Source organism: Arachis hypogaea, chromosome 13 (assembly GCF_003086295.3).
Source record: "Arachis hypogaea cultivar Tifrunner chromosome 13, arahy.Tifrunner.gnm2.J5K5, whole genome shotgun sequence".
Classification (NCBI taxonomy): Eukaryota; Viridiplantae; Streptophyta; class Magnoliopsida; order Fabales; family Fabaceae; genus Arachis; species Arachis hypogaea.
Genome location: NC_092048.1, coordinates 124,541,603 through 124,613,691, shown reverse-complemented (window position 1 = coordinate 124,613,691; position 72,089 = coordinate 124,541,603). Strand labels below are relative to the sequence as shown.

General features: G+C 35.2%; 4 protein-coding genes and 2 long non-coding RNA genes across 6 annotated transcripts; 3 read left to right on the top strand and 3 right to left on the bottom strand.

Annotated features, from left to right (window-relative positions):
* Positions 1-16,144: 16,144 nt before the first annotated feature.
* LOC140177997 (uncharacterized) lies at positions 16,145-19,214 on the bottom strand. Its single transcript, XR_011869937.1, has 4 exons — positions 19,036-19,214; positions 18,890-18,944; positions 18,673-18,801; positions 16,145-16,514 (listed from the first exon to the last, which is right to left on the bottom strand). It is a non-coding gene; the product is annotated as an uncharacterized lncRNA (long non-coding RNA).
* Positions 19,215-25,034: 5,820 nt separating this feature from the next.
* On the top strand, positions 25,035-29,943 carry LOC112733129 (uridylate kinase PUMPKIN, chloroplastic). The gene is made up of 8 exons (XM_025782000.3): positions 25,035-25,414; positions 27,190-27,487; positions 27,616-27,757; positions 27,880-27,933; positions 28,524-28,615; positions 28,832-29,058; positions 29,309-29,485; positions 29,600-29,943. Exons 2-8 carry the CDS (start codon positions 27,309-27,311, stop codon positions 29,707-29,709), a joined length of 981 nt encoding a protein of 326 aa, XP_025637785.1. The 5' UTR covers positions 25,035-25,414; positions 27,190-27,308; the 3' UTR covers positions 29,710-29,943.
* Positions 29,944-31,056: 1,113 nt separating this feature from the next.
* Positions 31,057-32,517, bottom strand: LOC112733130 (protein MKS1). Its single transcript, XM_025782001.3, has one exon. It carries the CDS (start codon positions 31,962-31,964, stop codon positions 31,302-31,304), a length of 663 nt encoding a protein of 220 aa, XP_025637786.1. The 5' UTR covers positions 31,965-32,517; the 3' UTR covers positions 31,057-31,301.
* Positions 32,518-40,369: 7,852 nt separating this feature from the next.
* On the bottom strand, positions 40,370-43,234 carry LOC140177710 (uncharacterized). The gene is made up of 2 exons (XM_072210858.1): positions 40,994-43,234; positions 40,370-40,894 (listed from the first exon to the last, which is right to left on the bottom strand). The coding sequence occupies exons 1-2, from the start codon at positions 43,232-43,234 to the stop codon at positions 40,370-40,372; spliced, it is 2,766 nt and encodes a 921-aa protein (XP_072066959.1).
* A 7,666-nt stretch (positions 43,235-50,900) lies between these two features.
* On the top strand, positions 50,901-54,606 carry LOC112736013 (uncharacterized). Its single transcript, XR_003168682.2, has 4 exons — positions 50,901-51,307; positions 51,400-51,454; positions 51,542-51,698; positions 54,278-54,606. It is a non-coding gene; the product is annotated as an uncharacterized lncRNA (long non-coding RNA).
* Positions 54,607-67,607: 13,001 nt separating this feature from the next.
* Positions 67,608-69,161, top strand: LOC112733127 (uncharacterized). Its single transcript, XM_025781998.2, has 3 exons — positions 67,608-68,065; positions 68,153-68,351; positions 68,460-69,161. The coding sequence occupies exons 1-3, from the start codon at positions 67,928-67,930 to the stop codon at positions 68,924-68,926; spliced, it is 804 nt and encodes a 267-aa protein (XP_025637783.1). The 5' UTR covers positions 67,608-67,927; the 3' UTR covers positions 68,927-69,161.
* The last annotated feature ends 2,928 nt before the right edge of the window (positions 69,162-72,089 follow it).

Genomic DNA, 72,089 nt, shown 5'->3' with positions numbered 1-72,089 from the left:
AAAATATGAAAATTTACTATGTTATTTTACTATTAATGTATGTAGTATTATATTATAAAATATAAAAATTAAAATGATTATTATATAGTTTAGATGGATTGAACTAAATATAAAAATATAAAATAGAATTGTATTATTGAATTTTAGTAATTTTAATTAGTTAATAATATAAAATAAGATAGAAGTGACTATTTATAATTGAATAGTTTTGGTTGATTAGACTAAAAAAATCGAAAAACACTCTAAATAAAAAAGTCAAATTAATTTTAATATTAAATTCATTAATATGATTTTAATTTTATATAATAGTTAGATAATAAATTAGTAAAGCAAAGGGAAGGATGGCTTTAATTAGTATTTGATAACATATTCATTTAGAATAATTAAAAAAAGTAAAAGTATGATATTATTAAAAATAATACATTTTTATGTTTAAAATACATTTAAATAAAATATTTGTGAAATATAAAATTTAGAATAACATAGCTTCATGAATATTAATCATTAATCAATTATGAACTAACATAAAATTATAATACAATTTATTGACGAAAAATAATCAACAATTAATATTAATAAATATAAAAATTATCCAAACACTGTGATTAAAAGTATGAGTGGTTAATTATCATTTATTATTAATAATATTTTGTTCATAACTAAAACTAAAAATATAATTATTCAGATTTAGATTTTAGAAGAATAAACGTATAAGTAACAAATAATCTATTTTATCATGCATATTATAAATTAATGAATTAAACTAACTGATATAATGAATTATAATTAATTAATTGGTATAAATTATAATAAATTATATGATATTTTAAAAAAATAAAATGAATAAGAAGAAAATAAAAAGAAATAGAAGAGATAAAAGACTACAATAAAATAAATTAAGTGTGAGAGTTTTATTTTTTTTTCCAAATTTTATATCACATCCGTTTCAATAATAATAAATAAAAATACATCAACTTGATATCTAAGAGAAAATGATGAGATAAAATCATAACACAGTTCTAAAACAAAAGCTTAAATTAAACCATAATATCATTGCACAACACAAATTGAAAGTAATTTCACACTATAATATACCACACAAACAGGTAAATGACTTAAGCTTAATTACGGAATTTTTTTAATTTATACATACATGATAACACCATGATCTAAAAATGCTTTATGGATAACATATCATATATTACTCTGAATGATGAGCACGGGAGTTGAAGAGTGTGTGGTGGTTTGTGTCCACGATAGTTGACTTCTTGCGATGACGCCTCATAGGAAGAAAAAGAATTGTTGTAAAAGCTACCTAATGAAAGAGTAATTGGTAAATGAATAATATTTTCTTCTAGCATATATGGTCTTTTATAGTGGTAAAATAAAAATAGAAGGGATAAAATTTTATATTTTTATATTCGGAATAGAATTTGATATTTATCATAATAAAATTAAATAACTAATCAATTATAATTCATGTATTTAAATAAATAAAATAAATTAAATAAATATATTTTTAAAAATTAATCAAATTAGTTAGTTGATACAAATAATTAGTACAATTAATTTTATTTAATTTATTGAATTCAAAAAAATAAATTAGGAAATAATTGATTAAATTAATTAGTTGATATAATTAATTTATTATAATTGATTGGATTTAATAAATTAAAAAAATAAATAGAAAAACATATGAGACAATGATTTTTTTAACTAAATTAATCTTTATTTATTGTATTTAATCATGATAAGTAACAAATCATCTATACTATTATGTACCTTATAAATTAATGAATTAAAATAATTGATATAATAAATTACAATTATTTGATTGATATGAATTATAATAAATCGTGTGATATTTAAATATCTAATCAAATCAATTAGTTAATATAATTAATTTACTGTAATAAATTGTATTCAATGAATTATAAAAAATAAATTAAGAAATACGCTCGAAAGTAGTGATGGATCCAGAAATTTTAAATAGTAGAGGTAAACATATAACATATAAAAATAATAAAAAATATTTATAAATATATCAAAATATATAAAAATAAATAATATAAAAATATTAAATATTAAATAATTTTTATGTAATCATTATCAATATTAATATATTGATAAATAATAATATAGTTATTAATTTATCTTTCTGTAAATTAAATATAATAATAATAATAAATAAAATTAATCAAAATATAAATATGTTATCTTCTAATCAATAATAAAAGTGAAATATATTTTTTTTATGAATTATATACGATAAATGATATTTTAAATAAATGATATTTTTTTATGTTATATTTTTTTCAATAAATGATATCATGGGTATTTATTATTATTATTATTATTATTATTATTATTATTATTATTATTATTATTATTATTATTATTATTACTATTATTATTATTATTACTATTATTATTATTAAAATAATTAAAAATATTTTTAATTGATAATTGATAAGTAGTTTAATAATGCATTAAATATTAATTTGATATAATTATAATAAAGATATGTTTCTAAATTAGTATAATTATGTATTATTCATTAAATATTAATAATAATAAAGATATTTTTTATAAAATAATTTAGAATAGAGAATAAGAAAGTTCATTTTGGAGGGAAAACGGAGTCACGAGAGATTGACACCTCACCTTCATTAGTTGGGGGAAAACCCAGTTTTAGTATATTAAGTAGATAAATAGAATAGATAGATAATAAAGATATTTTCTTAAATTAGTATAATTATGCATTATTACTTAAATACTAATTATAGTATAATTATAATAAAGATATTTTTATAAAATAAACTTAGACAAAATAGTGCATTCATTTTTGTGGGAAAATGGATTCATGAGGAATCGATACCTCACTTCCATTAGCTGAGAAAAATTCCAATTTTAGTATATTAAGTAGATAGATAGATAGATATGTCACATATCATATTCTCATCTATTTATTTATTATCTATTCTATTATATAAAAATCAGGTTTCTGCACTTAATGATGGAGCTGATGTAGCATGCTTAGCTTCTAAGAGTGTTTAGCGATTTATTTCTTTTAACTCATTAAATACAATTTATTACGTTAAATTAACTATATCAACTAATTGATTTGATTATATATTTAAATATCACATAATTTATATCAATTTTATTTGGTAGTATTTCTTAATTTATATCTTTTAATGTTTTGTTAGTATTTTTTAATTTATTCTTTTTAATTTATTAAATCAAATTAAGTAACTAATTATCTGTATTAATTAATTAATTTTATTAATTTATTAATTATTAAAATAATAAATTTATGAATAAAATAGATAACTGAAAAATTTTTCACTAATAATAAATAAAATTAAATCATATATATTGTGCTAAATTCAAATAATGTGAATTAAAAACTAAACTAAAATAAGATATTTTTTACTTATTCAAATTATATGTAATAGATATAAATTAATTTTGTCAGATAATAATTATGGTCTTTTTTTTATGTATAAATGTATTCAAAATGAAAAGACATGAATGAGTGTTTCATTAATTGTTTGTTTGAAGAATATTATAGCCCGAAAATATCTCAATTTAGCTATTCTATCGCTGCCGATGAAAGTTGAACCTGTAGTAATTCAAGGTGGCCATGATATTTTTTATAGTATTAGATAGAAGAATATTTGTTAAAATGGATATACCCATTATAATTAATTTTTTTTGTCAATCTCTATTATCTTTTACCTAACAAATAATATCTATGTTGAATATATTATTTTTATCAGAAGCCATACATAATTGATTGATAATTCTATATATAAAAATGCTCTTGTGGTAACTAAATACCGTATTGTTAACTCGCTAAAGTTAATTATCCTATGATTATGCCAATGTATAGCACTATGATGAAAACTGATTAGATTATATTTATTTCCAACGAGGTGGGCGAGTTTTTAGTCTTAATCACGATTAAAATTGAGGAATGTTAGAAAAAATGCTAACAATACAAATATTTTTTATTTTTAATAATACCCAATAATAATAAATATATAAATTAAAACTAATATTGTTTTGTACACAATAATAAAACATATATTATACTCAAAACATATTCAATCTGTATTAACTGTTATTATTTATCAGTTACGTTATGACATAAATCTGATTATTAAAAAAAATTAAAATTAACTTAAATATACACAATATTATTTTATGTCTTTCATTTTTATTTTATCATCATAAAAAGTTATATATATTATAAGAGAATCTTATCTTTTTACCAACAGTTCTTCCATTTAGTAGTTTTCATAAAAAAAAAAATGGACGATTTTGTTATTTTTAATTCTTTGGTGTGTATGGACGACGTATAATAATATTGTATTGGGCAAGAATATCTGAAATTTTAAAAGGCTTAATAAGCATGGGTACGGTCCTTGACATATTCGTAGATGAAGTGCTGAGTAAATAAGAAGATAGCTAATAAAAAAATAAATGGTTAGAGTTTCGCCAATGCTAACAGTGGTATGTAGTGCATGATAGGTCTTCTATAACTTTTTTGGATGTGATTTTGTTTCTTTATTATTATATGTTATTCTATTTAATTTATACTAAAAAGACTTAAGATGATCATCTTATTATGTTAGTGTAAAGGTGATAGATGTTATATTTATTTTGTATATTCTTAAATCTCATGTCTTTGATAGTTTGATGGATATTTATGACTGAATAATTATTTAAAAAAATTGGTTTAATATCTATTTATATTCTATTTAAATTATAATAGTGAGTAAATATTTTTTTGAAAATAAATAATGTAATTTTTTCATAAAAATAAAGTTTAAATAATTGTAAAATTAAATTATACCACAGATAATGATAAATATCTTGACATTATATATGCTGTAAAAAAAATTCTAGGAATATTATGTTGTATTATATAATTTAGTTATATTTTTCTTATCTTCAATCTAGATTATTTGAATTAGTATATTTTTAAAATGTGTTATTCAATTTTTTTAAATTATTAAATCAAATGAATTACAACGAACTAATTAATTAGGTAGATTAAATATCTAGATATCTTATAATTTAATATAACTTAATTTATAAAGATACATAATTTTTGCAGTTTTACTATTTATGTAATAAATTTTAGAAATAATTTTTACAAGTTATAATTAATTTTTTTATCTGCATATTTAATTTTTAAGAATATTTTTTAATTGTTTTATTTATAAATAGATTATTTTTTACTTTAATATATATGATGAATATTTAATTTAATTATTTTATATTATTGTATAAATATAATTAATATGATCTTATTTCTATTATTTTAAGATCAATAATGTTTTTATGAATATTTTTATTGCATAATTCACTTTTAAAAAAATTAATAAAATTTGATTTATAAAAATTTAAACTTGAATGTTAGCTCAAATTTCAATTTATTTTGTCATATTATATAAATATTAAATTCTTTGAGCAAACCCTTATTTGATTATGATATGATATTATATAAAACTTTCATATTGACAATTAAACTTCAGTTGCTACACAAATGTTACATTTTAGGTAATTGTATATTTTTTATTATTTTAAAAGTTATTATATATTTTTAAGATCATTTAATTATGTTTATTTTTCTAAAAGTATTGTCATTATTGTAGAATAACTAATGTTCATTTGTGATAGTCTAAAATTGAGAAAATAAAAAATATAAGATATTAATATTTTAAAATTTTTGAAGTATAAATCTTGAAGTAAATATATATTATTGTAATTAATGATAATAATTGGAAGCCTTTATTTTATTTCAATTTTTCAGACCACATATGCCTTACTTAATTCTTATTTCTTATTGATTGCTATTTTTTATACACTTAATTGTCATTAATTTATATTAATTAAAATTTATAACTTAAAAAAATAGATACGTGTCTTAAAAATGAATAAAAATATATTTTTCTTTTAGTAAAATATTTGTGTCGCTTTAGCTTTTTTACTGTATTATTTTTTACACTTTTATTATAATTAAGAGTTTTACAGATACAACAAACTAATTGTTACACTATTAAATATATTATTTGAGGTAAATTATTAAATGTAAATTAGTAAAGAATATATAATACTTAGTTAATTATCATAATCACATTTAAAGATATTTAAATTATTTTTATATAATAAAAATGATATGCTTCAAAAAATATTTGTATATAGTTTACTAACAAATATATGAGATATTATTTACCATCATTTTTATTTTTAATAAAAAATATCATTGTATTAAAGTGATGCATTTTAAAGGTGTATAGATGGGATTTTTATTAAAAAAATTTACAAAATAACAAATGCTATTTTGTTTTAATTTTATTCTTAACATTTAGTTTTAATTTTATCTTTAGAGTTTTAATATGTTTCAATTATACCACTAAAATAAATAACATTAATTATAACTAATCAATTATATTATTTAATTTGACCAAGAAAAATATTAAATTATTTAATAAATAATAAATAAAAAATGAAATAAATAAATTTAATTTGAATTATTCTCTTATTATTTTCTATATATATGAATCATGATGTGCTTTTATATATTTTGATTAATAGTTCTTGGAGGAGTTATTATTTTGTTTACTAATATTTCAAATTTTCTATAATATCTTCATAGAACTTGATTAATAGATTATTCTTCATAATGTTTTTCTTGAATTTTTTTTTAATAAAAACATATCTTAATTTTTGTCTTTCGTCTTTTATATTCATTGATTATACTAAAATTTTTTTACAGTATGTTTTTATCAATTACATGCATTGCCTTTTCTAGTTTTTTTTTTCACTTATTTATTTATTTTGTTACCTTATTTTTAATTATTTATTTTACTTTTACTCCTCATATGTTTATTGTATTTCACTTCCTCTTAGTCTCAATTTTATAGTTAACTTTTAATTATATGAAATTGAATAGTTTTTTTCAAAACATGCTTAAATATATTATCTATGAGAAATTCTCCACATACAAGCGTTTTTTATACAAGTCTTTACAAGTGCACCTTCTTCTTCTTCTTGCGCACGTTCTTCTTCCTCTTCTTCTTCTTCTTCTTCTTCTTCTTCTTCTTCTTCTTCTTCTTCTCTTTCGTTTTTTGCATTCTCTTTCTCCTTCTTCAACCATTACTGCACGTTTTTACTGCACCTTTTTCTTCTTCTTGCTGCACGTTCGTCTTCCGCTTCCTCTTCTTCTTCTTTTCTTTCGTTTCTTGCCTTTTCTTTCTCCTTCTTCAACCGTTACTACACGTTTTCACTACACCTTCTTCTTCTTCTTCTTGCTGCACGTTCTTCTTCCTCTTCTTTTTCTTCTTCTTTTCTTTCGTTTCTTGCCTTTTCTTTCTCCTTCTTCATTTACGTGCTTTTCTCTTTGTTTTCTTTTTTCGTTATTTTAGATTTTCATTATTTTTTGACATCAAGCTCTGAAATTATTTTTGAAGAAGAAGAAGCAGCAGAAGATGAGGAGGAGAAAGAGAAAGAGTTCTGAATTATGCATAAGGTGTACTTCAATGAATTTTGGGTGTATTTCTTAAATCCTTTGGGTGTAGTTTTTGTAATCCTTTGGGTGTATTTCTGTAATCCTTTGGGTGTATTTCTATAATCGTTTGGGTGAATTTCTGTAACTGTTTGGGTGTATTTCTGCAATTCTTTGGGTGTATTTCTGTAATCGTTTGAGTGTATTTCTGTAATCGTTTGGGTGTATTTCTGAAGTTCCATTATCTTCAAATTTGGCAAGAAACTCGTTTTCATGGAGGAAGAAGAATAAGAGTCGTTTATAATGCATAGTGAGTAACGCGTTTCGGAAACAAGAAGTGGTTGAATAACGTGCGTTTATTTACTCTTAAATGTGGGAGTGTAATGCGTGTTCTTTGTTGGGCTTGTGCCAACTTGTAAGACTTGTAAGACAAAAAGACTTGTATGTGTAGCAGGCCTCATTATCTATTATATACAATTATTAGAATAACAGACAAATAAAAATTGAATACATAATTTAATTTTAATTTAAACTAACTAAATGAATTGTCAGAAAAATAGCAACTAATTTTATTTTTAATTTCTTTATATTTTTATTTAAAGGTAAAAATCTCTCTATAACCATTAACATTGCCGATAAAAATTATAAATTTTTATAAAATAAAAAATATATAAGATAAATAACATATATGTAATTTTAAAGTTATTAATCATAGATTATAAATAAATTTCTAAAAAAAATCTTATGGATCAATATGTAACTTTTTATATTTTTATTTTTTTCTAAAATTTTTCATACTTATCAATATTTAAGTTGTTTATAGATCAATTCTCAAAGTATTATGATTTTATAAGTTATAATATGGGCTTTTTTATTTAAATAAATTATTTGGCTTTCTATATTACGTTATTCCCCTAAATGATTTTTGTGAACGTGAATCCCCTAAACCATATAATATATAAATCGTCTTAGGCTCGTGTGATTTAATCAATATATAAATTGTAACACCCTACCACACAAAGCTTTACGCTTAAGTCGTAAAACAGAGGTGATGTGGTATTACGACCTCTAAAATAAAATAGGTACATATAATAGCAGAAGAGTTATAATATGCTAGGAGCCTTGAAGGATAGGGGAAATAAAAATCGCAAGATAAAAGCGCAACGCTCAAGGAACGAGTTAACTTGCATGCTAAGAAAACTGTAACTGTCAAACATAAGATAACAGAAGTAGGAATAGAGTGCCAAAGATACAAAATAACAAGCTCCTAACTCAGCCTGCGAAGTCAAGACTGGCCGGAGAATATTTACACATATATACATACATATCCAAAACCCAAAAGTACATACACACAATCCTGCCTCTCCATAAACCTCTAAGAGGATCAAAAAGGACAAGTTATGCGGAGAGAAAGCTAAGTACATATATATACATCACTGTACAACAAAACTATACAACAACACTATCCAGTAACCCCTCCGCTTTAAGAGTCCAGACGCCTAACGAGATGGCTCCCGACCTGCATCTGAAAAACAACAACATAGTATGGAATGAGAACCGGAGGTTCTCAGTATGGTAAAGGTGCCACACACATAATATATAAGGTCCTGGGAATGCCAGAGGCAATCCTAGAACGTCGACACTCAGATTGTAGAGCTTAAAGTATTAAACAGAAGCCATAAAAGGTGGTTTCCTAAAAATATTTAATTATAACTTAACTTAACCTTAAATCTAAATCCTATGCTACCATTCCTCCATACCTTCAACTCCATCATGCATTTTCACGGACAAATAGACAGATAAAGGCAAACACAAGAAGGTTACAACTACTGCAGGTAACAAATACACATTTAGCATGGAAAATACAGATAGGCACACCCAATTAGAGCACAAGCAAGTAATTCAAGTAATATGCATATGATGCATGCCTGTCCTATGGCTGATGAGGCTCATCTGTCGGTTATCCAGCCAACCCGACAAGTCTGAATTGTCCTTAGACTGTCCCCCGACGTGCATCCCCAAGAGTCTATGCATAGATTTTTCTCAAATAATCAATATTGCTCAATGGGGGTAACATTCCCGGGAATTTATATAGTGCCCGGTCACACTTACGTCGTAGGGTCAACAGAGTATCGAGTTTTCAACCTGGTACACGTGGTGGCAAGCCACGGCACTTAATCCAGGGAATCTCGTATCTCAGATTATTCAAATTCATAAGCCATATAAATAATTCAATTAAAATTCATCAACATCCACATCATTCTCAATCACATCTCATTCATCATTATATGTCAATCATATTCAATCATTATCCTTCATTATCACACCTCTCATTCCGTCCATCAATAGTTCCAATTCAAAACATAATTCATTCTTTTCCAAATGAACTAAACTTAAAACATGCTCATTTTCTTAATAACTCAAAATCAAACCATATAACCTTTAAATCTAAATCTTTTTAAATAATCATATAAACAAAATCTCTAATTTTTTATAAAATTTCGGCAACATCTCCTCTAAAACTCGGACTTGCCACCCTTTTCGGGTCTAAACCTGCTTTCTTTTCAATTCATCATACCCTTCCTCATCATCATAACAGTCACCACAATAAATCTACTTCAGATTAACAATTATATTCATACAATATTCAAATCCAACAACCAAAATTCAACTAAGGATCATAGTTCACTAACCCTAGGCTTCTAACACATAATATCTCAAATCAATAATTCACCAAATCATTAGCACTAAACCAACCATGTTCATCAACAATAACATTCACCATCCAAGATTAATAACTAATTATCCAATAAATTTCAACCAAATATATTCATCAACAAATTACTAAACATTAAGCATACACCTGCATTCCAACTTATCCTATGGTCATCTAGCCTAAGTTTTCACAGAACATTATATATTAAATGCAAGAAACCTAAACCATACCTTGGCCGATTTCCACGTAACGACCAAAGCTATTTATTCAAAACCAAGACAACCCCTCAAAACTCAACTAATCCGCTTCCTCCAAGTTCCAGTATTCACAATTTCAAGCTCCAATTATTTATTTTCAACCTAATACACATTCATAATACATATATACCCAAATTAATACTCAAAGCTCAAATTTAATGAAAATAAAATAGAATTATCGTATCCTCACCTTACCCAAGCTTCACATAAGCAAGAGTGAACGTTTCTCTCAAGCTAATTGGATCCTAAAACATCAGAAATCAAAGAAATTCAATATTCCCACTTAAAATTTGAAAATTGGGGGAAGATGAAGCTGAGAGTGAAATAGCAAGTTACCTATGAAATTGTTCCGGTAGAAATGTAGAGCTCAACGCGGTGAACGCGTGGCCGCAAACGGTGCGGCGATCGGAGCTCGAACGGAGGAGTTACGGGATTTGGAAAGTAACGTGAGGGTTACGGGATGTTTTCTCGTTCTTCCCTCCCCTGGAAGCTGAAAGCTTCATTTCTGTTGGAATGAAGGGGATGAAGGGCTTGGGTTCACTTAAAAGGGCTGGTCCGGTTGAACCGACAGCCCGGTTTAGGTCCGGTTCAACCGGTTCGGTCTTTTCGGTCCAATCTTGGACCGTTTTCTTCAAAATTAGTGTCAAAATTCTCGTTTCGATGAGCTCTACCCTATTTTGATATAATATTTGCATTTCTAATCCTCCTTATTAAAAACTAATTTATTAACTAATTTAACCGGGGTTTACATCCTACCCACCTAATAAAGAATTTTGCCCTCAAAATTCAAATCTAGTTACCTGAAAAGAGATGTGGATAGTTTTTTCGCATATCTGATTCGAGTTCCCAGGTATGTTCCTCAATACCAGCTCGACTCCAAGCTACTTTTACCAATGATACTTCCTTTCTGCGTAATCGTTTAACACTGGTGTCATCAATCCTCACCGGAATTACTGGGAGTGTTAGATCTTCTCTCACTTGGATTGGTTCTGGTTCTAGAACATGACTTGCGTCAGGATTATACTTCCGAAGCTGTGACACATGGAACACATCGTGCAAATTCGAAAGATACGGCGGTAAGGCAATTCTATAAGCCACTGGCCCAATTCTCTTCAGGATCTCAAACGGTCCAATATAACGGGGATTCAGTTTCTTAGTCTTAATAGCTCTTCCCACTCCAGTGGTTGGTGTAACTTTCAAAAAGACATGTTCTCCTTCTTCGAACTCCAAAGGCTTTCGCCTCTGGTCAGCATAGCTCTTTTGGCGGCTTTGGGCTATAAGCGTTCGACTACGAATCTTCTTTATCTGCTCAGTCGTTTCGGCTATCATCTCAGGCCCTAATAAACTCCTTTCTCCAGTTTCATACCAACACAATGGAGATTGACATTTCCTGCCATACAGAGCCTCATATGGAGCCATTCCGATGCTCGCATGATAGCTATTATTATAAGCAAACTCTACTAATGGCATATACCGGTCCCAGCTTACCGGCTGGTCCAAAACACAAGCCCTTAGCATATCCTCCAAGGTCTGAATAGTTCTTTCTGACTGACCATCTGTCTGAGGGTGATACGCAGTACTCAAGCTTAACTGAGTCCCAAATGCACGCTGAAAAGCTCCCCAGAACCTTGATGTAAAACGGGGATCTCTATCAGATATAATAGTAGAGGGCACACCATGTAACCTGACAATCTCTTTGATATACATTCGAGCCAATTCCTCCATTATGCAACTTATTCGGATAGGAAGAAAGTGAGCTGATTTTGTCAGTCGATCCACAACCACCCAAATAGCGTCACAACCAGATCGGGTTCTAGGCAAACCTATCACAAAATCCATTGCGATACTCTCCCATTTCCATTGTGGAATCTCCAAAGGCTGAAGGGTCCCTGATGGTCTCTGATGCTCAATCTTAACCTTCTGACACGTTAAACATTTAGATACATGCAATGCCACATCATTCTTCATACCTGGCCACCAGAACATCGCTTTCAGATCCTGATACATTTTAGTGCTCCCTGGGTGAATTGAAAACCCGCTCTTATGAGCTTCCTTTAAGATTCTCTGTCGCATGTCTCCAATATCTGGCACAATAATCTGGTTCTTGAATCTCCATAAACCATCCTGACCTTCTGACACTCTCCACTGTTTCTCCTGTTCGACTGCTGGTAATACCTTACGTAACGCTTCACTGTCTCGATGAGCCCTCAGAAGTTCTGATTTAAAATCACTTGAAATCTGTAACTGACTCAAACACAAAATTTCAGATTCTTCTCTAACTCCCAAATTCAAACCTTGAAATGCCTTCAGTAACTCTTCCTCCCGTAGCATCATCCAAGCTGCATATAAAGACTTCCGACTCAAAGCATCCGCCACAACGTTCGCTTTTCCTGGATGATAATTCAATTCAAAATCATAATCTTTCAGAAGCTCCATCCACCTCCTCTGACGCATATTCAACTCTTTCTGCTCAAAAAGATACTTCAAACTCTTATGGTCTGAGAAAACATGAAACTTAACACCATAGAGATAGTGCCTCCAAATCTTTAAAGCAAACACAACAGCAGCAAGTTCTAAATCATGTGTCGGGTAGTTCATCTCATGCGGCCTTAACTGCCGTGAGGCGTATGCTACAACATTCTGGTGCTGCATCAAAACACACCCCAACCCTTTCAGAGATGCATCACAATACACTTCAAACGATTCACTTGGTTCAGGTAATACCAATACAGGTGCAGTAGTCAACCTGTGCTTCAATGCCTGGAAACTCTCTTCACATTCCGGAGTCCAGATAAAAGGTGTATCCTTCCTAGTCAACTTAGTTAAAGGTAAGGTGAGCTGTGAAAATCCCTTAATGAATCTGCGATAATACCCCGCCAAACCTAAGAAACTCCTGATCTCTGTCACTGAAGTTGGTCGCTCCCAATTCATCACTGCTTCCACCTTAGCAGGATCCACAGCTATCCCCTGCTTACTCACCACGTGGCCGAGAAACTTCACTTCACTCTTCCAGAACTCACATTTAGATAACTTAGCATATAACTTCCCGTCTCTCAGAATTTGCAGCACAGTTCGCAAGTGATCAGCATGTTCCTCTTCAGACTTAGAATAAACGAGAATATCATCAATGAAGACAATAACAAACTTGTCCAGATACGGTCGAAAAATCCTGTTCATATAATCCATAAATACTGCCGGGGCATTAGTTAACCCGAAAGACATCACTGTATACTCATAATGACCATAACGGGTTCTGAAAGCAGTTTTCGGAATATCCTCGTCTCTAACCCTTATCTGATGATATCCGGATCGCAAATCAATCTTAGAAAATACACCGGCACCCTGTAACTGATCCATTAGATCATCGATTCTAGGCAACGGATATTTATTCTTCACAGTGATCTTATTCAATTGCCGATAATCGACACACAGCCGCATACTCCCATCCTTCTTCTTTACCAGTAACACTGGCGCTCCCCACGGAGAAACACTTGGTCGGATAAAATGCTTACCCAACAGATCTTCCAGCTGAGCTTTCAGTTCAGCCATTTCTAAAGGTGACATCCTATAAGGAGTAATTGAAATCGGACCGGCTCCAGGCACCAACTCAATTTCGAATTCAACTTCCCGATTAGGCGGAAATTCATTAATATCATCCGGAAACACATCTGAAAATTCACATACAACAGGAATCTGCTCTAAACTCTGATCATCACCTGATACTCCCGCAGTTAATAACATAATACCCTGACATTCGGTTCCAGAACAGTTTACTATCATAGAATTCAAATAGTAACTATTCACCACAACCGGTGCTTCTGACCCTTCCGGCATAAACTGTACTGACTTTTCAGAACAATCAAGTAAAACATGATTCTTGGATAACCAATCCAATCCCAAAATGAGATCAAGACCAGTCATAGGCAAACAAATCAAATCATGCACAAATTCACGCTGTTGTACTCGAAAGGGAACTTGTGGACATTCTATCCTAGTCACCATAGCTTCATGAGTAGCATTATATACTTTCAAATCATAACCTAAAACCACCATTCTCAATCCTAATTCATGGGCCTTTTCAAATGCAATAAATGAATGACTTGCTCCTGAATCAAATAAAGCATTTAAGATTTTACCAGCCATTTCACAATTACCTCTAATCAGTGTCTCAGATCCCTCAGCACCAATGGTAGAAGTGGTGTATACTCTCCCCGGCTGCTGCACCCTACCAGTCTCATACTTCTTCTTCTCAGGGCAATTACTGGCTATATGCCCGGGCTGTCCATAGGAATAGCACACTCCAAGTCCTAATCTACACGGAACTCTAGGATGATATTTTCCACACTTCTGACAATTCAGATCCTACTGTGGCTGCTTCCCAAACCTTTTTCCTTGATTAGCGGTAATATTCGGCCTTCTATAATTACCCTGACCCTGAGTCTGCTGCGGAACAAAGCCTCCACGCTTGAAATTCCTACCTCTCGGAGCAAAGTTCCTCCCTGAAGGCCTCTGAAAAGGCATCCTCAAACTCCCTTTCTCTGCTGCCGCCTTCCTCACACAATCCTCAGCCACCCTACTCTTATTCACCAATTCAGAAAATACCCTGATCTCCATTGGGGCAACGAAGCTCAGAATATCGCTCCGAAGACCTCCCTCATATTTAATACACTTCCATTCAGCAAAATCTTCAGGCGCACCTTGACAGATACGAGAAAAGCGACATAACTCCTCAAATTTGCTAGTATACTCAGCAACAGTCATCTGTCCCTGCTTTAACTGTATTAATTCAAGTTCCTTGGCATTTCTAGCTGAATTAGGAAAGTATTTCTTATAGAACTCTGTCCGGAAAACCTCCCAAGGAATCGCAGCACCATCAGGCTGCAGGATACGTCGTGTTCCCTGCCACCAATACTGAGCTTCACCTTGCAACTGATAAGTTCCAAATTCAACCCATTACTCTTCAGGAACCTGTTGTGCCTGTAACGCCCTTTCCATAGCCTGAATCCAATTATCTGCATCAGTTGGATTTGAGGTTCCCCTAAAAGTCGGAGGGCGAACTTTCAGAAATGTAGCAAGTGTCATAGGACCGTCTCCATCATTATTGTTCCCATGATTACCCTGATTTATCTGATTACCCAGTGCCTCAACTGTTGCCTGCATAGCTGCAGCCATATTTCCCAAGGCAGCCATAAAGTCTACTGGATCAGTCCCTGTGGGTACAGGAGTAACGGTGCCTGTCCTACCTCTACCTCGCTCGCGACCGCGTCTGCGAGTCGACATCTGGTCCCTATACACACCAAACAAGTGATATTAAGTTGATCAGTCTCAATATCGCAGGTCTAATGCTTTAAGTTCCAAATGCATGCTCACAAACGTTTATGCCATATATATCAATCAGATATCCTAATAGCACATAAACACATATACAGAGAATGCACAGAAGCACAATCAGTCCGTCTTTCAGGCTCTATAGGAACGAACTGCTCTGATACCATAATGTAACATCCTACCACACAAAGCTTTACGCTTAAGTCGTAAAACAGAGGTGATATGGTATTACGACCTCTAAAATAAAATAGGTACATATAATAGCAGAAGAGTTATAATATGCTAGGAGCCTTGAAGGATAGGGGAAATAAAAATCGCAAGATAAAAGCGCAACGCTCAAGGAACGAGTTAACTTGCATGCTAAGAAAACTGTAACTGTCAAACATAAGATAACAGAAGTAGGAATAGAGTGCCAAAGATACAAAATAACAAGCTCCTAACTCAGCCTGCGAAGTCAAGACTGGCCGGAGAATATTTACACATATATACATACATATCCAAAACCCAAAAGTACATACACACAATCCTGCCTCTCCATAAACCTCTAAGAGGATCAAAAAGGACAAGTTATGCGGAGAGAAAGCTAAGTACATATATATACATCACTGTACAACAAAACTATACAACAACACTATCCAGTAACCCCTCCGCTTTAAGAGTCCAGACGCCTAACGAGATGGCTCCCGACCTGCATCTGAAAAACAACAACATAGTATGGAATGAGAACCGGAGGTTCTCAGTATGGTAAAGGTGCCAAGGGTGGCAAGCGGGGAAGCCCGCCCCGCCCCGCCCCGCCCCGCCAGAAGCCCGCCCTTTGGCGGGCTGGCCCGTCCCGCCCCGCCTAGTGAGGCGGTCCCAGAATCCCAGCCCGCCCCGCCTAACGGCGGGCTGGCGGGCCGGCGGGCTAAGCCCGCCAAGTATCCTCTTTTTTTTTTTTTTAAACTTTTAACTATTAAATAATATATATAAAAATATAAAAAAATCTTTTCTATTTTTTACTTTTAACTATTATAATTTCTAAAGGCATAAAAATTATATTTTTTATATTCATAAACATTAAAATCTTTTTAATTATAAATATCTAATAAACATAATTATAAACCAAGTTTTCATCCAAAACATAAGTATAAATATTCTCTCCAAAGCAAAATAAACATAATTTAAAACATAATTATAAATATTGTCTCCAAAGTAACATAAACATAATCCAAATCACTCAATTTTTATCTTCATACTCTTGTAAGTTAGGTTGGGGGAAGTTAGGTTTTGGCAAAAAAATTGTAAAAATACCCCCTCACTAAAAAAACACAAAGCCCGGCGGGAAAGCCCGCCCCGCCCCGCCAAAGCCCGCCAAAACCCACGGTTTAAGCGGTGCGGATTAGGCGGGTTTTTGTTATTTGGCGGTCCCAATTTTCCAGCCCGACCCGCCTTTTTTGGCGGGTTACGCGGGGCGGCCCGGCGGGTTTAGACCCTTTTGCCACCCCTAGGTGCCACACACATAATATATAAGGTCCTGGGAATGCCAGAGGCAATCCTAGAACGTCGACACTCAGATTGTAGAGCTTAAAGTATTAAACAGAAGCCATAAAAGGTGGTTTCCTAAAAATATTTAATTATAACTTAACTTAACCTTAAATCTAAGTCCTATGCTACCATTCCTCCATACCTTCAACTCCATCATGCATTTTCACGGACAAATAGACAGATAAAGGCAAACACAAGAAGGTTACAACTACTGCAGGTAACAAATACACATTTAGCATGGAAAATACAGATAGGCACACCCAATTAGAGCACAAGCAAATAATTCAAGTAATATGCATATGATGCATGCCTGTCCTATGGCTGATGAGGCTCATCTGTCGGTTATCCAGCCAACCCGACAAGTCTGAATTGTCCTTAGACTGTCCCCCGACGTGCATCCCCAATAGTCTATGCATAGATTTTTCTCAAATAATCAATATTGCTCAATGGGGGTAACATTCCCGGGAATTTATATAGTGCCCGGTCACACTTACGTCGTAGGGTCAACAGAGTATCGAGTTTTCAACCTGGTACACGTGGTGGCAAGCCACGACACTTAATCCAGGGAATCTCGTATCTCAGATTATTCAAATTCATAAGCCATATAAATAATTCAATTAAAATTCATCAACATCCACATCATTCTCAATCACATCTCATTCATCATTATATGTCAATCATATTCAATCATTATCCTTCATTATCACACCTCTCATTCCGTCCATCAATAGTTCCAATTCAAAACATAATTCATTCTTTTCCAAATGAACTAAACTTAAAACATGCTCATTTTCTTAATAACTCAAAATCAAACCATATAACTTTTAAATCTAAATCTTTTTAAATAATCATATAAACAAAATCTCTAATTTTTTATAAAATTTCGGCAGCATCTCCTCTAAAACTCGGACTTGCCACCCTTTTCGGGTCCAAACCTGCTTTCTTTTCAATTCATCATACCCTTCCTCATCATCATAACAGTCACCACAATAAATCTACTTCAGATTAACAATTATATTCATACAATATTCAAATCCAACAACCAAAATTCAACTAAGGATCATAGTTCACTAACCCTAGGCTTCTAACACATAATATCTCAAATCAATAATTCACCAAATCATTAGCACTAAACCAACCATGTTCATCAACAATAACATTCACCATCCAAGATTAATAACTAATTATCCAATAAATTTCAACCAAATATATTCATCAACAAATTACTAAACATTAAGCATACACCTGCATTCCAACTTATCCTATGGTCATCTAGCCTAAGTTTTCACAGAACATTATATATTAAATGCAAGAAACCTAAACCATACCTTGGCCGATTTCCACGTAACGACCAAAGCTATTTATTCAAAACCAAGACAACCCCTCAAAACTCAACTAATCCGCTTCCTCCAAGTTCCAGTATTCACAATTTCAAGCTCCAATTATTTATTTTCAACCTAATACACATTCATAATACATATATACCCAAATTAATACTCAAAGCTCAAATTTAATGAAAATAAAATAGAATTATCGTATCCTCACCTTACCCAAGCTTCACATAAGCAAGAGTGAACGTTTCTCTCAAGCTAATTGGATCCTAAAACATCAGAAATCAAAGAAATTCAATATTCCCACTTAAAATTCGAAAATTGGGGGAAGATGAAGCTGAGAGTGAAATAGCAAGTTACCTATGAAATTGTTCCGGTAGAAATGTAGAGCTCAACGCGGTGAACGCGTGGCCACAAACGGTGCGGCGATCGGAGCTCGAACGGAGGAGTTACGGGATTTGGAAAGTAACGTGAGGGTTACGGGATGTTTTCTCGTTCTTCCCTCCCCTGGAAGCTGAAAGCTTCGTTTCTGTTGGAATGAAGGGGATGAAGGGCTTGGGTTCACTTAAAAGGGCTGGTCCGGTTGAACCGACAGCCCGGTTTGGGTCCGGTTCAACCGGTTCGGTCTTTTCGGTCCAATCTTGGACCGTTTTTTTCAAAATTAGTGTCAAAATTCTCGTTTCGATGAGCTCTACCCTATTTTGATATAATATTTGCATTTCTAATCCTCCTTATTAAAAACTAATTTATTAACTAATTTAACCGGGGTTTACATAAATCATTGTACCCTAGGACGATTTATGCATGAATTGCATAGCTGAAGAAGGCATAAATCGTCCCAGCCCACTGTGTGTTAGAAGAAACAAGTAAATCGTCCTAGGGTAAGATGCTTAATGCCTTTTAACCTAAAACACTCTATCCTGGCACGATTTACGTGCTGCTTCCTAACCCTCTACCCCCTAGCATGATTTACGTGCGAATCCAATCCCTACAATACCCTATCACAATTTACGTGCAACTTTTTATCCCTCAATACCCTAGGACGAATTACATGTTACTAAGATAAGGCACATTATCCTGGGATGATTTACATGCATAAATACAATACCCGATACCATGAAACGATTTATGTACTGAAAGAGCCTATAAATACAGGAGGACGATCTGTGTCGAGTCATATTTTAACTTAGGGTTGCGGGAAGATGGCTGAGAGTGTATTTTTGTTAGTTCATCATTAGGGAAAGATCGATGAAAATACAAGTGACAGTGTAATATTCAATAGCAAAAAGCAGGTTGTAGTGTTCATAAATCCATCAACGAGTTTAGATGATTTGTGAAATAGCATATTACAGAAGTTAGGTAAGTGCGGTAAAAAGATTGTGAAGCAGATGTTCTTTAGGATCCCTATCTCACTCAAGCAAGGTTACGTGAAGTTTGGAAAATATGAGATGCTAGGCGATGACGACATTCGTGTTATATTTTACAGTCAATCCAGATTTTCAGATTTGGGGGCTTTGGAGTTGTTCGCGAGAATGGCTGATGTGGAAGGTAGCTCCGGTGGATCTGCTCCAAATCTGCCTACCGTCGGGGTAGATGGTGCTTCAAGTGCCATTCTAACCCGTCACGACGTCACCGCCCACGTTTCATCTCTGTCATTTGCAGCTGATCTGCCTGTTCATGCCGATGATGGAGATTACCTGGTTGATGTGCGTACCTTCGGGGAGCTTGCAGCGGCAATCAGAGGTGGACCGGTATTGGATGGTGCAACTACGTTCATGGAGGTCAGAGATAGGGATTCACTTGCCAAGGCCATGGGTGATGATGAGTCAGATTCGGAACCACCCGTTATTGGTGATGAATCCGACGGTGCAGATGACACAAGACCAGATGGGAGATCGCAAGGCCAATCAAGTTCTCAGACATAATAGTACCCTCCACACTTCTCTACATTGGATCTTGAGGCGATGAATCAACTAGCATTTTCAGGTCGACAAATGTCAACTATTCACAGAGACGAGCCCAGTATGGATGGGGCAGAGGAGTTTGAGGTCAGGCAGCGGTTCCAGAGTAAGGAGGAGGCAATGTTGATGGTGAAGAGTTATAATATTCATCGTGGTGTTCAGTATAAGGTGTTTGAGTCGGACCAGTTGAAGTATCACGGAAAGTGCGTCCAGTTTGGGAATGGGTGTAATTGGCTGATACGCGTGACTATGCGGCAGTAGAAAGGATACTGGGAAGTTCGGAAGTACAATGGGCCTCACACATGTCTTGCAACCGAGCTGTCCACCGACCACAGACAGCTTGATTATCATGTGATCTGTGCATCAATTCTGTCACTCGTCAGGGTGGATGCAGCAATCTCGGTGAAAGTATTGCAGAATGCGATCTCAACGAAATATGGTTTCAAACCCAGCATAGACCTGTACCGTCGGCTTTGTAGCATCAGTCGGCATGACTCTGAACCTGTTTTGAAACTAGCCATACGACACGGTGAACTCATCGATACAGTCCTCAGGAGAAAGTTCACCGAACAACTCTTCAAACCACTGCCACGCAGGCTTTCCACCCTCCATCAACTGCTCAAAGTCACTAAGACAACCACTAACTGAAAATCCATCAACAGGGAGCCCGAACTGATATGTCATATCCTGTAAAGTAACAGTGCACTCCCCAAATGGCATGAGGAAATTGTAAGTCTCTGGACGCCATCGCTCAACAAAGGCACTAATCAGTGGCTCATCCATCTTAAACCAATAATCATTCAGCCTAGCAACATGCAGCAATCCAGCACTATCTAGGTAAGGCATAATAGGGTCATGCAATATCATCTTTTGTTGCCTACGGATGCTCCGTACACACCGGGTTGGCTGATAACAGAATAACAAGCACAATCACAACTCAACATCGCATAACAATCAAAAACATGTATCAGAAATCAACCTCACCCCTAAACCAAACAAGAACCATACCAACCTAAGCATGTTAAGCTTAAGGTTTTACAAATTTCTAACACAATAAGCTTTTTTTTTTCCCAAAAATATCATATTATTATAACTAAGCAAATCAACGTCATTGACTATATCAGTTATAAACCAAATTAACCACTAACCTCTTCGTTGATAAAACCTGCCACGTGCGCGATACCATTTAATCGGTATATGTCACCTTCGTTTCTCGCCATCTTGCACTGCCCCCCAATGCCACGAACCCAACCTTCAACCGCAGGAAACCCAACCTTGCACCGCCGCCCTTATAACCTCAATCCTCCGCCGTGGGCCACTGTCAACGCCGTGCACCGGAGGCCACCCCTTCTGCCGCCTAACCAACCCTCCACCGCCGCCGACTTTCATCCACTACACCTTTCATTCACTTTTTGGCCGTGGCTCTCCTCCACTCAAGTGAGCTCCTCGCCGCTAATGGGGTCTCACGAATGAGACACTAGTCGTGGGAAGGTAACTAGGGTTGGGGGTTAATACATAATTCATCCTAGGCTCTTGAGGGGTGTATATATGCACGTAAATCGTGCTGGGTTGGTGGGGGTTAGGGTTGCACATAAATCGTGCTAGGATATTGTGGGAATTGGATTCACACGTAAATCGTGCTAGGGGTTAGAGGGTTAGGAAGCAGTACGTAAATCGTGCCAGGGTAGAGTGTTTTAGGTTAAAAGGCATTAAGCATCTTACCCTAGGATGATTTACTTGTTTCTTCTAACACACAGTGGGTTGGGACGATTTATGCCTTCTTCAGCTATGCAATTCATGCATAAATCGTCCCAGGGTACAATGATTTATATATTGATTAAAACACACGAGCCTAGGACGATTTATATATTATATGGTTTAGGGGATTCACGTTCACAAAAACTATTTAGGAGAATCACGTAATATAGAAAGCCAAATAATTTATTTAAATAAAAAAGCCTATAATATGTGATATTAGTTATTGTTATATATGAAAAATATGACTTATTTAGTGTTTATCTATATATCTTCTATTAATATTGTTATAACAAGGATATATGATGATATAACCTAGACTTTGATTGTATGAGAATTTATTGAGTGACTGAAATAGCTCCACGTCACAAACCAAGAAACGCTAGCAATAGAGATGATTACAAAAAAATCGAAACGGGTATATGACAACTGAGAAGGGCTGCCATCTAAAAATAATATACAATTATATATTACCTCTTCTTCTTAACGAATTAATTGTTACGTTCAGCAACTTATCCTTTTTTAATTTCAATAACAAAAATAAAATTGATTAGGTGCAAAATACTCAGCATTTAATGCTTTTAATAATTATTTAAATTTTAATTACCAAAATTAAGTTAAAAATTAATTATAAACTTAATAATTGATAATAGATATTATATTAGTACGTAAATAATACTATCTGATATATTAATTATTTATATTTTTGACAGGCCTAATAGATATTACATAAGATATTAACAGGGACGGATCCAGAAATATTATCATGGGGTCAATAACATATATAATATTAAAAAATTATGCAAAAAATTATATAATATAAAATGTATTACAAAAATATACCGATAGAGAATATATTTTAAAGTACAAAAAATATGTATGTACTTTTTATTAACGAAGTGGTCGATTCTTCGTATCATAAAATTCATCGATAATAGAATCTGTGTCAAATTTTTTAGTAATTTTCTTTTCAATATAATTAAAAGACAATTAGCGAAAAATTCATTTTTCATTTTATTTTTGAGTTATTCTTCACAATATTCATAGCTGAAAAAGGGCTCTCAGTTGTAGTAGTTGAAACAGAGAGAATTAATATCAAATAAATCTAGAAGGACGCTCAAAAGAAGGAAAAATATCCACTTTATGGGATTTGAAAAATTTTATTTAATTAAAAATATTAGAAATTATTAATATTTAGGTTAGTAGACTGGACTTTTATTTATATTAGACTAAATACTAAATAAATTTTTTAAAAAATTAAATCGTACTTAATAACTTATTACTATTAAATTTTTTATTTATATTAGTATTTATATACTAATAAAATATCTATTATTAATTATTAAATTTATAATTAATTTTTAACTCAATTATTGGTAATTAAATTTAAATGATTGAAATGATTAAATGCTGAATATTTTGCATCTAATCAATTTTATTTTTGTTATTGAAAGTAAAAAAGGATAAATTGTTAATGAATTCTAAATTTAAATTTAAATTTGAGTAAGAAAAAAAATATTTCAAATTTTATCTCACTAACCAGAATTAATTTTAAGATAAGAAATTACTTTGTATATCATATTGTAAAATAGTGTGGTCATTTGTTATTCTTTAACCGTAAATATTGTCAAACAAAATGGTGTAAGAAATTAGAAAGAAATGTATTTACCAGTTCAGGAAATACTAATTTATTTTTCAATAGAATAAATTATATATTGAATAACAAAAGTTGTTACTGATTTCTCTTCACACTAATTAATACCTAACAATAGTATTTCGGTATACCATGTTATCAAGAAATATTAATCAATCTAATAAATTTTATAATGACATAGGTCTATAAGTTTGAAATTTTAAAAATTATGTCATAAAACATGAAGTTTTAAGTTTTAACAAAGAACAATGTTGATCATATATTGTTTTGACTTCAAGAATAAATACGATACCAACAAATAAAATTATCCTAAATAAATTTTAACAAAGACAAAAGTTCATAAGTATTGTTATTAATAATGAGAAATTAATCTATTTTAAAGACAAATACATTTTTTCTATGGATTTCTTAATTCGGCATGTCAAAGACTAATTCACCACATATTTATGCTCTATTTATTAAGGGTCTGCTGCTAACAAATGAATTGTTACATACACACAAAAAATTCGATTTTCAAATACTTACTTAAGTAGACAAATGAGATGACCAATCAACTAACTCAAATTAATTAAGACAAATATTAATTATTTTTAATATTTTAAATTATAAAATATTTATAATAATAATTATATATATATTTTGTGCAGGAAGATACACTAGTTTACAGAAAAAAGTGACATTATCAAACTAGGAGTAGCATTATCATCTTTCCATAGATTAATGAGTTTTAACTCTTTTGGAGAAAAATGAACTTGGGTTTGGATCAATTCTATTGAACGAGGGATAGCCAATTAGCCAGCCGACTTGGGCCTGAGAATCAACTTAAATTCAGAACTATAACAAAAAACATAAAATGAAAGAGTAGCCGCATTTGGGTTTTGGTTTTGAAATAGTTGTTTTTCCTTGCGGCTTTTTGGGCATCACTCTAAACTCTTTAAACGAGTAAAATTTTCCGTCTAAAAAAAAAAAAAACCAATTAAAATTTTAATATTCGTGACCAATAAAAAAAAAGAGTGAAAATTTCCTGATCAGAAAAAACTACCCACCCCGCCCCTTTTTCTCTCTCTTTCTCTCACTGCGCAAACCCAATCCTAAGCCCTGACGAACCCAGCCACCATCCCATTGCCGAACTCTTCTCCTCCGGTAGAGGGTGTTGTTGCCGCCGGCGGGGTCACCCGTGGAAGGCTGCTCGCTTCTCCTCGATCCTCTCTTCCTCGACGTCACACGAAGGCCTGCTTGGAGCTGTTGGCGCCGCCGGCGAAGGGGTACTCCGTCGTCGTCTCTGCTCGCTTCGCCGTTCTCCACCGCGAGTGACGTCGCTGCTTGCTTCTTCGAGGGACGTCGCCGTTCTGCTCGAATCTCTGCTACGGTTCTGCTTGCTTCACTCTAATCTTTACCACTGTTGTTCCCCCCCCCCCCTCTCTTTTTTTTATGATTTCATTTATTTTATTTTTAAAATTATAGGTTAAACTAAACTCAAATAAATTTGTAATCTGATTTTGTGATATTGTTCATTTGATTGCTGATAAAATAAAATTAATAATCAGATTTGTGATGTTTATTGTTGGTTGTTAATAATAATAATGGTAAATTAGTAACATTAATAATGGAGTTTGAAGTGAAACAAGATGGTTTAAGACGTTTAACAATATGAAAGTGTTGGATTTTGCTGAGAGATTTGATACTCATTAGGACAAGTGCAGACGAATTGTTAGGCCAATTGTTCTTGTTTGGCTTATGCTTATGATTCTCATGTGTGGCTTATTCTTTCGTGTACTCTCTCATTCTCGACTTGGTATGTTTTTCTTTTTTATCTCTTTGATTATTTGAATAGTTGTGGTAATTCTGGTAAATAATTATCTGAATTTTGATACAATACAAATTAAAGGTGTGTTAATGTTTCGGTTGGTTGAATTGGTTCAAATCTTGTGTTCTGGAAAAACAATAGTGTCTTGAAACCTTTTATGAACTATACAAACCAAATTAGACTAGTTTCATATATTAATTAAATTTGAAAACTTGTTTGTTTTTGTTGTTTCTTTTGGCGGTGGACATTTTGTGCTTATCATTTAATTAAATCAGTTCAACTATAGTTCGACTCCGGTTGGACCATTGAACCATTGAACCTGTCACTTGACCGGTTTGCTGACCGGTTCGGTTCTCGCAACCTTTAATTCCTCTATCTCATGCTAAATACATTCCTACTGCTAGTTATAATGCACTGCCTTAACCAAATGAGATGCCATAGCTTAGTCCTGTTTTGAATATAAATATTTATTCTGTATCAATTGGTAATTTGATATTTTTGAAATTTGATGGAATTTGGGTAAAGATTAAAAAGCAATGAAAACCTTGAGAATAACGTGATCATGATCTCTTCATATTCAATCCTTGAATGCTGTTTTTGATTATGCATTCTCATTTTCTACGTTTTGAAGAAAATAACTACCTTAGAGATATATTGATACTTCAATACTGTTAAATTTTAATATAGGTCATTGCTTTAAACCATTCGAAGATTTTCATTATTTGCATGAGACTTCATATGTAGCAAACAACGATGAGACTTCATTGCTTTGAACCATTCAAATTTTTGCTTCTTTCTATTTTTCTGTTGTAGTTTGTTTTTTTTTTGTCAGAAATCATATTGAATGATTAGCTTTTTGAGAGTCCTTGTTAATTTCTGAAAAAGCTTGTTAATCTTTGTTAAAATTGCTATGAAAACTTTGTTGAAATTATGGTGTATAGCTAGTTGGAAGATCTTGTTAATCCTTGTTAATCTTTGTTAATTTTTGTGCTGACGACCTTGTTAAAATTGTGCTGAAAACCTTGATGAGTAGATGACTGAATATTTGTTGGTGGTTTAGTTAATTCAATGAATATTTGTTTGGATATTTTCTTTTGTTATTTGAATTGAGTTTGTATTTTGATAAGATTACAAAACTTTGGTTGATATAGTGCTTTAAATTTGGATGACAATTGAAGGTTTATATTAGACTATAATTATGTTTTAGGCTTTTAGCATGTTTATTTATATTTTATTTATTATTTATTATAAAATGGTTATTTTGGTTGAACCACGGTTGAACCAATTGGACCAATAAACCAATAACTAAAGCGGTTCATGATTGGTTTGATTTTCAGAACCTTGCAAAAATCAAACTTATCGTTAGCTGCAAGCGGAGAGAAAAACCTCAGGTCTCCCCAAAAGAGGGTTTTGCTGCACACAATTCTCTTCTCTTCCACTCCGATTATCAATTCTGATGGCTATCTCCGCCCCTCTCCTTTCTTTCTCTTCTTCTTCTTCCTTCTCTGCATCCCTCTTTCCTTGTTCCAAGCCTTCTTCTTATTCCATTTCCAAGCTTCTTTCTAAGTCATCGTCCTATGCCATTCGCTCTTCTTATTCCGAAGTGGGCTCTTCCCCTGAATCCTTCAATTTCAGGTTATCCCAATTGCACCCCTTTTTGAATTTTTAATCTTCAATATGGTCGCCAGCAAGGTGTTTGTAGAAATGTTTCTACAACTGAGCTAACATAAGTGTGAAAAAAATATTATTGTTGTTGTTGTCAGGAAGCCTGAAATTCCATCCATGTCTCCGTTTGCACTGTCAATGAATGAATCCAGCAACCAACCCATCAAGTGGCAAAGGGTATTGCTCAAAGTCAGTGGAGAAGCTCTTGCCGGAGATCACTCCCAGAATATTGACCCCAAGGTCTCCAATCCAAAATCACATCTTTATGCTCTATTCAAAAGCATCATGAATAGATGGATAAAAATATAACATTTATATGTTCCTTCTTGTCCTCAACATTGTTTCTTAATTTTTCTTTGTAGATAACTATGGCTATTGCAAGGGAGGTAGCAGCTGTGACTCGTCTTGGCATTGAGGTGACTATAGTTTATTGATTTGTTCTTTGTATGCTATAATCTTGTTATCTTTATTGTTGTAGTTTTTTTTATGTTGCATTGCTGCCTTGTTAATCTTGAGGGGGGTACCACATGTTAGATCTTCAAGTGTGAGATAACGTCCCACATTAGAAGAGAATGGACTAATAGTTCTAATCAATTCTATTAGAGTCGGAATTTTCGCTAAGCTGTGTATTTTGAGACAGTATGTTGTTGATGGGTATCCTATCCAAAGTATGAATATATATTAACCTAGTTCCATCACCCATTACACCATAATAACACATGGTAGTTCGCAAATCCATAATAACGAACTATTAGGTTATCCATTCAACCAGTTTTACCAAAACCAAAACAATCCACAATCAATAGAAGCCCAAAATACAGAAAATGCTAGCACCGCAAAGATCTGGATTCCAGTATTTTGGTGTCAGTGGCAATTTTGTTAGAGTTCATAATATCATTGCAAGGTAAAGGGTATTACTTGAAAGAATGAAAGTAGAAACTGTTTAAGCTTTTCACTTGTTACAAAGTTAAGTCTTAGATGATTACTGATTAGGCTGATATTTCAGGTTGCAATAGTAGTTGGTGGGGGTAACATCTTCCGTGGATCATCTTGGGCTGGATGCAGTGGCCTGGACCGGTCATCTGCTGATTATATTGGGTAGTTACCTCACTCTCTCTTAATTAAGCCGTTGGTGTTCCGTCAAAACTCTGTTGTTATAAATTTATTCCATGGGGTCAATTTCGCAGTTCCAATGTGATACTTGTTCACTTGAAATTCTGATATGTTATGTTCTTATGGACCTCTACAATGTGTTTCTCAAAATGGATAATAACTATGAGATAGTTACTAAATTGTGCCTAAATTCTCCTTCAGAATGTTGGCAACTGTCATGAATGCTATATTTCTTCAAGCCACAATGGAAAGTATTGGCATTCCTACTCGAGTGCAGACAGCATTTCGCATGTCTGAGGTTGCAGAACCATATATACGTAGAAGGGCTGTGAGGCATTTGGAAAAAGGAAGGGTTGTCATTTTTGCTGCTGGAACTGGAAATCCATTCTTTACCACAGACACTGCTGCTGCACTCAGATGTGCAGAAAGTAAGTTAAATTTATTATCGTTGTGGTTTACAATCTGCTTACGATGGGTAGTTCTAGATTTTTATTTGTTGATGGATTTATTCATATAGTTTCACTATATCATAACAAAGGATGTGAGATTTTCTTGTTCAAGATAGAAAATAATATTCATCCCACTAATCTATAGTGTACATTCTAAATTTGATGTTGCTTTGGCATGTGAAGGGAACTTTTTCGCTGTCCACTTACTTTAATTTTGTCATTTATGTAGTTAATGCAGAGGTTGTACTCAAAGCAACAAATGTCGATGGAGTGTATGATGATGACCCAAGGCGTAACCCACAAGCACGCCTTCTTGACACACTTACTTATCAAGAGGTTACTTCGAAAGATCTCTCAGTCATGGACATGACTGCCATAACGCTGTGCCAGGAAAACAATATTCCTGGTAAGCCCCATGCAAGCATGAACTACTCTTTCTATGCTTTTAAATGGAATTCATCCTATATTGACATTACAATATTTGTTTGCTTATCCTCTCAATTCCCTTCTTGTGGCGCAGTTGTTGTATTCAATCTAAACAAACCAGGTAACATTGAGAAAGCCATCAAAGGTGAGAGGGTTGGCACTCTGATTGGGCCAACATGGAATTCTACCATTTCGAGAACGTGAAAATATTTGAGGTCCAGTTAGCAAGTTATTCTTTCGTGCTTTTCCTACACAAGTGTCCAGCTGAGGATGGCAAATTGCGAGGTTAATTACTTTGCAACAGATATTTTGATGTACTATTATGGTTGCTGGTTATAAATCTGTAAATATGACTAGGTATGTTACGGCTTGGTTTACCACTACGTGGCTTGGCTGAATTTCGCGGTTTTAGAAATCATATTTTTATCTTCTGAACCATGTTCCATTAGCACAAAATTCCTGTATTCATTTTTATTTCATGTCCAAAACAAACATGAATCTGGCAGCCACCTAAAGTGGAACTGGGATGATGTTTATCTCTTTCATTTTTTTCATTTTCAGCTGAAAACACCATAAATTACTTAGCATTTGGGCTAGAATTTCCCAAGCTGAAAGGCCTTTTTTCCCTTAATAAAATAAATTACAACAAAAAGCGAATAAAATGAAGAGAGTAAAGGCAAGGAATTTGACATACTATTCGGATTTATTTTCAGCATCTGTAAGATGTCTTCTTGTGGGTCAGAAAAATCGAGATTGACCAATGTTTTAGGAATAGCCTAGAATCAGAAACTTTTTTAGTAGTGTCTGTTTAACTTAGGGAATGGGAATATCTGGGATGAACCATTTGGATGGCGAGTACTGAGTAACTGAGCACTATGAAATAGATTAGATCCAGTGATTAGCATTTATGATACGCCATCAGGTGCATAGAACACGTTCTTGATGCTTTAATTATCACGTCCGTATCATGAGTAATCTACTTCTACTATAGTATTAAAGAGAAAATACTATAGAATTGCTTACCTTTTTTAGCATAATAGAATTCAACCTTATAAAGTTGTCCTTGTTTTGGAGAGGCCAGTGTTTTAACAGATTGCTCATTAAAACTTACCAACCAGCTAAGAGGGAAAACGACATTTTTTATCAACATTTTCTTGAATTTTGTGTAGGGAGTTTCTTATAAATAGTTAGTTGAATTAGTGACCAAAATCACAGACCAAAAACTACGGCCATACTTCTACCGAGTCGTTTATTTTTTTAAAAATAAAAAATGTTTATTTGGAAAAAATTTCTTTTTTAAGAAGATAAAATAATACAATCCTTTCAATACTACGACATCCTTTCAGGTCAAACTTTTAACAAAGCTCTACTGGAGAAAATAAAAAACACTATGTTTTGGAACATGGAAGTTGGAACCTAATTTAAAAATATAAAAACTGTAAACAGAATAATTAAAAAATATAACCCTAACCCACGTTGACAGCTCAAGCTCAGTGGTTGGGAGAAATAAATTGAGGCAATTGGAAAAACCGAAAACAGTGGACCAAAGCATTTGCAAAAAACAAAGTCTTCGTTCGTTTTTTTTTTTTCTTACACAGTTACACATTTTTGTAGTCAATAATATACACAAAAATTATTGCACAAAAGTCAGTGAAATGTGGAATTTTCCACCACCATCCCCCAATCAATCATCAACACATAAAGCCAAAACCTTCTTTAGTCCAGAAAAAATCATTAATTACTAATAATGATAATAATAATAATAATAATCTACCAATAAAATTAAAATCGAAAATTCAGTCGAAGATGCTGAATAGGTCCGGCGACGGCAGCGGAGACAACACAGAAAGTAAACCCGACGGACTCGCCACGAAGTTGTTCGCTGGCCAAAACGGGTTCAGTTCGTGAAAAAACGACGCCGTTTGGGGGTCACTCGCCGGAGAAAAGAACCCCGAAGATATCGGCGGCAAAGTCCCCGGTGCCGGCGATAATATACTGGGGAATTGACCCATCTCTACTCCTACGCCTTCCAACAGCCAACTCATGTCCTCGTCTCCGGCGTGAACTCTTTCCTTCTCCGACGGGCTCGTCTTCTCGATCGACGCCAGCCTCGCTGCCGGCGATATGTCGCCGGATCTGGGAAGCGGTTCTTCGCCGGCAGAGGATGAATTAGGTCCGGTGAGGCGCTGTACGACGTTCATGAAATCGCTGACCGTGACATGGAGGACTTTGGGAGAAACGGAGTAGATGATAACCGGTTCGCGGTGCTGGGCGGCAGCGTCAGGAGGAGGCGGCAGTGGTTGGTTTGCGGCGGCAGGCTGAGGCGGACGCGGCGGCTTGCTGATCTTGTGGGACTCCTTGCTGACTCTGAGGGGCGGTGGGCGTGGACCTTGGATCGGAAGCTCTCGCCTGGAAGAGGGCGATGAGGTTTCGCCGGAGGAGAATTCCGGCAGGTTCATGGTGGGAGTTGACGGCGGAGCTTAGAGGAAAAAGAAGAAATGGATGTTAATAGAAAGTGGAAATTAGAGAGGTTTGTATGAGATTTTAAAAATGAGTGCTTAAGAAAGGAAATGAGTTTATGACTATATGTTTTTATTTTTCCGAGTGAAGGATCAACACGGTGTGTTCGTTGACTCAGGCCATTATGCTTAGTCAAAACACGTGGTCTGGTCTCGTCTTTCCTCAGTTACCAATTAACCTTCAACTTGCCTCTCTATAGGTTCTATATTTCATATCATTTTCTTAATTTCTTCACTAGAATATTATATTAAAAAAAAAAAAAAACACATGAAGCATTTCTATATCGTAAATAATGAATTATACATATAGAAAAGGTCATCGTTGCTTGAATTAACGGGGATATATCTCAAATGTGTGGAGGAAAAACCAATCACCACTCCTTATTATGTTTTCTTCTCTCTGCTACCTTTTTCCCTTTTCTTCCTCAATTAATCTGATCCTAATAAAAATTAGCTCCTTACATATTAAATTTATTATTAAGAAACGAACTACTAGTCTACTACCATTACTGTAACTAGTGTATAAATAGCAATAGGTGACTTACTCTTTTATTTATTAAATAAAAAAAAATTCAAGACCAACAAAATTTATTATTTATTATTTATATTTTGTCATTAATTTAATTTTTTTTAGTCTCATAATTTAACAACATATTTTTAGCTTATACTTTTAAGAATAAATGACTAAAATAAATCATTTGGGCATAAAATTTATCCAAATACAACTTTTGCAAATTGCATACCAAAATACGATTTTTCACTATTCTATAGAAACTGTGACAGAAGTCCCACGGTTTCCAAATGAACGTAAACCGCTACATGAGTCCAACGATTTATACTTGCACAAAACCGCCTATATATACCAACCAGGAGGGAGTGGTGTGATGTAGAGGGTCATTTTTCCGTCGCCTGAGACTAGGAAACTGCTAGAAATCTAAGACTGCAGTAGCTAGAAGGGGCTGCCAAGTTCGTCACATTTCTGTTGGCCACCCGACACATACATCGATATAGCCATGACAACGCTGTCGACCCCCAACTGTAACTACCCATCTCGTCAAGCCTCGCCACAAACGGCAATCACCGTATATAAACCCGATTTTCACTCTTGTCACCGAATAACTGAGTGCATAGCAGCATCATAATATAATCCCGTGCATATATGCATCCGATATTAACTCTCAGTGGCATCCGCCGGCAGCACTCTAAATCTCTCATGGAACCAGGTGAAGTGGACTGTAAACTGCTTTATCTTATTCGGTGGAGGAAGCTCGTCAAATAGTTCCTGAAACCACTCTCAAGCGGGTTTGCCGTTATCCATCAGCTTCTCAAAATCTGTAAGGCACTCGGATATAGGTAAACTATCCACGGGCAACCCCAGCTGGTATGCAACATCCTGTAGCGTGATGGTACACTCCCCGAATGGTATATGAAAGGTATGCGTCTCAGGACGCCACCTCTCAATGAATGCGCTGACTAGGGGCTCATCCAGCCAAAACCACCTCGTGTTGAGTCTCGCCAGGTGGTACAAACCAGCCTTCTCCAAATAGAGTATGATCCTGTCATGCAGAGGCATGTTCTATTGCCTCCGGACACTATAAATACACCTACTTAGTTGTAGCATATGAGAGAAATAACCAAACCAAATGAAATTCCATCACTAACAAGTTTAACCCATAGATTATAACCAGAAACAGATACTAAACTTATAATTTTAAATTAAATTTAATAAAACTTATATATAAGACACAAATCTTTAATTTAAAATAATCAAACTCTAAACTTATAATTTTAAAATTTAAATCTTAAATTTAAAACCCTAAACTACAAAACGTATAATTTTAAAGTTTAAGAACGTAAAATACATATTTAAAACATAATTTGCGAGTCTCTTATCGCGGTTTAATTTCTGGCTATTTCGTGTTCCAACATAAACCGCTGGAGAGATGTAGCAGTTTACGTTCACTTTGAATCTGTGGGACCCTCTCGCAGTTTATATAGATTAGTAAAAAAACACATTTTCGTATCCAATTTTCAAAAGATGTATTTCGATAAATTTAAGGCCCAAATATTTTATTTCGGTGTTTACCCTACTTTTAAATATTGATAACTAATTATTGACTAAAAATAATAAATTTTATTGACTATATAATATTTTTTATTAAATATATATAAAATAATAAAATAAAATTTATTAAGATAATAAATTATTTATAACTTAACTAAGATGTCTTGAATTTAAGTATTGAAAATAACTAAAAAAAAACATATTTATTTTATGAATAATATATAATAAAGGATATTATAAAAAAAATTATACATCAACTCGTCTCAATTAAAGTGACTATTTTAAGCATTTCTGTAAGTAATTATTTGAAGAGATTGGGGGTATGAAGCACTGGAAAGGGGGCAATGATAGAGCTACATATATACTATATGTATATATATACCTTCACCTTAACTAACTGCCTTGCTTTTATTTGTGTGTTGGGTCCATCAGTCCATGTAACTTTAATTGGAGGACAACTGCCGAGTGCTGAATGGACTCACCCGCTTTGAGGGTGAACATTAAATTAGTCAAGATTTAAGAGACGATAACGTGATGCTTGTGACAAATAAAGCCTCTCAAGTTCTCAACTTCCTTATAGCAACATATATCCTACATGGTCAGGCTACCATTTCTCTCATTCGAGTTTGAAATCGACCTCCGAGGAACACATTTCATTCATTTTTTTCTTCCACTGTTGATGACTTTTTAAGATCCACCATGCTCTCTCTCTCTCTCTCTCTCTCTCTCTCTCTCTCTCTCTCTCTCTCTCTCTCTCTCTCTCTCTCTCTCTCTCTCTCTCTCTCTCTCTCTCTCTCTCTCTCTCTCTCTCTCTCTCTCTCTCTCTCTCTCTCTCTCTCTCTCTCTATATATATATATATATATATATATATATATATAGCAAGAGAATCATCACATATACAGATACAAGATGTTCAGTGGTTGATCGTTGACCATAAGGGAATAATCCATCTGTGTATATTTGAAGCGTTAAAATGAATAGAATCTGATATTAAATAGGCTTTAGTCAACTCATGATTGAGTTTAATTTCTAATAAAAAAAAAAAAATCCAAACATGATTTGATAATATCATTAAAAGGATTGTAATACAAGGAGGTAATGTTAGATACCTTATGTTCCGTCCTGAGTGATCCGAGAAGTGTGCTTGTCCTTGAGGTCTGCTTGGCCTGGACGAACTTATACGTCTGCTGGGGCAGGTGCAGCAACCGATCTTCGGATATCTCTGAAACACGGCGGTGAGAGTACCTGCAAAAAGCACTCCGACGCTCAAGTAAGAATATATGCTGATTATAGGAAGAAAATACAATAATCGAGAGTAAAAGTTGTGTGTGACGGGTTACGTTTCCTTGTGTTTTATAGGCGAGTAGGGTGGAGTGGCTCCGATATTTACGGTTAGAGTTGTTATCAGCATCTTTCTGTTGAGAGGAGTTACCGCCCAATCAGTTTAGTGGATTCTGTTGTTATGGGTCATCATTGGAAGATAAGGCTGACTCAGCCGGAGGATGCTATTGCCGAGATTATAGGTCAGTTTTAGTTCCGAGAATGTCGTACACATCATAGCCCCAAGCTCGGCTGGTGTTTTGCGTCTAGGAACGGCAGCGGAGCTTTTGAGTGTTATGAATTTTTGGTTTCTCCTTTTGCGCGGTAAATGCTTGGTGGGCCTGCTTGTTGTGTCGAAGGTGTTTTTTGGGTTTTTGTGTTTAGAAAACTGTGTCGCTTTTATTGTGCGTTGATGTCGTTTTGGTTCCCCACGTTTGTAGTGGGTATGGATTTAAGTTGCCCACTAAAATAGTGGGCTTGCAATAAACGCCTCTTTTGGAACTTATGCCTTGCTGTTTCGTCTTCCTTCCCATTTTATCTCGCTATGTCTTCGAAAGGTTAGTGCTTTCTATCTTTTACTGTTACAGTTTCTGTGAGTCCATGGCAGGGGAGAAATTGAAAGAGAAGTTAAAGGCTGTAGAGGTTAGGGAAGACGATCCTTACCACTGGGTTAATGAGGACGTTAGGACCCGGTCATCCTCCTTCACTAGTGTTGACTCCCTTTCTGAGTTAAGAGGAGTAGATTTCGTAAGGAGGGGTTCTGAGGTCACTATTGAATTCCTCCCGTGCTCTAGTGATGATAGGGTTTACGAGAGAAGGGGAGATTGGTTGTATTTTTATATGTATACTCCATGCATGGTTGAGCTTGGTGTGAGATTTTCGTTTTCCCCCTTTGAATGTGATGTACTTACCCAACTGAACTGCGCTCCTTCGCAGTTACACCCTAACTCCTGGGCGTTTCTTCGCGCTTTTCAGGTTTTAATGGATTATCTATCTTTCCCTTGTTCTTTGACATTGTTCTTCTCATTGTTTCAAGCAAAGGGTACTCGAAAGGGTTTGTGGGTTTGTTTTAGTAGCTTTCCTGGTCGTTCTGTATTCCTTCTTTACAAATCCTCCTTTAAAAACTTCAAATCTCTTTTTGTCAAAGTCCGATCAGTTGAGTCTGAGTATCCGTTTTATCTGGATGACGAGCTTTGTGAAAAATTCCCCTTTATTGGTGCTCTGAGCCGAGTCAGATTCTTGAGGCTTCTGAGCGGAGTGAAGAGGAGGAGTTTTTGTTGGATTTTTTGGTTGAGAGTGTTGCTGCTGGGGAGTGTATGTCTATTGCTGATATTCTGCGTTTTTATGATTCTGGCGATGTTGAGGGTTTGAAAATGTATATAGGTAATATTTTGTTTGCTTTTCATTTGTATAACTGTTTGTATGGTTTTACTGATGTTGGTGATTATCCTGTAGGTGGGCGAGTACCTCTCTTGAACCCTCTGAAGTTACAGACCTTTTTAAACAAGAAAAAGGATAAAACTGTTGGTCCCGCCGAGCATAAGGAAAGTGGCGGGCAAGCTTTTTCTTCTGTTGGTCGTCCAGCGTCTTCGTTCAAAAGAAAGAGGGATGACATATCTTTGGAGGTTATTTCTGAGGCTGACCAGGAAGTCGTTGGTGGTATTGATCCTGTCTTTGATCGACAGAAGAAACTTCATGGCTTTATTGCGGGGTCGAATTCTCATTCTCTTTGGAGTGAACAGTTCAACTTTGCTGAGCTTTCTGATCGGGCTTCTCAATACCCGGGGGATATGCTTATGACTCGTCGTATCAGTATGGAAAGTCTTGGCAAATTTGTTCAGGTTTTTTTTGCATTATTGAATTTTACTTTGATCTTTCTTTAGGGTTTTGTTCTTATTTTGGTGTGATGGTTGTAGATCCTTGGTTCTCGCTTGATGTGTGTTGGTCGCACTACCGAGCTCATTGGTTCCGAACACCAGGGGGTTGTAGAAAAGGCTGCCGCTGTTGAGAGGACATATAAGGCTAAGATTGATGAATTGGAGAGGTCGGTAAAAGAGAGGGATGATGTTGTTGTTAGTGCTGTTGCGAAGGCGAAGGAATCGGAGGAAGAGGTAACTCGGCTGAGAGATCACATTCGACTATTGCAGTCTGAGGTGATGGAAAATGATGTCGCCAAGGGTGGTCTTACGGCCCGTGTTCTTGAGTTGGAGGAGAATAACATGGAGATGTTCTCTTATGGATTCGACCGAGCTGTAAGCCAGATTTCTCTGTTGGCTCCGGAGTTTGATATTGGTCGTCTTGATATGACGAAGGTAGTAGCAAATGGGAAGTTAGTCGTTGACGGGACGGCGGAGGAGCACGATGAGAATGTCCCCCCTCCCCCTTAGTTTGGTTATTTGTTTTCTTTGTAGACTGACTTATGTAGTTGGGAACGAGATATTTCGAGTTTGAACTTGTTGACTGGTTTTCGACCATGTTTAGGTCGGCTCACGTTTTGTGCTTGTTATTTTTCTTTATTATAGTAGTAAGTGCGATAATTGGTATCGGTATCATTTGTGTTTTTTGAATATTTTGACGAAGTATGACGTGTTTGATTGAATTTGATTATTGATAATAGAGTATATTGTGCGTCAGGCCTCATTAAAACCCTCCTTAGGCAAAAAACCCTATTTTTCGGGAGAAAAGGCTCTAAAGGGGAAAAAGAGTACCCTCATCCGCAATTTGTACAACTTAAGATTGGTACATCTTTAAAGAAGAGATATTCCAGGTTCCAGATATTGGGTTGCCTTGTAATGTTTGCAGTTGGTAAGCTCCCATGCCGAGCACCTTGTTTACTCGGAATGGACCTTCCCAGTTTGCGGCGAGCTTCCCGTGAGCTGGGGGACGCCTAGCTTCCTCTGTTCGTCTGAGGACCAAGTCACCTTCCGTGAATGTCTTCGGCAATACCCTTTTGTTGTGCTTTCTTTCTATTATTTGTTTTACTGCTCTTTGTCTAATGGCTGCTAGCTCCCTGGTCTCTTTGGCTAGATCAAGTTCGGCATTCCTTGCCTGTAAGTTGCGTTGTTCGTCGTATAGCTCGGTTCTCAGGGTGGGGACTCCAACCTCAATGGGGATTAGTGCTTCGGACCCATAGACTAGTTTGAAAGGTGTCTCGCCCGTAGTTGTTTGTATTGTTGTGTTGTATCCCCACAATATTTCTGGGATCAGTTCCGCCCATTCTCCTTTTGCATCATTTAGTTTTTTCTTTATTGCCTGCAATATTACTCGGTTAGCAGCCTCGGCCTGCCCATTGGTTTGTGGGTGCTCAACCGAGCTAAAATGATGCTTTATGTAAAAGTTTTTTAGAAATGAGCCGAGTTTATTATCTGTAAACTGCCTACTATTATCAGATATTATTTTCCTGGGTATTCCAAATCGGCATATAATGTTTTTCCATTTAAATGATCGTACCTTTTCGGCTGTTATCCGTGCTAATGGTTGCGCCTCTATCCATTTTGAGAAATAATCTATTGCTACTAAAAGAAATTTTACCTGGCCCGGCGCTATTGGGAATGGACCGAGGATATCGAGCCCCCATCTGTGAAATGGCCAGCTTACCTCCATGCTATGTAGTAGTTCGGCTGGCTTTGTGGAAATAGCTGCATGTTTCTGACAGTTGTCACATGTTTTGACTTTTGTTATGCAATCCTTTTTTATGGTTGGCCAGTAATATCCGGTTCGGACGATCTTAGCTGCCAGTGCTCGTCCGCCGATGTGGTTTCCACAGACTCCTTCGTGGACTTCGTCCATTACTTCTTTTGCTTCGTCTTTGCTTAAGCATTTTAGCAGGGGTTGTGAGAGTCCTCGTCTATATAGTTTTCCTTCTATGCTCGTATAAAAGCTTGCCTTTCGTCTGAAGTGCTGTGGTTTGAGTTCGTCTCTTGGTATAGCGCCTGTGTTAATGTATTCAAGGAAAGGAGTCCTCCAATCATGGAGGTGGTTAATGTTCGTCACATGTAATAAATCAGTGCTTGGCTTTTTTAGTGAGAGTTGTGTTAGTGTGGATGTTTGTGTGTCTGCCCTAGTGGTTGCGAGCTTGGATAATACATCCGCTCTCACATTTTTTCCTCTATAAACATGCAGTATGCTAAATGCGTCGAATTTTGAAATAAGATCCTTTGCTATGAGCCAGTATTGCTCTAGCAAGGGATCTTTTACCTGAAATTCTCCTCGGATTTGTTGGACTATGAGGAGGGAGTCGCAATGTGTTGTCAAACTTCGTACTTGGAGGCTCAAGGCGAGTTTGAGTCCTGCAATGAGGGCTTCATATTCGGCTTGGTTGTTGCTGGCTGGGAAGTGGAACTGGAGAGCTTGTTCGGCTATTACTTTGTCTCCCTCTTTGAGGATTACCCCCGCTCCACTTCCTTCTCGGCTTGACGCTCCGTCTACATGAAGTTCCCAAGACTTGTCGTGTTCATTAGTCGTTAGTTCTGAGATGAAGTCGGCTAGCACTTGTGCTTTGAGTGCCGACCTAGGTTGGAACTGGATGTCGAACTCTGAAAGTTCAATGGACCATTTGGTGAGGTGTCCAGCCAGTTCTGGCTTCGTCAGTATCTGTCTTAGTGGTTGGTTTGTCCTCACTATGATTGTGTGGCTTTGGAAGTAGTGTCTAAGTCTCCTTGCTGTGATTACCAGTGCTAGGGCGAGTTGTTCTATCCTCGGATATCGTTGCTCTGTTGGTTGCATGACTCTGCTGACGAAGTACACTGGCTGTTGTGTTTTCCCTGTCTCACGCACAAGGGCCGAGCTTATAGAATAATTTGAAACAGACAAGTATAAATATAATGGTTTACCGATTTCTGGTCTTTGCAGCACGGGTGGTGTTGATAGGATTGCTTTAAGCTCGGAAAAAGCTTTCTCGCCTTCTTCTGTCCATTGAAACTTTTTGTTCTTCGATATTGTTTGGAAAAGGTGATATGCTCAGTTTGATGCTGCGGGTAAAAATCGAGATAACGCCGCTATCCTTCCGGCCAGTTGTTGCACTTCTTTTATTATTTTAGGGCTCATCATATTGAGGACTGCCGAACACTTCTCGGGGTTCGCCTCGATTCCTCGTGAGGTAAGCATGAATCCAAGGAACTTTCCTCCTCTTACCCCGAAGGCACACTTTTCTGGGTTTAGTCTCATATTATAAGCTCGGATTTGTTCGAATATCTCGCCGAGGTCTTCGCAATGTGATTCTTCTTTTCTGGTCTTGGCGACCATGTCGTCTACGTAGATTTCCATGTTGCGTCCTATTTGGTGATGGAAGACTTTGTCCATTAGGCGTTGGTAGGTTGCACCTGCATTCTTTAAGCCAAATGGCATTACTCGGTAACAAAAGTTTCCATGCTCGGTTATAAATGCTGTTTTGCTTTGGTCTTCAGGATGCATGAGTGTCTGATTATACCCAGAGTATGCATCCATGAAGCTTAAGCTTTCGAAACCTGATGCGCTGTCGACGAGCTTGTCAATGCATGGTAAAGGGTAAGCATCTTTAGGGCATGCTTTATTTAAATCTGTAAAATCGACGCACATGCGCCATTTACCTGAGTTCTTTCTTACCATTACCACATTTGAGAGCCATGTGGTGAAGCGGATCTCCCTGATGAAATTGGCTTGTAAGAGTTTAGTGGTTTCCTCTAAGGCTGCCTTTGATTTCTCTGCTCCGAGGTTTCTTTTCTTTTGAGCTATAGGTCGGCTTGATAGGTTGGTGGCGAGTTTGTGACAGATGACGTCTGGATTTATTCCTGGCATGTCTGCTGGGGTCCAAGCGAACAGGTCAGAGTTGGCTTGTAGTAACTTGATGAGATCTGCCCTGTCTTGCCCTTGCAGTGCTTGACCGATGTATGTTATTTGTCCTGGCTTTGGTGTCAGTTGAATTTTCTGACGTTCGTCCGTTGGTTGGGGTCTTTCCTGCGCGTCTCCCCAGGGGTCAAGTTCGGCCAGGGATAGGATTTCCTCTCTCGTTTGGACTGCTTTAACCTCGTGTTGCCTCTGTCTCGTGTCTGATCTTTTTAGGCTAGAGTTGTAGCATTGCCGAGCCTGTTGTCGGTCCGAGTGGATCGTTGCTATCCTACCGTCCTGTGCTTGAAACTTAACGCATAGATGAAAAGTTGATATCACTGCTCTGAACATGTTCAGAGCAGGTCTCTCGAGGATAATATTATAGGGACTAATGCAGTCAACTATCAGGTATTGTATATCAAGGGTTCGGCATAACGGATTTTCACCTATTGTCGTTTTTAGCCATACATACCCTTTTATTGGTACCCTTTCTCCGGAGAACCCCACTAGTTCTCCAGATGAGGGTTGTATCAGTTTTTCAGATAAGTTCATTTTTAAGAAGGTAGAATAAAAGAGAACGTCTGCACTACTACCTGGGTCTAGAAGGACCTTTCTTACCAAAAGATCGCCTGTTTGGATAGAGATTACCACTGGATTGTCTAGGTGTGGGGCGGCCGAGCATATGTCTGTTTTGTTGAAAGTGATTTCTAGGTCTGGTGTCTCCTGATTGTTTGGTGATGCTGTCCCTTCGATGGCCAGCATAGCTCGGTAACTGCGTTTCCTTGCCGATGTTGTTTCGCCGCCTCCGGCGAATCCTCCAGATATGCAATTTATGACTGCTTTGGGTTGATTACCATTTGACCATTTGTTAGTTTCCTTGTTGACTGAGGTCGGTTGTCGTTCCTCCTTGTCTCTATCATCCCCTTTATGTTTTCTTCCTTCAATGTACTTGTCTAGTAGGCCTTGTCGAGCGAGTCTCTCCAAGAGGTCTTTGGCTATTATGCATTCGTCAGTCGTGTGTCCGTATTTCTGGTGGAAAGCACAGTGTTTGCTTTTGTCTACGAACCTCTGGTCTTGATAGCTACCTGCTCTTGTTGGAGGTTTTATGATTTTGGCATTGAGTATTTCTTTGATTATCCTTTCCCTTCTCGTGTTGAATCTGGTGTAATTGTCGAATTTCGGAGTAAGTTTGAATGGTTTGCCAATGTCTTTGTTATGGGGCGACCTCGGTGTTCGGTCCTCTTCTCTCCTGGGTCTTCTTTCCATTTTGTTGGCCTCGCGTAGTTCTTCGATTTCCATTTGTCCTGCTGCCCTCTCCCTGAATTCTTCCAATGTCCGCGGTTTGGTGATCGCGATGGTTTCCCTAAACTTTCCGGGTCGGAGGCCGACCTTAAGTGCATGTAGGTGGACGGCGGGGTCCAGGTCGGGTATCTCCATTGTCGCCTCTGCAAATCTGGTCAGATAGTTCTTCAGACTCTCCTGAGGACCTTGGCGAATTGTGCCAAGATAATCCGATCCGTGGACGTATATTCGTGCCGCAGCGAAATAGTCGATGAAAGACTTTGCCAATTTTTCAAAAGAGGAGATCGAACCTGCAGGTAATTTCGAAAACCAAAGTAAAGCGGCCCCGTCAAGGTAAGTTGGGAAAGCTCTGCAAAGTACAGGTTCATTGTTAGGGCCGTTAAAATACATCATGGACTGAAACTTCTTAATGTGAGCCCGGGGGTCACCAATCCCCTTATAGGGCTCGAGTGAGGAGGGTAGTGTGAAGTGTTTTGGCATCTGGAAATTTGTGATTTCCTCAGAGAAGGGATTATCCAACGTCAGTCTCTCCTTCGGGGGGTTGGCGATTAACAAGTCAGCCGCACTCTGGGATGAGCTTTTGGGATTGCCTTCATCCTGTTTGTTAGCGCTGTTTTGTGCCGACAGCTCGGCTAGTCTCTTGACCTCCGCTTGAAGTTCAGCCATCTGGGCCATAAGGTCGGCCTGTGTGAGCTGAGGGACTCCGTTGTCGGCCATATCTATGGTCAGGGTAATCCTGCAAAGAAAAACTCAAGAGACAGAAATATAGTAGAGATGAGTGGGGTTAGTTTGACTCGGCCCCACGGTGGGCGCCAAATGTTCCGTCCTGAGTGATCCGAGGAGTGTGCTTGTCCTTGAGGTCTGCTTGGCCTGGACGAACTTATACGTCTGCCGGGGCAGGCGCAGCAACCGATCCTCGGATATCTCTGAAACACGGCGGTGGGAGTACCTGCAAAAAGCACTCCGACGCTCAACTAAGAATATATGCTGATTATAGGAAGAAAATACAATAATCGAGAGTAAAAGTTGTGTGTGACGGGTTACGTTTCCTTGTGTTTTATAGGCGAGTAGGGTGGAGTGGCTCCGATATTTACGGTTAGAGTTGTTATCAGCATCTTTCTGTTGAGAGGAGTTACCGCCCAATCAGTTTAGTGGATTCTGTTGTTATGGGTCATCATTGGAAGATAAGGCTGACTCAGCCGGAGGATGCTACGGCCGAGATTATAGGTCAGTTTTAGTTCCGAGAATGTCGTGCACATCACCTTATACTATGAAATGTGATAATATTCCAATTGGATTATTTGGCACGTCAATGGAGCAAATCAAATAATAGAAGGTAACATACATTACTTGATATTATAAATCATGATTACCATAATTCAGTGTGCCCATTATTGTACAAAATGGATTTGATAGAACACACTCCCTAGTGCATACTACTGAGTACTGACACACTGAAAAAAATTTCTTCATCACATTCACACTCATATGCAGCCAAGAATGGAAATTCATTGCCGGTCTCTTTTTCTAAAAAAAAAAAAAAAAAAAATCATTGAGGTATCGTGCAATTTTGTCGGCAGAAAAGTTGGGTGGATCTTATAAGAACAAACAACGTAGAGCAATAAGTGCAATATAAGAAGCCCAAAGACAGAAACACACCAAATAGGCTCTCAAAAAAAAAAAAAAACCAGTACCTAATCAAAAAGAGCTATACCCAAAATGCGAAAGTTGGTCTTGACCCTCCTAAAATAAAAGGACTGGCCTAATTAACAATTTTATATACCTGTTACCAAAAAAAAAAATTTATATACATAATAATAATAATAATAATAATAATAATAATAATAATAATAAAAAAAGTAAATTAATTTTACATAGCTTGACCCAATATATACACAAAATTTTATTTATGTTTTGTCATAATTTTGAGGGTGGTTTGTGTGTACTTCTGAAAATTATGCTATTTAGTAGTTGAGTGTATTATATCGGCCAAGTTTACATTTTACTCTTATCAAATTAATATGAAGTGCTATATATATATATATATATATATATATATATATATATATATATATATATATATATATATATATATATATATTGAATTATGTGTTACAACTTACAAGCTAGCGGCTTGTTACTTTTAGTTGAATTGATCATGATTCATGACTAAATATTATAGAGAAACATTTTAAGTGCACCGGAGAGTACTGGTATACCAATTGTTTTAACCGTTGATTTTAATTAATATATATTATATATATTTTTTATAATTCAGATCAACGGTTAAAATAATTAGAGTATCGGTACTCCTGGTGCACTTAAAATGTTTCCAATATTATATTGGTTGGCAAAAGGATTATGAGTGCAGAGAACATCTTAGGCTAACTATATAATTCTAAGCAAACAGGACGAATTTTCATCATGCACATGGTCTTCTAGATTATATCCCTATGCATCATGCAGATCTGAAGTTTGATGTGGAAAACTCTCGATGAGTAAAGGGATTCTTCCAAGGGTACCACTTCAAATCCAACATAAGGTACGTGGGACGTGGCTGTAACAGTTCAAGATACTACTAGTATATGTGTATCATGTTGCACGTGTTATTTGTAGAAGAATGCTAGATATCCATTATAATTTATTATTTTTGGTATGAATTTTTAAAAGTATGAATAAAATATATTAATAAATTATTAAATTAAAAGAATTAGATTAAAGAAATTAAATTAATAGTTAAATAATGATAAAAATTAATAAATTATGATAGCTTCTAATATTTTTTTTTTATTTGTATTATACACAAATGAATTCTATCATTGGTTTAAGATTTTTTTAAATAACTTATTTTTTTAATAGATAAAAATTATTTTATATTTAGATAAATTTTTTTAAAAAAATTTTAAATATTAAAAATATCTTTTACTTTTACTTTTTTTAAAGTAAGATATTATTGGATTTTAGAAAAAATAAATAATTTATGTTTTTTAATAAAAATATTTTTCTTAAAAGATATATCAGAATATGTTTAAAACTTAATAAAATACTTTATTTTTTATAAAAAATATTTATTCACTCAAATAAGTCAATCCAAACTAATACTAACCTAGCTTGATCCAGAATGAATTATCACTCAATTGACCTTAATTTTTATTCATTTTAAACTTGTAATCGATAAGTTTAATGATTATCATTACCAACTTAATGACTAAGCAGTCATAATATTAATGATATTTATCAACTTAGTGTCTATATAAATCACTGACTACCTCTTAGTAAGAGAAAATCCTTCAAGATTTACAATTCATATTTTATGTTTTTATGCTCTCACTTTCAACCTTCTATATTCTACTACAAGAAAAATATTGAATATCGTCAGATTTATCGATGAAAAAACAAAAATAATCCACTAGTAATAAGATTACCATCAGATTAAATTCGACGATATAAATCTCGCCATGATTATTTATCGTCAAATTTTGCTATTTGCCGGTAACTTGGGGCAGATTTAGCGGCAAAAATTGATTTTTAAGCTACGAATATCTGATGTCAGTTGCTGGCAGATTTTTTTCGACGGTAACTTTGGCGCCAAACTATTTTGTTCCCGTAATTTTACTGTTAGATTTTTTTCCGGTAAATCCGACGATAAGTTCAATTTTTTGACATAATTAGTGGTCAAATTGTAAATTTTTTATTCAAATTTATTTTCTGTATAATTAGTAGTCAAATTCTAAATAATAGAAACCAAAGATGTTAAATTAATATCAAGCGTACAAATGAAATGAAAAGTCAAATAACAGAGGATATAATACAATCAAAAGTTTAAAACAAAACCCTAATCACTAAAGATTCTGATAGTCGTCGTCGTCGTCCCGTTGGTCCTGTTGAGGTAGTGGCATAGGAGGTGATGTCTGTGCCCCTCCGGCAGCGTTGATGTTGCCACCAGCAGTACTACTGCCACTGGTGCGCATCTGATCTTGGTATATCGCTATCTGTTGCTGCATCCACTGAAGCCGCTCCAGCTCCCGCCTCCACTCCTACCTGAGGTCATCTGTGTCTGTCATGCGTGAAAGGATTTTCTGATACCTCTCCTTAAACTCCTACAGCTACTGAGCCTGTTGGTGAAGCTCCAGGTGAGAAGCAACACCTGCTCCCTCAAATTGACGCCGTCCTCGGAATCGACGGGCCGACTGGTGGCAGAGGCAGATAATTATCTCAATGTGGATGTGCAGAGGTTGTCGGCGAAGAACGATCCCAACCTATAGACGCGATTCTTGTATGGCTCAGATGCGGCCTCGCGCCAAACCATGTCAGGATTGATGACTGATGTAGCGGAGTTGTCAAATAGTCTCCAGTACACTGAGATTGCTGGGTTGCAGCCTCCAATATCTACGTGTAGGACTCCTGTTAACACATTTTATGATTAGGGTTGCAATTATTTTAAAAATGGTATATCGCATGATGTTTACTCACATAATGATCCGCGACCCACTGATCAGCGAATCTCTCATTGTTCTCCTTCAACGTGTGAGTATACTTGAAGGTCTCCGCCATCGTCGCATCACAATCCAACGACTTTGACCACATATTTTGAAATCACATGTTAACTCAAGTAATAATGACATTATATTAAGACTAAACGAACTTAATAACAAAATTAAACAAGTTACTTACCAGCCTGGCTTTTGTCTTCATGAAAGTTGCTGACCCACCAATATACTTCAACGACTTGGCTGATGCTCTGTCAGCTCTATTCAGGAGACAAAGACGCTTGAACCCCTAATCAGTCTTCCAATTGACGTACATTGCCTTCTTAATTTCTAGGCGTAGCCAAATGGTGAGGTGGTCGCAGTGTTTACGTACGTCCTCCAACATCTGCTGAAGCCGCCTAGCCATCCGATGGTCGAAGATCTTCCTGATCATAAGATTGTAAGTCTTGTCCCATATAAATTTCTCATGTAGGAAGAATATTTAACACGAGTTAATCAAAATTAAATACATAATTAGGCAAAATAGAAGATATAAACTAACTAAGATTTGAATATGTTGAGTTCTTACTGTCCACTTCTAAAACCATCGCTCTCTAGTCTTAGCTGGGATCTTCTTGTAGCTTGGCCATAGGTGCCGTACATTAGCTTGATGACATTAGTTATTTGGCGCAAACCTATCAATGAACAACTTAATATTAGTAGTTTACTAAAAAGTTATTTGAAGTAATCTATAAACTTCAACTATATTTAGATTTTTTAGAAATTTTGGTAGAGTTTCATCTATAACTAGAATGTGCCAAAAACTCCATCCATCAACAATTCACTTAAACAACAACATCTATCAACAATCAACAAACAAAAATCAAGAATCAAGTAGCAACATCCATAAATCAACAATAAGCTGTTCAATTAATTAAAATTAGTAGTTTTATCTATATGGCATTATATGACTTAAGCAGCAACATCTATCAATAATCAAGAATTATCAAACACTTTCATCAGTTCAAACCTACTAACCTAAATCAAACCTATCTTAACAATCTAAATCCACTAAAATTAGGAATTGAGTGTAACTAAATTAAACCGACTAACTAAAATGGTTTACATATAAAATACTTAAAATAGTACTCATGCCGATAAACCATCAGGTCAAATCGTCATTTGTACGATGAGAGGTGGTGGAAGGGCATCTGGCTGGAATCCATGAGAGAATTTTAGCACCGTGGTATCTGTCGTTAGAGGTAACATTGTTGAGATAATGGGCTGCTGAGCAAATGGAGGTGGCGTCGTCATGGTAGAAGGAGCCAAGCAGTTGGAGTTAGGGACCGTGATGAATGGCTAGTCCAGTGCACCTATTGCCTGTGACGTCATTGGGGTAGTCGGAGCAGAGGAAGACGACTAAGAAGTCCTAAGGGTACCAGTAGAAACTCTCCCTCTATCACGACCACGACCACAAGGCCGATCCGTGACACATCTACCTGTCGTCATGTCTGCAAAGAGCATAACAATTAACATAAATTCTCCCACAATTATATTATTTGGAAAAAATTTTGACATAACCTCCCCTAAAAAGGTGCTAACCTTCACGGTGATAAACCGCACAATAATCAAAACGTAATCAAATACAAAACTTTACAAAGTTAGAACCTTTGAATATAAACCTAACTAATCCATTAGAGAATCTATTCTCAAACTTTAACATTACTAAAACATGTATATCATCAAGCATTGTTAAATATTAATGATGTTGTCTTTCTAACTCGACTCTTAGATTGATGAGATTAAATATTATCTAAAACCAATTACTTCACATACTTTTATAAATTCAAATAAAAAATTTGAATTCTAGTTTGTATGAATTACTAAACCTTATCCAAGCTAATATTGTAAATATGTATTTATGTCTAAATTTAAGTTATATTAGGCATTATATGATTTATATTGTTAACTAATTAGTTGAGTACCTAATTAATTAAACTTAAGAACAACATAACAAAAAACAACACAACAAACAACACAATTTAGAATCTATTCTCAACTTCCAATTTAGAATTTATTCTCATCAATGGTCATCTAATACCAATCCAGAATTAAATTTAAGAAGTGGGAAAAGGGGGTGCTACCTGGAGGGAGCAATGGCGAGCAACGTCGGCAGAAGCGGCAAGCAGCGACGGCAGAAGCGACAAGCAGCGGTGGCAGAAGCGACAAGCAGCGGCGGCAGGGGCGATGGCAATAGTAGTGGCAGAAGCGACACCAACAGCGGTAGTTCGGTTTGGACGATGAGAGGGGGCCGTTGGAGGAGGTTGCAGGTGGGAACGTTGAAGGAAGGGGGAGAGGGTTAGAGAGAGAGAGAGAGAGAGAGAGAGAGAGAGAGAGAGAGAGAGAGAGAGTAATTCGAAATGAGGAAGAAGAAGGTTCGTGGTTCAAATTTAGAGCACACTTACCTTGGATTTACTGGCAAATAAATCTGCCGGTAGAGCTTTGCAGTTGGCCAAAACGCAACGTTTCACTAATCAGGGTTACCGTCGAATTTATTCGCCTGTAAATCTGATGGTGGCGCCAATTATTTTGCTTTTTCCTCCAACTGTTACTGTCAGATTTAACAGAATCCGATGGTAATTCTTCTGCCTGACGAGTTCATTGCAAAATTCGCTGGTAAAGCCGTCTCTAAACCTAACGCTAACCTCCGAAGCTAAATCCGACGATAAATCTGAAGGTATTCAACGTTTTTTTTTGTAGTGTTTATAGGGTTATTATATATTTGAAACACCCAGGGACTTGGGTATTAGAATGGTCTTTTGTAGGTACACTCATCTATTTTCAAATTGACTCTAACCATAGTTACCGAAGAATTTTCAATAAAGAACTCTGATCTATGAAAAATACTTTAGACGATAAACCACATTCTCGACGAATTATACATTGTAAAATGTTACTAGCACTGAAATAGATATAATGGTTATAAAATTTTGATAATAATTAAAAATATAGTTAAAGCTAAGATTATATCTTTTGTTATTTAATAATATTTTTAAATTTAATTATATTTTAATTTTTAACTTTATTTTTATTTTTAAATAAAAATATTGTTAAATAATAAAAAATATAAACTTAATTTAAATATATTTTTTAAAATATTATTAAAATTTATAACCATTATAACAATACTCTTTTTTTTTTTTTTAATTTAGATGGTTGATATTTGATATTGATTTTCAATCATAAGCGGATGAAATTCCCTGCCTTGGAATAAAAATGGGATTAAGTGAAAGCGAAATAGCAGAATCTTAAGATCAATATTTTTATAGAAAAAATTAATTAATAAAAATTAATTTAAATATAAAACAAAAAAGTCTTCACTTAATATTTTTCTATATTTGGTGGATGTCTTTATATCTCATAATATTTTAATAAAAATATGTATATTCAAGAGAAAAATTAAATGATAAAGTTGTAATATTCTTTTTAAGTATATTATTCTTGTGTTTTTTATAATTCTAAAGTATTGTTTTTTTACGAAGCAGAACTTAGTTTTTCTTTCTACAAATAAGATATATCATTCTAACACTCAAATTAGTAAAAGAGAATTTATTTTAGTGAAGTATAATATGGAGTAAAAATATGTACTTTACTTGACAAATTGTTATTTTTATCAATCTTCAATTACTGAACTAAAGATAAATAATCATGATGATAATAGTACGTTTATATTCAATAATATCATATTTTTTTTATGGTAGTGGAGGGGTCAAAGACTCCAAAAAAATACAAGAAAATAATACAAGAAAGAAAAATAAAGGGATTAACTATTATCTCTTCTTCTAAGCATTCCACGACAATCCTCATCAAGAATAGGTCATATATAAGGGGTAAGCATATCAAATATAAAATCCGGTTAATTAATGACTAATTAACTTATAAATTAAAAATTTATTCTAGAAAATTAAAGATGTGATTTTCATGGTTTAATATGATAGAGAAAATTAAAATGAGAATTTCGACACCAATTTTAAAAAATTTGGCCCAAAATTGGGTCGAACGGGCCAAACCGATCAAACCGAACCCAAACCGGGCCTATGGGTCCAACTAACCCACTTAACTTAGTGAGCTTCAACTCACTCTCTCTTCCTCATTCAGCAAAACACGCTGAATGTAGCCATGGGAGAAGAGAAGAAGAAGCAAGCCTTCACCTAATCTTCAATCTTTGATAACTTTTGATCCGGAGCTCCAATTGACGCATCATTTGCGGCTACGCGATCGTGTCGCCGAGCACTACAAAGCCCATAACTTTGTTCTTGAGGTAAGTTACGTTTTCATCTCTGTTCTTTCAGCCTTTAATTTCAAAATTATTGGGTAAAAAGTGTTGAGATTTTGAGCTTTTTGATGTTATAGGATCTAATTAGCTTGAAGAGAAGACTCAATCTCACTCCTTTGATCCTTGGGTATGGTAAGATTCTCAATCCTAAGTGAAATACTTGAAGTTTTGTGATTAGTGATTTAGTTGGTATGTGTGGGTGTATGTTGTCTGTATTAGGATATGTATGTATGAATGTTGGAGCTTGATTGAGGTCTTAGAAAGGCTTGGAAGTGGATTTGCAAGCTGAAAATCTGACCTTGGAGGTGTCGGAGCCTTGAAAATTAAGGAAGAGTGGAATTTGAAGTGTTTCGGTTTGAGCGAGAAATCGGCCAAGGTATGGTTTCAGTTTCTTGTATCTAAAATGTAATGTAATGTGAAAACTTAGGCTAGTGACCCTAGGATAGGAATTGAATTTGTGATGATGGTTGATTGGTTGAAATGGATAATATTGATTATGTGATTATTGGTTTTGGAGGGTGTAAATGATGTTCTTGTTGTTGGTGCTTGTGAATTATATATGATGATGATGATTGGTATGTTGAATTGAAGTTGAGATTGGGCTTGATATGGATATTTGATGTTGTATATTGAATATTGTGGAATTGGAAGCATTGGGTTGGAATTTGATGAAAATGGGGAATTGGTAAGGTGATGAATGTGCATTGCATATTGTTGTACTTGAAATATTGAGTTTGAGTTTGATTAAAGTGAATAAATTTAGTAGGTTGTAGATTGTATGAGAAAGTTGGAATGTGGTTGAGGTTGAATTGATAAAGTGTTGGTTTAATTAAAAGAGGTTTGAGAAGAGTTTGTTGTAAAAACTGAGGCTTATTGGTTTTGGTTGGAAATTGTGGTAAGTTGAGAATTTAATGAAATTTTGCAAAAATAAATTTTTGATGAACTTCAACGGATCATATCTTGAGCTACCGTTTTTAAAAATTAATGCATTTTATATCAAATGAAAGATAATTTAACAAGCTTTAAAATGATTTAAATTTTGTGGGAATCTGAATTCTGCGGAAAGAGATATGATCGTTGAAAGTTGGTGTCTGAAATCTGAATTCTGTAAATACTGCAGAATTTGTGATTTCTGGTATGTGTGCGCATGTACAGCCTTGTGCGCACGCACACCCTGTGGATTTTTGAAACTGTGCACACGCACAGCCTTGTGCGTATGCACACACAGGGATATGGCTATTTCTGGGAGTGTTAGCACGCTCTGTGTGCGCACACAACCAACAAAGTTTTATGAGCTAGCGCACACACATGCTGGGAAGTGCATTCTGTTAGGGGCATTTGCACGATCTGTGCATGCACTCAACAATGAAAATTTTGTTTTCTGTGTGTACGCACAGCCTTGTACGCACGCATACTTTCTGAAAATCTTTCTGGGCATGCGCATGCACACTCTTGTACATACGCACACTGCCCTGTTTTTTTATAAAAACCTTATTTTTAAATATTTCACCTTCTCGGCAAGCTTTTAATCTTCCGTGACCCCTGTTTTCAACAAATATGACTTTTGTGTTTATTAAAAATCGAATTCAAACTTCTAAGCCTATATTTTCATCCTTTAAGTTCTAAATTATAATAGAATGCCTAGTAATTAAGAATAAGCTAGAAATGGGGGTAGCTTGAGGGTGAAGTAAGGGGAGAGTTAATGAAGGATTGTGATTAATGATGACTGTATGAGTTGTTAAGGGTGATGATGGAAGTGTGGCGTATACCGTGAGCCGAAGGGCTGTATTTAATAATGATTGTTTGCTAGTTATGGATTATGTTATGAGCTGGATGGCTATGATAAATTGTGATTTATGGATGAAATGAAAATGTGAATGTGAATGATTGCTTTATCTTGAGTTTTCTTTCTCGAAAGTGCGACCCCAGAGAGATGGTGGAAGGTGAGGATCCCCTTCCTTGTTCCTCCTGGTATTGTAAAATTGCCCCCAGCAAGATGGTGGGAGGTTAGGATCCCCTCCTTGGTTCCTCTTGGGCATATGAGAATGTACCTCCTGGGTAGATGCAAGGGTTGTGGTTTCGCCCCACTTGCTCCAGGTTGGTTAGTATAGAGACTCCCCGGGTGGACACAAGGGTTGTGGTTTTGCCCCACTTGTCCCGGGTTATGATGAGTGATGTATGAAAAGTGAAATTATATGATGTATATGTGATGATGTGTTCATAATGAATGATTATGGAATGTTATGAATAGAAATGTGAAATGATTATCTGAGATACGAATTTTCCTGGATGAAAGCAGTGACTAGCCACCACGTGCTCCAAGTTGAGACTCGATACTCTGCTGACCCTATGTCGCAAGGGTGGCCGGACACTGTGAAAGTTCCGGATGAGCTCGCCCCCGTGGATAAACACCAGTGTGGGTGTTGTATGATTGTGATTATGATTATGATTATGTTTATGATTGAGAATTACTCGAGTTAGGGATGTGCGACAGAGGGACCGTCCAATGGTTAGCTACCAGGACTTGTCGGGTTGGCTTTTATAACCGACAGATGAGACTCATCAGCCACTAGGATAGGCATGCATCATATGAATCTATATGTCTTGTTTGGATTGTCTAAGTGATCGCATAACTAAATGCTACTTGATTATCTAATATATTTGAATCTTATTTCTAATTTCTCTGTTTGTAATAATTGTGGTTGTTGCATTTGGTTCCGTTGGTGGTTGGGAGGTTCGGAGGAGTTGGAAAGGGAAGTTTTAGATAGCTCTGAAGACCCTTAGCTAGATGCTTATTTTAATTTCATGGTTTAGTTATGTTTTAAGCTTTAATTATCTGTTAGAAGTTCTAGAATTGCCTTCGACTTTCCCAGGACATTATATGTTAGATATGTAGGCACTGTTACCATGCTGAGAACCTCCGGTTCTCACCCATGTGGGTTTTGTGGTTTTCAGATGTAGGACAGGCGGCACCTCACTGAAGCATGCTGGAAGCTTCTGATGTTGTGAAGATCTTTATCTTTTGGGTTTATTTTGGTTATTTGTATTTGCTTAGATACTTATTATCTTCACCTATTATATATATGCTGTATTAATTCTTCTTAGAGGTGATTTTGGAGATTTAGGTTTTGTAACTCTGTATTTTTGATTTTCTTTTGGGTTTTCCTATATACCTATATATGTATAACTGTGTGCTCAGACCGGTTTATCTTTGCGAGCCGAGTTTTGAGTTTTGTTACATGTGTTTTGGAACACTTAGTATATAAATTCGTTAGCTTGCTCTATCTTGCTTACGTTACCGTACACGGAGTGTTACGCTTTTCGATTTAATGGTTTTGCTTTATCCCTTTCTTCACAGGCTCCTAGTTATAAACCTTTTTCACTATATTATATTTGTAATTTTTCTTTTAGAGGTCGTAGCGCCTCGCCACCTCTATTTTACATCCTAGGTGTAAAGCTCTGTGTGGTAGAGTGTTACATCAAAGATGTAGGTTCCAAAAGGTAATTCTTGGCCCTTCTTTGCCAAGGTGTCAGCTACAAAATTGGCTTCTCGAAGGGTGTGTACCCAATTTATTTGCTCCACGTATCCTGCGAGGGTCCTGATATCATCCAAGAGTGTTTTGCATGGATGAGAATAGGAGGTTCCTTCCTTAATAAAACAAATAGCCATCGTTGAATCCATCTCGATAATAAGTTTTTGATAACCATTTGTCATAGCTATCTGGAGGCCCTTGACGATGTCCCAGAGCTCGGCATGTATGATGGTGTAACTTCCAAGATTGCAGAAAAAGCTTTTGATGCATCTGCCAAGGTGGTTTCGGAAAACACCACCACAAGTTGCCCCATTAACTTGATTAAAGTAGTTCCATCCACATTAAGCTTGATGTACTGTTCAGGAGGGGGAACCCAGGAAATAAGGCGTTCCTATTCCAGCTTCTGATTTTTTGATGTCTGTATATGGTTCATCACTATTACTATTTCAGTACTTCAGATTCTAATCCGCAATCTTATGGATGAATTTATATTCAAATATGAGATTATTTTTGCAAAACCAAAAGGGATGATATCACCACTCCAAAAATACATGGCCAGTCCAATTTTTCAGAGTGGTTGTTACATAGCCATTCATTGAGGCCACTATTGAAAAAATTCTTAACATAGTTTTGTTGCGGTAGGTGCTTCCAAACCGTTTTTGCAAATTGGTAGTCTCTTAAGACGTGAAGTACTGTATCCTCCTTATCTTTGCACTTGGGGCAGTAAGCATTGTTTGAAAGGTGTCTTCTTCTTCGTTCAGTATTAGTGAGGATGGTTTCATGTGCTACAAGCCAAATAAAGGATCGATTATTTTTGGGCCTCCCCATCTCCATGCAAGGTTGAAAACTCTCTTCCGAGGGAGGGGGTCTTGGGTTGATTCTTGTGGCTTTATACGCTAATTGAGGGTGAAAGATCTGTCTAAAGAGTAAGCCCAGGATACATTATCTGTTTCCTTCCAAGGATAGGGAGGGGATAGTACCAAAATCTATTTAACTATCTCTTCAGGTAGTTTCTCCGTCAATCTCTCCTTATCCCAATCACCTAAAATCGACAAAAAATCAGTAAAACAAAAATCTTTTTCACACAAGTTAACTTGTAGCAACTTGATCAAGTCGGCTCGTATTTGGCACCCATTGTTGTTCCGAGAAACTGATTTTGGAACCATCACCAATATGCCAAATAGAGTTCCTATTCAAATCTTTTCACGCAGAGCAAATTTCCTTCCACAAGTTTAAGTCCTTCCTTTTTTGGATTACATTGGATACAATATTGTTCCAACATCGGTATTTAGCTTGAAGGACTCTTCCCCATAACGAATCTTTCTTTTTAGTAAGGCCTCATCCCACTTTTGTCATAAAGGCATGGTTTGTATCTTTAGCATGTTGAATTCCAAGACTTCCTGATGCTTTGGTATTTTCGATTTTCCTCTAATTAATGAGGTGGATTTTTTTTGCTTGCCTTGATTTTCCCCAAAGAAAGTTCCTACATTTTTTATCAATCAAATTACAAGTAGAAATTGGAGAAAAAGCAATTTGCATAGTATAACTAGGAATAAAAGAGAGGATAGATTTCACCAGGGTTGTCCTTCCTGCTAAGGACAGGGAAGAGGCCTTCCACCCATTGAGTTTGGAATTGATATTGTTGATGATGCTTTTGTAAGTATCCTTTGAGACTTTGGAATGTAGAAGAGGGACTCCAAAGTATTTTTTAAGATCATCCATTCTTGTGAACTAAAGAGCGTCACTTATCTCCAACTGAACACTATTTTTGACATTGGCGGAGAAATATATTAGAGTCTTCTTATTATTAAGCTTTTCTCTAGAGCTCTGACAAGGTGGTGAGAAAATCCGGACATGCATATTGAGGTAAACAGTAATCGTGTGTGACCCAAATCTGGGCCCAAACCGCGCCAAAAAAAATGACATTGTTTGGTCGATCCGTTCCGGGACGTGTGCGGCCTGAATCCTAAACCCTAAACTCCCAACACTTTACTGATAATCTCTACTTGTTCCTTACTAGCTTTAGAAAAGAGGATTAGATCATCTGTAAAGCAGAGGTGGAAGAGAAGAGGACCATCCTTCTTTAATTGGATAGGTTTCCAGAATCTGTGTTCCACAACAGTCCTAATAAGATGAGAGAGATGCTCCATGCATAAGACAAAGATGTAAGGAGAAATAAGGTCCCCTTACCAAATACCTCTGGAAGGGGTGAATTCTTCCAAAGCTTCTCCATTCTAAAGGATCCGCATCTTTGATGTAGAAATAGCCCAAAGAATTAGATCAATAAAATGGTGAGGAAGCCCTATGTCCTATATTGTATCTTCAATGAAGTTCTACTTGAGTCTGTCATATGCTTTTTTCAAGTCAATCTTGATGGCCATCTGATTGAAAGGAATTAATTTGTCTGGTATAGAATTTCACAAATGAAGTCTCGTTGCAAGTATAGTTCTAAACCAACAAATAATCCTCAATCAAAATTTATTTTGGATGTCACAAGTACAAACCCCAATAAAAATTTACCGAAGTATTCAAATCTCGAGTCGTCTCACAAGGAATTGCAATGAAGTGATCAATTATTGGCTATGAAGAACAAGGGGGTTTGATTTTCAATTGGCAAGAAAATATAATAATAAGAAAGTACATAACAAGAACTAATAAAGAAATGGAAAGAGCTCTTGGCTAGACATGGGTAATTGAGATCACCATCCTTGTCTACAAACCATACATTGATAATTATGAAGGACCAACCCATTTAGTCTACTCCTATGCTTGAAGTAAGTATAATGTCTACCTCTAATCATTAAGTACGTCAAATAGGCTTGATCAACATTAATCCATAAGTCCTAACCTAGCTACTAATTGACTTAGTAGTAGGCTAGAGTCAATGGTTATCAAATTGACCACATAGGGTTTTCAAATCACCAATTCAATGAGACCCAATGACTCAAGGTCACTCAATTCCCTTAACCTAGGACAAGAGTCAAGAAAACTACCCAAAAACTAGTGAAAACATTCTATCAAATACCTAGTGTGCAATAAAAGTAAACATCACAAAATGTAAGAATTAGTGAAACCCATAACTAACACAAGCAAGAAATCAACAATAGCAATTAAGATAAACATAAAAAGGACATAGAAACATAAAATTGCATTAAAGGAAAATTAAATCCACAAGAGTGCATGAATATAAAAGTAACAAAATAAGGGAAATACAAGTAAAACTAGAAGAATAGAGATGTAACAACAAGTAATTAAGAAGGAAAACTAAATCAAAACAAGAATTAAAAGTTGGATTTAAGAAAATTAAACCTAAACTACCCTAAATTCTAGAGAGAAGAGAGACATTCTCTCTCTAGAATTCTACCTACAACATGATGAAAACTACACTATGGTTCTCCCTTTTTAATCCCTTGCCACCCTTGGGTTCAAAAGCATCAGAAATGAGTTGGATTTGGGCCTCCTTGAGCTCAGATATCGCCCCAGCGTATTGCCTTTAAGTGAGTCACATAACCAACATCACGTGTGCGCGTTGCTTGATGATTCTTTGGTCACGCGTGCGCGTGGGGTGATGCGTGCGCGTCGCTTGCGAATTTCCATCTCACGCGTGCGCGTGGCCTTCAATTCAGCAAATCCTCAATTCTTCATGAATTCTCCATTTTTGCATGCTTTTTCTTCATTCCTTCAACCCAATCTTTGCCTTCTAATCCTGAAATCAATTAACAAACATATCAAGGCATCGAATGAAATTAAAGTGAATTAAAATTAGCAATTTTAGGGCCTAAAAAGCATATTTTTACTCTTAAGCACAAATTAGGAGCAATTCACAAAGCCATGCCATTTCATTGAATAAATGTGAGAAAAGATAATAAAATCCCCTAAAATCAACACAAGATAAACCACAAAATTGGGGTTTATCAAACCTCCCCACACTTAAACCAAGCATGTCCTCATGCTAAACCAAGAAAGACAAGAAAAGGGGTATGAACATTTATTCAATGCAAATAAACTATATAAACCTATCTATATGAATGCAACTAAATGCAAAATTCTTCTACCTACTTCGTTAAAAGGAAATTAATCTCCAAGAATACATATGCACATGTGGGACTAAAATTATATGACGATTCATGAATCCCACCAATTCAAATATGAAAATGAAGTTCAAGTAGACTTGCAAGAAGAAAGCTCATGAAAGTCGAGAACAAGAAATTGAGCATCGAACCCTCACCGGAAGTGTATCCGCTCTAATCGCTCAAGTGTATAGGGTCGATTCACTCAATTCTCCTCTACTCATGCTTTCCAAGATTTGTTTTTCTTCTAACAATCAACAATTATTCAGTGCATGCATACATATTTGTACTCCCAGCACAGTTCTCGCACAAATTTTGCACAACTCTCTGGTTTTTGTACCAGGAGTCCCAAATGCCAAATGACGCGTGCGTGTCGGCCACGCTTAGGCGTGGTGCGCACCCTTTTTTTTTAACATATGAAACAGAAACAAGGCACTCTCCTATTCTACAAGTATTCTAAAACAATCAAAATTTGAATTTAACAATAAATCTTTTTGGTTTTTGAAAAATTTTCAAATACAAAACAAACAAAACTTACACTTCAAGTAAAACACTACTCAACAACAACTACTCTACAACTTAAGGCACAAATCTAATCAAACAACTAGCAACCAAAATACTAAAACAAAAGTATGCAAAGAAGAAAAATACCTAACAATGGCAACTCAATTCATTCATTGATTATATATACAAGAGAATGAAAAGAGTTTACTATGGTGGGGTGTTTCCTACCTAGCACTTTTAGTTTAAGTCCTTAAGTTAGACTATTGGGAAGCTCCTTGCCATGATGGCTTATGCTTGAATTCTTCTTGGAACTCCCACCAATGCTTGGCCCTCCATTGTGTTCCAAGATTTCCAATGAGTTGCACCAAGTCTTGATGGAGTCCTTCACAAGATTGGAGCTCCCAAAATTGATCCTTATTGTGCAATCTAGGGTCCCAAACTTTGTTCTCACACCCATCTTCTAAATGATCGTCATTATTCCATTTGGGTGGTAGACAAGCCGAATTCTCATTTGAGCACCTAAACATCCTCCTAGACCCAAACACTCTAGCTCTACACCAACCATTGCTCCTAAACCTTGAGCCTCCAACCTTGATGAGCCTAATATCAAACTTCCAACCACTACACAACTCTCTCCTACTCTTAACTCCACAAAGAGCTCTAAGTTGTCCATCATTTTCAATCAAACCATATTCAAGTGAGAAAACAAAGCTTAAAGATAAGAATTTTACCCAGTTGAATGTTGTGTTGGATGGTGACTTAGGAAGGGGTGGTTCCAATGATCTTGCAAGCTCCACTCCCTTGTACTCTTCCTTGATTATCTCTACCTCTTTACAAGCTTTTTCAATTTTAACCTCATCCTCTTGTTAGCTCTCTTCCAATTCAATCTCTTCTTCATTACTTACCAAGGGCATGGGAGGTTGTGCATCTTCTTCTTTAATCTTAATTTCATGTCCAATGGGAGAGGATTCAATTGTAGATAAGAATTCTTCAATGATTGAATCCATCTCTTGATCAACCTCTTCAAGATCTTCAATCATGATATGCTTTGGAGGTTGCGCACCCTTATCAACATCAATGTCAAGCTTCTTGGAAGAGGGCTCTATGATTCTACATTCCCATGGACTTTCAACATCTCCTAGGTCTTCAACCACTCCTTCCATTTCAATCATCTCTACCTCCCCCTCTTGTTGCACTTCTTGCTTCAACTCTTCTTCTCCACCTTGAAGCACCAAACTTACTCCCTCACTATGCTCCTTGATTGCTTATCCACATTCAACAATGGAAGTGCATTGATTACATAGGCTTAGGCGGAGGAGATCATGTTGCGAACGGCTTCCGCCACGGTGGCAAGCACGGCTTCTATCTTCTTGAACTCCTTTTTTTGTCTCTTCTTGCCTTTGGAGGTAAGAGCTAATATCTCTTTGTTGTGCTAGCTTGAAGGCATGGAGAGACTCATCCATAGGAGGTGGTGTGGGAAGAGATGGTTCATTATTTGGGAGAAAGGGCTCATAATTAGAAGGTGGTTCATCTTGATAACGATATGGAGATGGTGTATATGGAGGTGGTTCTTGGAAGTAATTGTGTTAGAATTATGGTAGCTCCATGTATGGTTCATAGGGCTCATAAGGTGATTGATATGGTGGATAAGGATTAGGGTCATATGGAGGTGTTTGGTGATAAGGGACTTGTGAGTATGGTGGTTCAAAATTATGTTAAGGAGGTGGTTCATAGGCATATGGTGGTGATTGTTGACAACTACAATAAGGATCACCACATCCATTAGATTGATATGCATTAGGAGTAGAATTATACCTATAACGGATCGGAGGAGGTTGTTGCCAAGAAGGTTGACAAATCCTTTGAGGTTCCTCCCATCTTTGATTGTTCCATCCTTGATGCATATTTTCATTGTAGTTTCCATTTTCTACAACATAATTTGAACCAAACTCATAGCCAAAGGGGTGAGAATTCATGATAGAAAATAAAAACAAAGGCTAACAAAAATAAGCAACAAGTCCTAAACCTAACAAAAACTAACAAACAAGCAAAAGGCAAACATATTCACATATTCACAATAGTCAATAACATAACACCATTGCAATTCCCTGGAAACGGCGCCATTTGATTTAAAGGAAATTGATTTGTCTGGTATAGAATTTCACAAATGAAGTCTCGTTGCAAGTATAGTTCTAAACCAACAAACAATCCTCAATCAATATTTGCTTTGGTTGTCACAAGTACAAACCCCAATGAAAATTTACCGAAGTACTCAAACCTCGGTCGTCTCACAAGGAATTGCAATGAAGTGATCAATTATTGGCTATGAAGAAAGTAAATAACAAGAACTAATAAAGAAATGGAAAGAGCTCTTGGCTAGACATGGGTAATTGAGATCACCATCCTTGTCTAAAAACCATACATTGATAATTATGAAGGACCAACCCATTTAGTCTACTCCTATACTTGAAGTAAGTATAATGTCTACCTCTAAGCATTAAGTACTTCAAATAGGCTTGATCAGTATCAATCCATAAGTCCTAACCTAGCTACTAATTGACTTAATAGTAGGCTAGAGTCAATGGTTATCAAATTGACCACATAGGGTTCTCAAATCACCAATTCAATGAGACCCAATGACTCAAGGTCACTCAATTCCCTTAGCCTAGGCCAAGAGTCAAGAAAACTACCCAAAAACTAGTGAAAATATTCTATCAAACACCTAGTGTGCAATAAAAGTAAACATCAGAAAATACAAGAATTAGTGAAACCCATAACTAACACAAGCAAGAAATCAACAATAGCAATTAAGATAAACATAAAAAGGACATGGAAACATGAAATTGCATTAAAGGAAAATTAAATCCACAAGAGTGCATGAACATAAAAGTAACAAAATAAGGGAAATACAAGTAAAACTAGAAGAATAGAGATGTAACAACAAGTAATTAAGAAGAAAAACTAAATCAAAATAAGAATTAAAAGTTGGATTTAAGAAAATTAAACCTAAACTACTCTAAATTCTAGAGAGAAGGGAGAGCTTCTCTCTCTAGAATTCTACCTACAATATGATGAAAACTACACTATGGTTCTCCCCCCTCAATCCCTTGCCATCTTTGGATTCAAAAGCATCAGAAATGAGTTGGATTTGGGCCTCCTTGAGCTCAGAAATTGCCCCCAGCGTATTGCCCTTAAGTGAGTCACGTGACCAACATCACGCGTGCGCGTGGATGACACGTGCACGTCGCTTGATGATTCTTTGGTCACGCGTGCGCATGGGGTGATGCGCGCGTCGCTTGCGAATTTCCATCTCACGCGTACGCGTGGGTGACGCGTGCGCGTGGCCTTCAGTTCAGGAAATCCTCAATTCTTCATGAATTCTCCATTTTTGCATGCTTTTTCTTCATTCCTTCCACCCAATCTTTGCCTTCTAATCCTGAAATTACTTAACAAACATATCAAGGCATCGAATGGAATTAAAGTGAATTAAAATTAGCAATTTTAGGGCCTAAAAAGAATGTTTTTACTCTTAAGCATAAATTAGGAGTAATTCACAAAATCATGCTATTTCATTGAATAAATGTGAGAAAAGATGATAAAATCCCCTAAAATCAACACAAGATAAACCGCAAATTTGGGGTTTATCACCATCTACCCATTCTCACCTTTCTTACTCCTCATAGAGTGAATAATTTCTTGAGTAATAATAATATTGTCGGATGCATGTTTTCCTGGAACAAAACTACATTGAATGGGAGCAATAAATATCTCCATAACACTCCTCAATCTCCTTGCCAGAATTTTTGTAATCACTTTATAGGAGCCATTGCAAAAACTGATGGGGCGCAATTGTTTAAGACTAGTGATGGAATCAGCTTTAGGGATCAAAGTTATTAGAGCTTCATTAATTTCCTCAATCTATTTGGGGTTCATGAAAATCCTCTCTACCAAATTGCATAAGTCAGGATCGACTTTATCCCATTGATTATGAAAATTTTTTTTGCATGAATTCCATCCCTTCCTTGAGCTTTAAGCCCACCCATGCTAAAAAGAGACTCCTTGACTGCAATAGAACTCACATTACCTCCAATAAAATTCAGCTCATCAACATATAAGGGAGGAAAGACTTGATTAATAACATATGGAACATCAGACAGCTCATCATGATATAACTTATAAAAGAAGGAGTTAGCCATACTTTCCAAATGGTTTGTATCCGAGACCCAGTTACTAGCATCATCTTGCAGAGACAAGATTTTATTTCTTCTTCTTCGAGCCATAATCATCCCATTAAAGTATTTGGTATTACGATCCCCAAATTCTATTCTTTTGCATCACATTTTTGGTACCAAATGAGTTCTTCTTGTATAAGGATTTCTTCACACACTCTCTTTATAGCTGAATTTGAAGATTCTCTGTAAAAAAGGATTGCTATTGTTTTTAAGAACCAACGCTATACCATGGAGTCTTCTCAAGATTTTGTTTTTCCTTCTTATAATATTACCAAAGACTGTATAATTTCACTGTCTGAGCAAGTTAGTAAAGTCATTTAAGAAATTGGACTACGAGTTGACCATCTTCCAACCACTATTAACAAGATCCCAAAATCAGGGTGGGTGAGCCACTCATCTATAAATCTGAAAGAACGTCTTCTTCTATTGGGAGAATGATTAAGCTAAAGCTGAAGGTTTAGGGTTTAGGGTGAGTGATCAGATTTCATCATAGACAAATGACTGACTCTAGTCTCAAAAAAGAAAATTTGCCAATCTAAATTACTCATAACTCTGTCTAACCTTTCAACAAGATTACCCTTCCTCCACATAAAGGGCCATCTAGAATAACCCATATCAATTAAGCCCCAATCAGAGACTCAAGATTGAAACTCATTACAGGCACTTCTATTTTGACTCATACTACCACCTCTTCTTTTTAAATTATGTAGGATAGAGTCAAAATCCCCTAGTACACACCAGGGCGAGTTCATATCATCACTAATAGCCCTAAAATTGTCCCAGAGACTTCTTCTATTGATCTTCGGAGGGCTTCCATAAACGACAGTGATAAAGACAGTACAAGAGTTTTTAATAGCAACTTTAAGATGAACAAATTAAAAATTGTGGCTGATTACCTCAACATCTCAGATGTTCAAATCCCAAAGACACCTGATGCTCCCTGAGTGGCCTCTAGCTTCCTCAGAGTAGCTGCTATCAAAGCCTAATCTGTTCCGAATATCTCTTCTTCTATCGCTGGTGATATGGGTTTTCAGAAGGATAATCATCCCAACATCATACTCTTTCTTCAAATCCCTAACGAGGGTAGTGAATGTTCTTCCTCCAGCTTCACGATAATTTCAAGATATTAAATTAATTGAGAATATGTTATAAGAGGACAGAAGTATAATCCAAGTATCGAAACAATCAATTGAGAGCTTTCGCCATAGATGCTCTAGAGACTTGTCAGAATGAAACTAGCCAACACCCACATCACATCTTCTTTACTCAATTTTCCAACATCCAGCTATTTATCCAGGGAAAATTCAGCCCTCTTGCTAGTTTCACCAGGATGAAAAATAGAATTTGAAATATGAAGCAGTTTGAAGCGGCCCTCGCTAACATCTCGCAAAGTAGTTGCTGCCGATCCTGGGTTGAGGGTTTTGAACATTGTACATTGTTCACGCTGCATCTCTCTCATCATCTCCATCACCACAAGTTCCATGCCTTCATCTACCTTCTTTTCCTTCGAAGGTTTGATAGGTTCCTGGGTCGGGTTCTGCTTCACCATCATGGTCAAAGGTTCCATGGTTAGTTTGTTTTTTTGTTTATTGATTTTCCTTGCACATTTGGGCCAAGCTTCAAAAGTGCTGCCTTCTTTTTTTTCTGGGAATTTTTTCCAACCCCGATTCTTGGGACTCTTTATTTGTAAATAGTCGTCTCATGTATCTCTTGTGGGCTATTCTCCATAGGCCCATTTTATATGGTTTCGTTTAGGTATTTTAGCACATACAACGCAGCTCGTGTATTTTCTGTGTCCTATGCATTATAGTCCTCCTGGAAGATATTAAATCGGGATCCTCTTTATAAAATGCGATTAAAATCATGGCTATTTCTTTCTATATTAGTATGGATTTCTTTCCCGTTGGAAGATTCCTTAACATTTATTCATATATAATGAATAGATAAAATTACAGTTTAGCTTCAAAGTGATTTTTTATTGGCTGTATATACTAAAATAATTTTTGAAATATTAATTATATAAAAATATTATTTGTATACTAAAATCAGTCGTCTATATATTTATGTATAAATACTATGAGTTTTTAATTCGTTTTTAATGTTTATTTTGTATTCCAACATATCTCTTCCTCTATTGCCGCTAATATGGGTTTCTAGAAGGATGATCATCCCAACACCATACTCTTTCTTCAAATCCCTAATGAGGACAGGGAACGTTCTTCCTCCAGCTCCACAAAAATTTCAAGATATTAAATTTATTGAGAATATATTATAAGAGAGTGGATGAATAATTTAAATATCGAAATAATCAATTGAGAGTTTTGCCTCAGATGATCCAGAGACCTATTCAGAATGAACCTAACCAGCACACACATCACCATCTTTTTACTCAATTTTCCAGCATTCAGTTGCTTATCCGAGAGAATTTTAGCTCTTTTGCTAATTTCACCAGGATGGAAAATAGAATTTGAAATATGAAGCGATTTGAAGCGGCCCTCGCTAACATCTCGCAAGGTAGTTGCTGTTGATCCTGCGTGAGGGTTTTGAACGCCGTATATTATTCATGCTATATCTCTCTCATCATCTCCATCACCATAAGTTCCATGCCTTCATCTACCTTCTTTTCCTTTGAAGGCTTGATAGGTTCTTGGGTCAGGTTCTGCTTCACCATCATGGTCAAGGGTTCCATGGTTAGTTTATTTTTTTTGTTTATTGATTTTTCTTACACATTTTGGCCAAGCTTCAAAAGGGCCGTCTTCTTTTTTTTTTTTTGCGGATTTTTTTCGATCCCAATTCTTGAGACTCTTTGTTTGTAAATAGACCTCTCATGTATCTATCTCTTGTGGGCTATTCTCCATAAGCCCATCTTGCATGGTTTCGTTTAAATTTTTTAACACATGCAACGTAGTTCCCGTATTTTCTATATCTTTTGCATTGTAGTCCTCTTGGAGGATATTCGGGATCCTCCTTCTAAAATGCGATTAGAATTATGACTATTTCTTTTTATATTAGTATGGATTTCTTTCTCGTTAAAAGATTTCTTTACATTTATTCATGTATAATGAATTGGTAAAATTACAGTTTAGCTTTAAAGTAATTTTTTGTTAGCTGTATATACTAAAATCATTCTTAAAATATTAATTATATAAAAATATTATTTTTATACTAAAATCAGTCGTCTATATATATATATTTATGTATAAATACTGAGTTTTTAATTTATTTTTAACATATATTTTGTAGTCTAACATATATTTTATACTAATAATTAATTTTAATAGTTAATTTTAATCTACATCTAATATTGTTGTTAGTTACGTTATATCAATTACGTCTCTAATATTGATAAATTATACTATATCTATTGTTCAGTTTTTTTTTTATCAAGTGACTCGTCAAACTGTTGATACATTTTTTTCAATTTCAAGATCTTAATTAGTGTAAATAAAATTTTAAAAATTATTTTAATACATGTCTAATCTTAAAGATTAGTCTGTGGTTAACATTTAACGCTTAAAATTAAGATGGGATAGGCACGAAGAAGCACAACACTAACAAAAATAAGTTGCTATTACAATGGTGAAAAAAAAAAAAATTCTAAATCCCTATCTTCATCATGGAAGTAATGGAAACCATATCAATCATATGGACCCAGCTGAGTTGAACTTGTTGCTCATCTCATAATGGGTCACGCAAACATGGATAATTGGAGACTACACTCATTGCTCAAGGCAAAACTGAAGAGTAGCTTCTGGAATATGTTGAAAATTAATACTGTTAGTATAATTTCGTCTTATGTCTTTTTCATAGTCATGAAAGTAACCAAGATAAGCATATTCCACCTCGATATACTTTTAACAGTTTAATTATGATATAAAATCTTACTTCTTTTGAGGATAAAATTTTTAAAATATTTATAAGGGATATCTTCTAAAATTGGCTTCTAGAATTGAATCAGAATGATGGTATCTAATCTAATTAAGTCATATTTAATTGAATTTAAACCCATGGATCAAATTCTAAAAACCACTTCATTTACTGCCGTCAACTTTGTTCAATTGTTTGTATAGTATTATTCACCGCTTAATATCACCCTCATCTCGTGACCTGTCATCGCAAAGTTTCAATTTTCCACCGCCATAAATACCATCAACATAACCATAACCATAACCATACCATACCATACATTAATCAATATAAATAAACCTGAATTGAATCTCTTTAGAGTTTCAATCATTACACACACACCCTTCTTCTATTTCAACGATGGGAAGTCTAGGAGAGGAGGACTTGGTGAGGATGGTACAAGATTTCATAGAATCAGAATCAACACCTCCTACCATGAATTCCAATTCCTCAAATTGTGGTTCCTTAAACCATCAAAACGAATATTTTATTTTGCAGGTAATTAACTACTTGTGTTCAAGTTTAGTTTCTTTGTGTCTCTTCCATAATTAATAGTTTGCAATTGAACTAAGTGGTTTGTTTCAGGATATTCTTAGGAGTAGTGAAACAGCAGCAGAGTCGAAGATCTTGAATTGCGTGATGAAGCATATGAGAAGCAGACATGCTACTTCTGAGAAAACAACTAGTAACCTTAAAACATGGCTTGTTAAGAGGTTGAAAATGGATGGCTTCAATGCTTCTCTCTGTCAAACATCTTGGCCCACCTCCTTAGGTTGTCCTGCTGGTAATTAATTAATTAATTAAAAATCTCTTTCCTTTTTTTCTTAGTTTTCTGATGAGTTATTAAAGCAGTCTAAGTAAGCTTAATTAATGTATGCGTTTGTTATGACAGGTGAATATGAATATATTGAAGTGATAGTTGAAGGTGATAAGAATAGTGAAGTGAGAGTAATAGTAGATATAGACTTTAGGTGCCAATTTGAACTTGCAAGGCCAACAGAATACTACAAAGAAATGACAGAGTCACTCCCAGTAGTGTTTGTTGGAACTGAGAAGCTGCTGTGTAACATAATCTCGTTGATGTGTTCTGCTGCCAAGAAGTCCCTTAGAGAAAAGGGTCTGCACGTGCCACCATGGAGAACCACAAGATACATGCAATCCAAGTGGCTCTGTAGATCTCACCCTAATAATAATACTGCTACTACAGAAGGAGCAAATAATAATAATCATAATAATGCTCATGGTTTTGGAAATTGGGTGCCTCCAACAGTGAGGCCAAGGAGAAGAGATTTAGATGGCGGTGGATCTGCTTTGTCAAGTCAATTCTCTAACATGGGAGTCAACTGTTGCTATGTTTGATTTCTGTTGTGATACATGTTAGAGGTTTTCTGATCAAGATCGAATGCTCAATTTTGGTCTCATTTTCTGGAGTTGTTCTTTCTGACCATTTCGGATGAGAAGCATTTTTGTATTTTTCACATATATGCACAATAAACCACCAATCACTACTTCAGTTCTCATTGTAATTGTAGTGCTTTTCTGAGCTGTGAAATCCATACTAGAGTTTTCGTCTCGAGAGTTGAGACTTGATCAATTTGTTTGTTTTCTTGCAGTTTGTATGCTAATTTTGTTGAGTAGGATGTGATTTATTATTTATAAGAAGAGGATCAATGGATCATAAATAATATTATAGCCTTAAACAGAAGTAGGTGGTTTTGTGATCCGAGGAAGATGTATTTATGTAAGAAAACCACAGTTTCTTTCGCAGTGAGCCTGCAAACTATAACACTTTGTAAATTCTAAGTATTAAATTTGTAAATATAAATTTTAAATTTTAATAGTATAAAAATAAAATATAATTTAAATATTGATTAATATTAATAAAAATATTAATTTTTTAATATTTTTTAATTTCCTTCAACGTGCTGAGGCTTTGTTAGCCACACAGGTAGAGGAGAAAGGGAATAAGAAAAAGTGAAAAACTGTATAATAAATGATTCAACTATTTTTCTTTTTTGATGGGTTGTCTTTGAATATTATTTGTATGATTAAAATTAATTATTAAAATAATTTATATTTATATTAATAATTAATTTATTTTTAATATACACATAATATAATCAAATTCAATAATAATCTAGATATTGATGAAAAACAAATACCTCATGTATATATACTTTTAATTTTGTTATATTTCGTGAAACCTATTAAGATTAATCTCTTAATTAATTAATGAAGAGTGCTAGATAAATAATGACTATCTTAAACAACATGAATAATTATTAATTAAATAAAAATATACTATATTTTAATTTAATGTTATTAATTAAATTTATTTTTTAACTCTATTAATTTATATTATTTATATATTATTTAAAAGTATTGTTGATTATATATATTTTTCTTTAATTATATTGATAAAAATAAATTTAGACGTGCATGTTCTCGATACTTATTTAAATAAATTAATGAATTGGCTATTTAACTAACCTTTACTACTTGCACGCAAAAACAAGTTAAATCAACACTGGTGCTAATATATATAAATATGCATGTCCAAATAAAGTGACGTGAGGAAATGAAGTATGAGCAAATTAATTAGGATGAGAACAGAAGAGCTAGGAGCTACGGTGTCAAAACGAGCAAGACACTAGTGAATGAATCATCGAATAGTATGGACATAACTAAGAAAAACCAGTGGCAAAGAGAAAAACATGTGGCACCAAAACCACGGGACTTTAATTTAGGACGAGCTTGATCATACATATACGACACATCATATTATATAATTTCACATATCCAATTATCCTCTTATCTTGTCTTTCATCACTGCTTTGGGACCCTCTCCCTTTCCCTTTCCCTTTCCCTTTCGTCGTTTCATGTCTACACACGTATCGGAGTGCAGTATATCTATTAACACTACGCAAAAAAAGGACGTAACCATTAACCTCCTTCATTTATATATAATCATCATCCTTCTATCATTTTCTTTCATTTGTCCCTACTTAGCGTACCTTAATTAATCCACTCTTGATGACGACAATCCCATCATTAGATAAACTTAATCTTTTGTTTATTACCAGAATTTAATCTTAATGACGGTTTGCATAATTGCACGAAACAACATCAAATCATCACTATTTAATTAATTTGTTATTTATTCGGAAGAATTATATATAATTATAATACACAGCGATAATTTTTCACGTACAAAGTTTACTCTAAATAAATCTAGAAACAATCACTCTTAAAATTGAAAAATGATCACCAAAATAAAAAAAATTTATTGCAAGGAGCACAAAAAAGAGTTAAGATGGATGACAATGAACAATCAAAAAAACATATGAAGATCTCACATGAAGGAGAACAACTAGAAATTACTATTGAGGAGCCTAAAATCTCAAGCAAAGAGGTTGTTGTCCTTGAAGTCAATATTACTGAAGTTATTAAATCCTCCTATAAAGATAGGATGATGAATGATGGATTTAATAAATTGAATCTGTACGAAATTGTTGAGACAGTCACTGAAAACTATATTTTTGATGAAATTCGATAGACAGAATGGAGGATCCTAGACTTCTTTTAATCTAAATATAATTATACAGGTATCTCTAAAAGAATATCATAAATGGTGCAAGCTGTGGAAGCAAACACTCATAACCAAGCTTTTAGGGATAAATCTAAACCTATATACTATGGAAAGATAGATCAATAAGAGATGGACCAAAAAAGAAGCAGTTCGTGTCATGGATCTTGTAGGAGGATGCTTCCTAGTTCGTTTCTCTAATCAAGAAGATTACTTTCATACTTTATTTGAAGAACCCTGGATCATTGCTGATCACTACCTCTTAATACAAAGGTGAAGATATTTTTTTATGCCTCAAAAGAGTAAGGTTCAAAAGGTATTTGTTTGGGTTAGAATCCCAAATCTCCCAGCAAAATTATATAATAGGTACTTCATTTGGAAGGTAGAAAAAATAATTGAAACTATGCTAAAAGTATATGAGCACACGTTTATTCATTTAAGAGGTAAATTTGCGCACATTTGCATGGAAATTGACTTAAGAAAAAAGTTGGTACCATCCTTTTCAATTTTGAAAAAAGTATTCAAATTTGAGTATGAAGGTCTTCATCAGATATGTTTCCAATGTGGTAGATACAGTTATAAGTGTGATGGATGTCCGAAAAAGACTAAGAAAGTAAAAGTCAAAGACCAAAATTAAGCAACCGCCAAAAATAAAAACAATCAGCAGAGTGGAGGAGCCACCGTAAACGAAAATCAACCACAAGATGGGCAGAAGCCTCATCAAATTGGGAAAGATTCTATGAAAGGCAAAAAATTAACAAGAAATCAAGAAAATTAGGATACTCACTTTTCTGAAAATCAACAATCAGTATCCAGAAACAAATCAATCTAATTTTTCTTTTGTAGCAAGAATGATTGTCAAGAAAAAGGATAAAAGAGAAAAGCCAATAAATATGGAGAACAAAAGGGAAATTAAGACAGATTACAACCAATTTC

Bases quoted from the DNA above. Each gene is read 5' to 3' on its own strand.
- LOC112733129 (XM_025782000.3), top strand. From the start codon at position 27,309: ATGGCTATCTCCGCCCCTCTCCTTTCTTTCTCTTCTTCTTCTTCCTTC. The intron at 27,758-27,879 runs GTCTCCAATCCA...TTTTCTTTGTAG, and splicing joins CCCAGAATATTGACCCCAAG to ATAACTATGGCTATTGCAAG. The intron at 29,059-29,308 runs GTAAGTTAAATT...TCATTTATGTAG, and splicing joins TGCACTCAGATGTGCAGAAA to TTAATGCAGAGGTTGTACTC.
- LOC112733127 (XM_025781998.2), top strand. From the start codon at position 67,928: ATGGGAAGTCTAGGAGAGGAGGACTTGGTGAGGATGGTACAAGATTTC. The intron at 68,066-68,152 runs GTAATTAACTAC...GGTTTGTTTCAG, and splicing joins ACGAATATTTTATTTTGCAG to GATATTCTTAGGAGTAGTGA. The intron at 68,352-68,459 runs GTAATTAATTAA...TTGTTATGACAG, and splicing joins CTCCTTAGGTTGTCCTGCTG to GTGAATATGAATATATTGAA.
- LOC140177710 (XM_072210858.1), bottom strand. From the start codon at position 43,234: ATGGCCGACAACGGAGTCCCTCAGCTCACACAGGCCGACCTTATGGCC. The intron at 40,895-40,993 runs GTAAGAAAGAAC...TGCATTGACAAG, and splicing joins GGCTCTCAAATGTGGTAATG to CTCGTCGACAGCGCATCAGG.
- LOC112733130 (XM_025782001.3), bottom strand. From the start codon at position 31,964: ATGAACCTGCCGGAATTCTCCTCCGGCGAAACCTCATCGCCCTCTTCC.